The sequence below is a fragment of the Rutidosis leptorrhynchoides genome, chromosome 3 (genome assembly GCF_046630445.1).
Source record: "Rutidosis leptorrhynchoides isolate AG116_Rl617_1_P2 chromosome 3, CSIRO_AGI_Rlap_v1, whole genome shotgun sequence".
Taxonomy (NCBI): domain Eukaryota; kingdom Viridiplantae; phylum Streptophyta; class Magnoliopsida; order Asterales; family Asteraceae; genus Rutidosis; species Rutidosis leptorrhynchoides.
In genome coordinates, this window is record NC_092335.1 from 613,325,127 (window position 1) to 613,397,215 (window position 72,089).

General features: G+C 35.6%; 1 protein-coding gene across 1 annotated transcript; it reads left to right on the forward strand.

The window, feature by feature from the left end:
- The first annotated feature begins 29,921 nt into the window (after positions 1-29,921).
- On the forward strand, positions 29,922-30,347 carry LOC139902258 (uncharacterized mitochondrial protein AtMg00810-like). The gene has a single exon (XM_071884900.1). It carries the CDS (start codon positions 29,922-29,924, stop codon positions 30,345-30,347), a length of 426 nt encoding a protein of 141 aa, XP_071741001.1.
- The last annotated feature ends 41,742 nt before the right edge of the window (positions 30,348-72,089 follow it).

The following is a 72,089-nucleotide window of genomic DNA, read 5'->3' on the forward strand; positions in this document are numbered from 1 at the left end:
GACTTTAAATGCCTGAAACGTCTTTGTGACACACGAAACTTACACGAATAATATTTTCAAGTATTATTTACAGTCATGATTAAGTTTTATTAATCATTTTGATTAACTATGGTTATTAGTTAATTACTTGGGCTTAGGTTGGACTTACTTGTTAATTAATGGAACATGGGCTTTTATTAGTGATTAGTGGGCTTGGAAGCCCAACCTACTTCTTTAGTGGACTCATTAGCCCAACTTAACACATAAGTATTACATTTAGAGATTAACTAGATAGTTTGATACTTGAAGAATCTTGTTACATGTTACTTCCCATAAAAACACCTCCATTAACCAACTTTTGAAGGCTTTACATGCAAGTGACCAAAGAACATTTTTCTTCCCTCTCCCCTTGCAAAAACCGTCGGCCTTTATGGCCTTTTAGAGGAGTTTTAATTTTTTTTACTACTACATTTACTAGTATCTTTCACTTATCTCTCATTCCAAAAACACACACAATACTTGCAACTTTCTTTTCTCTCATTTGTCTCTAACTCTTGTAAGTAACTTGAGCTATTTTCTCTCTTCTTTTCTTTGCTAAAAACCGACACACACACATACATATCATCATCATCTTTTGTTCTTTGTTTGTTGTTTGATACTTGTTAGTTGTTGTTACTTTGTTACTTGTTATTATTTACTCACTAGTTTTCAAGAACCAAACTTGTTAGTTTGTTCTTCATTTATCTTGTATTTACAAGAACACACAAGAACATAAACTTTCTAGTTTATGTTCTACACTTAATATGTTAAAAGATTTTAAGTTCATGGTTGTAAAATCATAAACTTTTTGGGTTTGATAACTCGGGGTTATCAAATTCTTGTTGGGGCTCACTAAAATTCCTAACACTTTCATGAATTCCAACCGGTTCATAGTTGGGCCCATAATCATTCTTTGGTAACTCTCTTATCCTTCCATTCAACGATATAACCATAAACGCCCTAAGTCGAGACTGAATTAATGGAAATGTTTCTACTTCTGAGCCACATAAAAAGCTTAACTGATTTAATTGGCACGCTATCAAGGACAATTTCAGAAAGATCCAAACGATCGCATACGTCTTGGTTCACAGCTAAAAAGATATCGGGTTTGTTAAGACTTGTGTTGGGTATAGAATTTGTCTTTTGAACTAACCTGACAATCATCTCTGATTAGAAAATCCTACGAAAATCATTCTATCATTGAGAGTCGTTCCGTTCGTTTTTGTAAACTCTTTAGTTGCTTGCCGGTTATTTTCGAATTTGATGAAAGCAAAGCTCCAGTCCTGTTTCCAAGAAATCCCTTATATTCTTCCATTTTTGTTTGTTTGAAAACTAGCAACCTGAATTTATGGGCTACAATAACAACAACAAAACTCAATTCCGCACATGTGAGGTATGGGGATGTGAGATGTAGACAATCTTTTCTCTACTCTAGAGTAAAAAGAAATCGTTTCTCTAGCCACTGAGTCGAGAAAAAATTCTCCACCTACAGAAAAAGAAAGTCATCCCGCTCTCTACTCCAGAATAAAGAGATTACTTCCGTGCGGACCTCCGGCCAAAAGATAAATAGATAAATAAGTAAATAAAATAGCAAAAGAAGATAAAAATTAATAAAAATTGAATGGTTAAATAAGTAAATAAACAAAAAAAGAGGAATAGTAACAATAAAAATAAGACGCCATGAAAATGGTAAAATCAAATTTTTATGGGTTTTAAAGCCTATCTGAAATTCAGTTTAGGCTCTAATTGGCAGTTAAGTCGCCACTAGATCGACGCTTGTTGTTACCTCAATTAATAAAGCTAAAAGACCTTGTACACAGAACTCGAAAGGCATGTCAGGTGGAAGTTGTTGCACAAGCAAAGAGCCAATAACCCATGACAAACCAAACACCACTCATACACCTTTACGGTAGACATCCCCGAAGCCACACAGCTAAAAGAAAAACCAACCAAGCTCAATAGCAAAGAAGGTCTTTCTCAGCCATAATCGCCTCAAGATGCACCGAACGATGCACGACACCCACACACACAAGCACACACGTACACCCCCACCCCTACCCCCACCCTACACAACCCAGCCACACACCCACACACACACACCCACGCAACCAGCCACACACAACCACACATAAAATACATAAAACAATATACAAACCTCCATACATCCATACCTAGGCATACCTACATACATACATGAAACATACCTACGTACATACATGCATACATCCATACTTACATACAACCATACTTACACACCATAAATACCTACATAGGCATACACACATACTTACATACATATTAAATATATACATATGTGCATGCATACATACATATCTACATGAGCATACATACATGTGAAAACATACATACATACATACATACATCCGTATACGTAGGTACATACGAGTCATACATAAACCTATGAACAAAAACATACATACATGCATACATATATACACACCTACAAATAAACAAAAAAACACATACATACCAAAAAAAAAAGAAAAGAAACTAGCATACATAGACATGCGTACATACATCCATACATACATCACATATACTTGCACCCATATACAGACACATAAATGATTACCCTTTGATAGAATGAAATGGAAGGTCCACAATCACTCTTTTTGTTCTTATTTTAAGTAGTGCAAATAGCCAGAAAATGTAACATAAGTTATCCAATTTGACAATAAAGATAACCCTCAATTTGCTTAAGCACGAAAAGGATTACGATTTTTTAATTTTGCCCGAAAAGGACTACGATTTGAAAGAGTGTGAAATTGGAGTAATCATAGTCAAATTCATTAACAATTGTTAGTCAAAATTACACGGTTGCTCCCTGAAAATTTTTAAAAAATTACACCAAAAGTTTTCTTTATCATCTTCAGTATCAAATCTTGAAAAAATTTCATCACCACTCATCTTCATCACTATCATGGATAAAACCTTTTAAAATCTATTAACCCACTTAAAAAAAAGCTTTATATATAAGAGGTTTCTAACTCAGAATCCCAAAATCATTTACTGAACTCTAAATTACATATGATTAATACCCAAGAATCCTTCAAGTGGATCTATATACATTTATTACAATTAAGATTAATAAAAATATAAACACAAGTGGATCTATACACTTGTGTTACAATTCTTTACAGATCTGGATCAGATAATTGGTTAAAGGTTTGGTTTGTAGGCAGTATCGATTTATTGGTTAAAGGTTTGATGGTTTTTGTTTAATTAGAAATTTAGAGAACGTGACTTGATAATTGTTTTTGCTACTGAAAAGTGATGATAAATGTATTTATGTAGATTGCTAATGGTGAATACTTATTTTATCAGCAAATGTTTGTTTTGATTTGTTAGTGAGGTTTAATTTAATTAAAGAGGTTTGATTTAGGAAGAAATTAGGGTTCCAGATTGAAATTCATGGTGGTAGTGGTCGTTCATGGTGGTAGTGGTCTAGGCTGGAGGTGGAATTAAGAATGATAATGAAGATGATAAAGAGGACAACCATTGCAATTTTTAAGAAACTTCAGGGATGAACCGTGTATTTTTGTAACAACCTCGAATCGGGCCTAGCGGTAAATAACCTTTTTATCCTTAGTTTATATTAATTTTTCAATATTAGTGATTTAAATAATTATGGGTTAATAATTATTTGATTAGTTAGTTATCTGCGCTTTGTGACAAGGGTCACAGAATAGGTTTCGTTGTGTGAATTGGACCTCGTTAGGGCCACCTAATGAGGTACATTGTGTTTTAGATAATTGATAAATACCCGTATGTAGTGGGGAATGGGGTTTCCTTACAATGAAGAAACCCCTAAATGAATATATACTCTTGTACGTTCCAACTTACCATTTTTAGAAACATATAAACCTTAAAACACTCTCTTGCTCTCTAATCTTTGAAATTAAAAAGTGCAAATCAATCCTTGTGATCTTGTGTAACTGATTCTATGTGATTCAAGTAATCAAACAAGGTAAACATCACTGAATTTGGTGTATTTTAAAGTGGATTTTGGGTTAAAATGGGTCTTGATGATTTTTGAGCTTGATTCTTGATTATATGTGTTTGTTATGCTTGATTGATGTTAGAAATAGTTTCTATATGTGTTATGTGGTATTCATGATGCATTAGATTGACCAACACAAGCAAAAATCGAGTTTTGGGGTCAAAAAACACGAAAACAGCGAGCTGGAGCTGTTTTACAGCTCCCACATGATTGATAGCTCAACCATGCGGTTGAGCACACTTTTGAGGGCTCAACTACGCGGTTGAGGGCTCAAACGTACGTTTGAGGACTCAACCACGCGGTTGAGCAGTGGTCAGCTTTTGGTAAAATTGAAAAGGGTGTAACTTTCAAACCGTAACTCCGTTTGATAAATAAACTATCATTGGAATTGTCTTAAGGTCTACTTTCCAATGATAGGGTTTTAAAACACTAAATTAAACTTTATATTGGGTGTAAAAAGCTAGAATTGCAATTATGCTGCTGTTCTTGCTCAACCTGGTGCGAGTGAGGCACTCACCCGTACGGGTGAGGTGTCCACCTGTCTGTGTAAGCTACTTAATCATGCAAGTGGACTTTAAAGTCAATCTTGGGAGTAGGTTATCACTCGTGCTAGTGAGAGTACTCATCCGCACGAGTGAGCTAGTCAGTCGCAAGAGTGAGAGCCCATTCGTGCGAGTGACAGTGTTGGTAGGTTTGGGTCAAGTGCAATTCTGACCCATTTACTGTATTGATGTATTTATGTATTCTAATATGTAAATCTGATTGAAATGGGTACTAACTAGAGAAATGATATTCTCAGGTGATAAAGGAAAAGGTGAAGGCTCAGTGAAATAAGACTACTGAGTTCTTGTATTTTCAGGTGAGTGGGACTATCCTAATGTTTATAAGTATTTAGCAGCGGGTTATGCTACTGTTACCTTGACTTACTCACCTTAATACTTATTATGATATATTGTGCTATATTCTGTGACTTGTTGTGGCCACCTTGGATGCCAACTACGGGTTAGTAGTCTGGTAGCGATATTGCCGATTGCGGGTTTTGTAGCGGTAACTGGCTTACATGTAGGGCAGCTATGGTTTTGTAGCTATGCCAAATTTGTAAGTTGGGCAAGAGGCAGGAATGAGTATTTCTGGTTCATGAGTTACTATTCGCGTAGTATAGTTGAACGATGCATCCCCTACATCAGGATACTATGCGAGGGAGACAATAACTGAAATTATCGGTATACTCCAGCCTGGTCAGTTAGGAGTTAAGGACCCGGCCAGGCCACTGATCCTCTTGTTATCGAGACCTTATTTGTGTATTGGCTAGCTTGATGCTATATGCTTATACCTTTTAGGACTGTGCCATTCACTTAGCCTTGTGCTAACCCCTCACTTCCTCCCCTGCAGGTAGGCTTATACGCTAGGGTTTTGGGAGGAGCTTGTTATGCCGGATATGTTTGAAGAATAAACTCTGATGTCTTTTGTATAACATAAGAATAGTTGTTTAACGTAACATCGGATGATTTATAATAATCGTGTGATATTGTAAAACATAATTATGGTTATGTATTTATTATATGTATAATGTTTCCACTGTGTATTTTTAAAAACAATGGACGGTGTTACAAGTTGGTATCGGAGCGTAGGTTTGGCAACGTGTACACATGGATGACATGTTCTCAAACCTTCGGCAGTGTATCAAACATATCCTTGGGAGACAAGCTAAGTGAATGTAGAGAATGGTATGATAGTCTGTAGGTACTAACGGATTATCCACTAAGCTTTTGTGAGATGATGTGTAGTACAGGTGAAAGATGACTGACGAAAGGCAGGATGTCCGAGCTCCACCTACCCCCGGAATCTTCAGAGCTCCACCTGAAGGGGAAGACTCAGACCCTGATCAACAAGAGTACATCCAACTAATGGAGAGTCGATTGAAAGAATCCCGAGACCGGATAACTGAGCTAGAAGGTATTGTTTCTGCGAGTAGCGTGACGGGTAATGATGATACTGCACCTCCAGGGTTTTCTGTACGTCAGTTTGGGTCTGCATCAGGGGGAACTTCATCACAACCACAACAGATCCAAGTTCCGTTGCCATTTTCACAGTTTCAAACGCCACCTCGGCAACAGTCACAACCTCAACAGGGATACCAAAATCCGGGTCAAGTTATGTATCCTTACGTGATCCAAATGTGGCAGCCACCAACAACTGAAAACAAAGAAGAAGTGTACGTTCAAGCAATTCCTTGATTGTAAACCTCCAGAGTATGTCGGTAGTTCTAATCCAACTGAAACCTTTGATTGATTACGTGAGGTAGACCGAGCATTGGAAGCTTGTCAATGCGAGCCCGAATTACGTGTAACTTATGCCAGCAGATTGTTGAAAAAGAAAGCGATGGGTTGGTGGGATTCAATAACTTCTCAGATGTCAAAGGAAATGTTGAACCATGTGACTTAGGAACAATTTTCAACTAATGTGTGAGAACAGTATTGCACTCCTTATGAAATCTCATGAATGAAGCGGGAATTTATGAATCTGAAGATGACCAGACAGATGATAATTGACGAAGTGATCGAGAAGTTCACTGACAAGATTCGCTTTGTACAATAGTGGCTTCCTGATGAATAGTCTAAGATTGATCAGTTTATGGAAATGATCTTGCCGAAATACATATCATTGGTAATAATGGCACCTTCGTTACCTCAAGCCTTTGCCATAGCCAAAATAGTGGAAGGAGATACTAAGGCGGCCAAAGAGAGTCATAACGAACCAGAGACGCAACCCAAGTAAGCATGAAGTCAAGGTAGTTTTAAATCAAAGAAGTCTCATGGTGGTCAACAAAAGGGAAGATTTTCCCAAAGTGGTAGTAATTCGAACCAGAGGGTATGGTGCAATGGTTGTAAATCGACTCATGCGGGTCCTTGTACTAATTTGACAGAGAGGTGCATGCGGTGCATAGTAATGGGTCATGATATTCAGGCTTGCTCATTCAAAGAAAATGTTTGTTGAAATTGCCATAAATCGGGGCACAGGTCAGTTGATTGTCCATCTGCAAGAAAGACGAGTTCCGGGGTAGGGGCCGGAGCAAGAACAATGTCAGTCGGAGGATCCTCTGCTTCTTCAACTGGACAGAAGCAAAAGAATCCTCCACCACCTGAAGAAAGAGCCTTTCAAATGTCGGTTGATACAGCTACTGAAACCGACAATGCGATTACCGGTATGTTTCTAATAAATTCTTCGCCGGCTCGTGTGTTATTTGATTGTGGAGCGAATCTTTCTTTTATGTCTGTTACATTATGTGATAAGTTGAAATTTCCTATCAAAGTATTGATAGTGCTCCAAATGAACATATATTTAGTATCAATATCCCTCCGATATGTAAAGATTTCAGTTGAAATTGTTCCATTTTCATGTAATATTCATTTATATTAAATAAGTGCGAAGACAAAAGGCGAAAACAACGAATTGAAGACGCAAAGGTCCAAAAAGCTCAAAAGTACAAGATACAATTAAAAAGGTTCAATTTATTGATAAGGAACGTCTAAAAATGACAAGAGTACAAGTTACGAAACGCAAAGTACAAAATATCTCAGCGTACGCAAGGACGTTTGAAAATTCGGAACCGGTACATGAACCAACTCTCAACGCTCGACGCAACGAAAAAAAAAAATTACGAGTCTACTATGTATATAAATATAATATAATATATAAATAATTATAAAAATTATTTATATATTATATATATTTAAATAAAAACCGTCGGCAGCCTTGGATCTTAAACTTGTGGGCTGGTTTTGGAACCTCCGCGACTTGCGGAGCTGGAAGGCCAAAAGTGCCGCGACTCGCGGAGCACAGAAATTTCAGAATCCCTATAAAAGGTCGCGAATTCTGCCGAGTAATAAATAATAATAATAAATAATAATAATAATAATAATACTCCATAAGATAATAAATAAATAAATATATATATATAGTATAGATTAGTGTTATATTAGATTAGTTCGGGTTATGTAAAGGTTATTTTACGGGTTTTTGAAGTCGAAACTCTGTCCGTGTAACACTACGCGATAAATAATCAATGTAAGCTATGTTCTCCTTTTTAAATTAATGTCTCGTAGCTAAGTTATTATTATGCTTATTTAAAATGAAGTAATCATGATGTTGGGCTAATTACTAAAATTGGGCAATTGGGCTTTGTACCATAATTGGGGTTTGGACAAAAGAACGACACTTGTGGAAATTAGACTATGGGCTATTAATGGGCTTTATATTTGTTTAACTAAATGATAGTTTGTTAATGTTAATATAAAGATCTACAATTGGGCGTCCCTATAAATTACCATATACACTCAATCGGACACGATGGGCGGGGTATTTATATGTACGAATAATCGTTTATTTAACCGGACACGGGAATGGATTAATAGCCACTAGAATAATTAAAACAGGGGTGAAATTACATTCAAGGGTAATTGGTGTAATTGTTAACAAAGTAGTAAAACCTTGGTTTACACGCAGTCGATAACCTGGTGTATTCATTAAACAAAGTATTAAAACCTTGTTACAATTCGAATCCCCAATTAGTTGGAATATTTAACTTCGGGTATAATAATAATTTGACGAGGACACTCGCACTTTATATTTATGACTGATGGACTGTTATGGACGAAAACCAGACGGACATATTAAATAATCCAGGACAAAGGACAATTAACCCATGGGCATAAAACTAAAATCAACACGTCAACCATCATGGTTACGGAAGTTTAAATAAGCATAATATATTTTATTTCATATTTCCTCGTACTTTTATTTATTGTCATTTTAATTATGATTATTTATTTTATTGTTATTTAAATATCATCATTTACTATACGCTTCGCTTAAAATATAAATCGACAAACCGGTCATTAAACGGTAAACCCCCTTTTATATATTATTTTATATAATTATATATATTTTGTACAAATATAGTTGTTTAAAAATATAGTGTGCAATAAGCCCGCTCCCTGTGGAACGAACCGGACTTACTAAAAACTATACTACTCTACGATTAGGTACACTGCCTATAGTGTTGTAGCAAGGTTTAGGTATATCCCATCCGTAAATTAATAAAACTTGTGTCATATTTTGTAGTATTTTGTATTAAAAATACTACTATTTCGTACCCTCACGCTACATCACCAAGTTTTTGGCGCCGCTGCCGGGGAATCGGTGAAACGCTATATTTTTAATATATATTTGTATAAATATATTTTTAGAAAAACAATATAAAATTTATTAAAAAAAAAAAAAAAAAAAAAAAAAAAAACGTTTTACATCCTCCGCGACTTGCGGAGTTGTAAGGCAAGTGGAACCGCGACTCGCGGAGCCGCCCTGACGAGCTGACAGAAACCCTAAAATCGCATTAATTACGGATTATTATTTATTATTATTTAAACCTAATTAGTTTATTATTAATATAATTTAGTTTTAAGTTTTAATTAATTAGTTATAATTAATTATATTTAATTTTAATATATAAAAAAATTAATACTTTTATAAAATATAAAAATAAAAATATAAAAATAATATTTTTATAAAAATTGTACTTTTTACAACTTTAAGTTTATTTTTATTTGTATAAAAAATAATATTTTTGTGTAATATTTGTATCGTTATTGTTCGTAGCTAGTTTTAAGTTCTAGTATTTTGCCGTAGCTTATTTTTATTTTTAGATTTTTAGGCTTTGCCGTAAAATCCCTTAAGTGCTTTTTCTTTAGACTAAGATTTAGGTGCTTTAGAATTTTGCGACGCAGTTTTTAGATTTTAGTGCCTAATTAAGTTATTGCCGTTTTGGATATAGAATTCCTGTAAGCTTTAATACATTTAAGCGCAACTTTTTAGATTTAATTTTTAGACTTTTAAGTTTCGACGCGCTCTTTTCTTATTTTTATTTTTCGACGTTTTTTTTTCGACGCGCATTCTTTTTCTTTCTTATTTCTCAACGCTTTAGTTTTTAGGACTTAGAAATTTTCTCTATTTCTTATCTCAAACGGAAAGAAAAATTATTTAAGTGGTTAAATTAATGGACGTTGACAATTTTCTGCTTCGTAGTAATAGTTGGATTTGTTAGTGGCTGAGTTGTGAGCTTCCGATTTAAAGGGTTCTGGCTCCCTGCTGCATCTTTTGGCTATTCGAAACGTGGGCAAAAGCAGAAAAGTCTATTAATTGGACAACTTATATAAGTTTTTCTATTTTTATAACTAATAGGATAATTAGTAAATGCACCACATTGTAGCTAAAATCTGGCCATCGCAATAAAATGGAAAATTTTGAAAACAAGGCTATGGAAACTCTTTTTGATATCCGAAATCAATTAAATCAATACTCTCAAACGAGTGTTGATAAAAATTCATTCGGTCAATCTTGGATCACGAACGACGAAACAATAACTGGTTGTGAAATTTGTGGAGATTATCACTCAACATGGGAATGTTACTATTACGTTCCTATGGAAAATTACGCACCCACGGAACCTGAATGGAACGATTACGAAGAATACAATTCAAATTGGGATTATTCCCAAGAATATATCCAAACTCAACAACCAGAAGACGAGGAAAATTATGTGCCTGAAAATTCTTTAGATTATATGAAAATCAAACTCGAAGAACTCAATGCTCAAAATGAACAAATGAGAGAGTTTGTAAACCGGCAAGCTGAAACTCTATCAGACTACACACCTGTTGATCTGAGGAGTCGTGTGCAAGAAAATCTCATATCATCGAATTTTGATGAATTCGAGAGCTCCGAAATCACCAACTATCCCGATGATACTTTTTATTCAGTCTTACCAATTTCACAACATATCGACACAATAACCTCTACCGACGAAATCATCGATCCATCAATGGATAAAGAAGAAGTAAGGGTGACAAATTGGTACTCTTGGGAATACGATAACGTTGAAAATTTTACCCCCGAGGCCAAACCGAACTTCACCATTCCACAACCTTCCAACACAATATTCTCAATAGACGAGTCATCCACCGGAAATGAACTACGAGCTGTAATAGATAATGACACCTCGAATTTCACCCAATTGGGTAATAGAGGTGAAAACTTTGATCCTGAGAATAAAAGGAAGGAAATGTTAGGAATTGTCCACCCTATAGAAATATGTATGTCGGTGTATATCGATCCATTTGACCAAGAACCAGAAAAGAGACATATCCATTTACTAAAAGCTACACTTAAAAAAGAATTAAGTAGTGACAATCGGGTGGGTCTAAACTTTAAACCCATTGATATAATATATACCACCCGAGATGTAAATAACTGGCTCACTATTTTAATTCTTGGAACTTATTCTACTGACTTCACATATCGTCAGCTAAGTGTGGGGAAGTTTAACCCTACTTAACGTTAAATTAGGGGTTCGGGTTAGTGCATAACTCGTTAATAAACATGCATAATAAATTAGGGCAAAAGACGTATTTTTAAAGATTAGCAAACAGTTCAGAAAAGCAACCGTTTTTGAAGAAAAATATGTGTGATAAAACATAAAGGAATGAACGATGAGACGCGCCATCTATCATTCGACGAGCTTTGTAATTACAAACTGGGTATTTTTAATTACTTTTCTACACTAATCACCCTCATGAATTTATAATTATAGTCTGATTTCATGTAAATGAGGGCATTGCATGATCTCAAGTGTGGGGAAGGGTTATAAATTCTCTCGGGTTTGCACTTAGTTTATTTGCCAAATTTTGTGAAAATTTGAAAAATTTTCAACTAAATGAAGTCAAAATCATGTTTATACATATTTATGAACGATGAAAACTAGGTGTTAATACCGAAATTATCGTTACCTCGGAAAGGACATAAATTGAGAAACACCCTAAAACGATTGAATTCATTTAAAATAGAATAAAGGAGAATAAAAAGGCAAAGAAAGAAACTAAGTGTGGGGAGAATGTACCAAGTTATTCAATTAAAAACTATCTATCACATGTTTCTGTAAAGTTTATTGCAAGTGTTTTTGTTTTGGACTAAATTAACTGTTTTACCCGATTTATTAAAGAAAGATGGATCTACACGATGAATCAATTCCATCATTAAAAGGAAGTAAAGTCTTCCGAAAAGGACACGCGCTTCTTGATTTAGGTCAAGAAGTTGTCGTCCAGACCAGCTGTAGGTTGACGAAAAATCTAGAAAAGTCATCACTAAAATCAGCATGAAATCCACGGACCTCAGCATAAAACAGGGTCGCCAAGTGGTCAGATTTATCCTAACCATGAGAAGGATTTATCTCGTACAATGGGGAGGCACCGTGCAAATTAGCTTGATAAGACTAATGAATCAGATCCCCAGAAAGGATAATCTCCTTAAAAGATTAAAAATCAGCTTTTAAGCCTGATATTACTCAATCCTTGAGATTGACCTTAAAGATTGAGAATTACAAACTCATGGAATTCAATGATATCTAAACTCGAGCTTGAACGAGAAAATATTTTGATCAAATTATAAACCGATTTGTTTTCTGAAAACCCATTTTCAATGCGTTCATTACCATTGAACGTAAAATCCTAGGAATTCACCTAGAATTCATTAGGTCACCTGAACCAAATCGGGTGTCAACCGTAAGAACGGTGGTTGCATATTGGTCGAAGACAGGACCTTTTGCCAAGACCGAAAAACTATAGGGTGATCTTTACTATTGCTCCTACAAAGGATAGTATTGCATCCGACACGTTAAAGACCATAATCAAAAGCATGTCACGGGACATTGCCTTAACAGTTGCTTGTTCATCGCTTTCCTTTACAACCGGACGGTAGTTTACCGAAAGGTAATATACGGGACAAGTAAACTGGACGTGTTGCTTTCCTAATACAAGGTTAGCAAGTGGGTGAAACAAAACCATAAGTTTTGAGCTAAAATTTTCAAATCTGAAACCCACCAACCCACAAAAATATTTTGCAAACACCGGTGAAGGGTTATTCCGGAAAACCTGTCTAGGGTAAAATCTAGCATGAATTTTCAAAAGATCAAATGTTTTTATAAAGATCCAATTTCCTAACGGATCTAAATTTTCATAGTCATGTGGGACTGTAAACCACAAATGCTACTATCATTGTTTATACCGCCGTATCAAAATCACTGATGTACAAAGTGTGAAGAATAAAGAAGTGATTCTAGTGTGTTTTATTTCAAGACTGTATTGCTTGAGGACAAGCAACGTTCAAGTGTGGGGATATTTGATAGTGCTCCAAATGAACATATATTTAGTATCAATATCCCTCCGATATGTAAAGATTTCAGTTGAAATTGTTCCATTTTCATGTAATATTCATTTATATTAAATAAGTGCGAAGACAAAAGGCGAAAACAACGAATTGAAGACGCAAAGGTCTAAAAAGCTCAAAAGTACAAGATACAATTAAAAAGGTTCAATTTATTGATAAGGAACGTCTAAAAATGACAAGAGTACAAGTTACGAAACGCAAAGTACAAAATATCTCAGCGTACGCAAGGACGTTCGAAAATTCGGAACCGGTACATGAACCAACTCTCAACGCTCGACGCAACGAAAAAAAAAAATTACGAGTCTACTATGTATATAAATATAATATAATATATAAATAATTATAAAAATTATTTATATATTATATATATTTAAATAAAAACCGTCGGCAGCCTTGGATCTTAAACTTGTGGGCTGGTTTTGGAACCTCCGCGACTTGCGGAGCTGGAAGGCCAAAAGTGCCTCGACTCGCGGAGCACAGAAATTTCAGAATCCCTATAAAAGGTCGCGAATTCTGCCGAGTAATAAATAATAATAATAAATATAAATAATAATAATAATAATAATAATACTCCATAAGATAATAAATAAATAAATATATATATATAGTATAGATTAGTGTTATATTAGATTAGTTCGGGTTATGTAAAGGTTATTTTACGGGTTTTTGAAGTCGAAACTCTGTCCGTGTAACACTACGCGATAAATAATCAATGTAAGCTATGTTCTCCTTTTTAAATTAATGTCTCGTAGCTAAGTTATTATTATGCTTATTTAAAATGAAGAAATCATGATGTTGGGCTAATTACTAAAATTGGGCAATTGGGCTTTGTACCATAATTGGGGTTTGGACAAAAGAACGACACTTGTGGAAATTAGACTATGGGCTATTAATGGGCTTTATATTTGTTTAACTAAATGATAGTTTGTTAATGTTAATATAAAGATCTACAATTGGGCGTCCCTATAAATTACCATATACACTCAATCGGACACGATGGGCGGGGTATTTATATGTACGAATAATCGTTTATTTAACCGGACACGGGAATGGATTAATAGCCACTAGAATAATTAAAACAGGGGTGAAATTACATTCAAGGGTAATTGGTGTAATTGTTAACAAAGTAGTAAAACCTTGGTTTACACGCAGTCGATAACCTGGTGTATTCATTAAACAAAGTATTAAAACCTTGTTACAATTCGAATCCCCAATTAGCTGGAATATTTAACTTCGGGTATAATAATAATTTGACGAGGACACTCGCACTTTATATTTATGACTGATGGACTGTTATGGACAAAAACCAGACGGACATATTAAATAATCCAGGACAAAGGACAATTAACCCATGGGCATAAAACTAAAATCAACACGTCAACCATCATGGTTACGGAAGTTTAAATAAGCATAATATATTTTATTTCATATTTCCTCGTACTTTTATTTATTGTCATTTTAATTATGATTATTTATTTTATTGTTATTTAAATATCATCATTTACTATACGCTTCGCTTAAAATATAAATCGACAAACCGGTCATTAAACGGTAAACCCCCTTTTATATATTATTTTATATAATTATATATATTTTGTACAAATATAGTTGTTTAAAAATATAGTGTGCAATAAGCCCGCTCCCTGTGGAACGAACCGGACTTACTAAAAACTATACTACTCTACGATTAGGTACACTGCCTATAGTGTTGTAGCAAGGTTTAGGTATATCCCATCCGTAAATTAATAAAACTTGTGTCATATTTTGTAGTATTTTGTATTAAAAATACTACTATTTCGTACCCTCACGCTACATCACCAAGTATCATCTGAACCTATAAGAATAGAAGTGGGTGATGGTAGAACGGTCTCAGTCACAACCTCTGTGTCTGGAGTAACCATCGAAATAGATGGGAGTGAATTCCCTATGACTTGTCTTGTTATGCCTATACAGAGCTTTGATGTCGTATTAGGTATGGATTGGTTAAGCCGCCATCAGGCAAGTATAGAATGTGATAAGAAAATAATTTATTTTCTTTGGCCGATGGTACACGTGCTGTGGCCCGAGGTGAACGGGGCAGGTTTAATTGTCCGTTAATTTCGATGATGAAAGCTAAGAAATCGTTAGCCAAGGGATGTGATTCGTTTATAGCATATGTGATCGATGCAAAGAAAGAAAAGAAATCCGTGTCCGATATCCCGATAGTGTCCGAATTCCCAGAAGTGTTTCCTGATGAATTACCGGGCTTACCGCCAGTAAGAGAGGTAGAGTACAAGATTGAATTATTGTTGGGTTCTACACCAGTGGCAAAAGCTCCATATCGATTAGCACAGTCCGAGATTCGTGATATGATGTCGCAAATTCAGGAGTTGCTAGATCGTGGGTTTATTCGACCAAGTTCTTCACCATGGGGTGCTCTAGTGTTGTTCGTGAAGAAGAAAGACGAAACTCTCCATATGTGCATTGATTACCGAGAACTAAATAAAAGAACGGTGAAAAACAAGTACCCGTTGCCGAGAATTGATGATCTGTTTGATCAACTACAAGGGACATCGTACTTCTCTAAAATTGATCTACGATCAGGTTATCACCAGGTTCGAGTAGCCGAGGAAGATATTCCAAAGACAGCTTTTTGTACAAGATACGGTCATCACGAGGTTTTAGTTATGCCGTTCGAGTTGACAAATGCGCCAGCAATATTCATGGATTTAATGAATCAGGTGTGCCGACAGTTTCTCGACAAATTCGTGATAGTATTTATCGATGATATTTTGATTTATTCGAAAACAGAAGCTGAGCACGCTACGCATCTGAGACAAGTGTTAGAACTATTGAAACGAGAAAGGTTGTACGCCAAATTTTCTAAATGTGAGTTCTGGTTAAGAGAAGTGCAGTTTTTGGGTCACGTTATCTGTCAAAAGGGTATCAAAGTCGATCCATCTAAAATAGAAGCGGTAATGCATTGGAATTCACCAAAGACTCCGACAGAGATTAAGATTTTTTTGGGTTTAGCCGGTTACTACCGATGGTTTATTAAAGATTTCTCAAAGATAGCGGGTCCATTGACCAAGTTGACCAGGAAAGATGTAACTTTTTAATGGAGCGATGAACAAGAAAATGCCTTCCAGACATTGAAATAGTTGTTGTGTCAAGCTTCGGTTTTAGTGTTACCTAACGGTACAGAAGATTTTGTTGTGTATTGTGATGCGTCATTAGCCAGATTGGGTTGTGTGTTAATGCAGAGAGAGAAAGTTATTGCCTATGCCTCAAGACAGTTGAAAAATCATGAGACAAATTATCCGACACATGATCTAGAGTTGGCTGCGGTTGTATTTGCATTAAAATTATGGAGACATTACCTTTATGGCACTCATTGTGTGATTTGTACCGACCATAAGAGTCTTGAGCATATCTTTCATAGAAAGAGTTAAACATGCGTCAGAGACGATGGAAAGAATTAATTAAAGATAATAATTTTGAGATTCGTTATCATCCAAAAAAGACAAATGTCGTTGCAGATGCTTTGAGTCGAAAGAAATCCACCGACAATGTGAAATTCATGCGAATTGAGATTGTGTCAGACTTGATTGATCGATTAAAGATAGCACAATTAGAAGCCTTGAAGGATGAACATTTGAAATCTGAGATATTATTGAAGTGAAAAGTGGATTTAATTGACGATTCCCGTGGATTAAAGACTTTTAGTAAGAGAATTTGGGTTCATTTGCTTGGAGGATTGAGGGATTTAATCTTGAATGAAGCGCATAAATCGAGATTGTCTATCCATCCTGGAAGCATGAAGATGTATCATGACTTGAAACCTTTATATTGGTGGCCAACAATGAAGAAAGATATCGCGCATTACGTGGATAAGTGTCATATATGCGCCCAAGTAAAAGTTGAACATCATAAACCTTACGGGTCATTACGTCAACTTGAGATTCCTCGGTGGAAGTGGGAGCACATAATGATGGATTTCGTGACAAAGTTACCCCGAACCCAGAAAGGACATGATTTGATCTGGGTGATTGTTGATCGATTAACCAAGAGCGCACACTTTTTGCCTGCTAGTGAAACGACGTCGTTGAGTAAATTGGCTCAGTTGTACATAAATGAAGTTGTAGCTTGACATGGGATACCATTATCTATTGTGTCAGATAGGGATTTGAGATTTGTAACTAACTTCTGGCAGAGTTTACAACAAAATTTGGGTACTCGTGTTAACCTTAGTACATCGTATCATCCTCAGACGGACGGTCAAAGTGAGCAAACTATTCAAACATTAGAGGATATGTTAAGAGCCTGTGTATTAGAATATGGTGGGTCATGAGATTCTCACTTACCATTGATTGAATTTGCATATAATAATTCGTATCATTCGAGTATCGGCATGCCACCCTATGAGATGTTGTATGGTAAACGTTGCAGAGCTCCGACTTGTTGGTTAGAAGCCGGAGAGAAACAGTTTGCAGGTCCTGAAATTGTACAACAAACCGCTGATAAGTTGCAATAGATCGAGAAAAGTTAAAAGCTACCAGAGATAGACAGAAAATGTACGCAGATCCTCGTCGACGACCAGTGACATTTTCTGTGGGTGAACGTGTATACCTGAAAGTATCGCCGTGGAAAGGTGTAATTCGGTTTGGTAAACGCGGAAAATTAGCTCCAAGGTATATAGGTCCATTTAACATCAGGCAGATATTGAACGATCAAACCGTGGTTCTAGATCTTCCTGCAGAGTTAGCGAGCATTCACGATACGTTTAACACATGTTATCTTCGTAAGTGTAAGGTAGACGATAAAAGTCAGATTCTACCATTGCAAGATTTAAAGGTTGACATAAATAAAAGTTAGTTGAAGAACCAGTCACGATTGTTGACAGAAAGGTTACCAACCTACGTAAGAAACAGATACCAATGGTACTTGTAGAATAGAAACATAGTTTGGGTTCCAATTTGACTTGGGAAACAGAAGAGCTAATGAAAGCTAGATACCCTCCATTGTTTGACCTGGACCAGATTCCGAGGACATAATCTTCTTAAGGGGGTAGATTTGTAACAATCTCGAATCGGGCCTAGCGGTAAATGACCTTTTTATCCTTAGTTTATATTAATTTATTAATATTAGTGATTTTAATAATTAATGGTTAATAATTATTTGATTAGTTAGTTGTGTGTGCTTTGTGACAAGGGTCACAGAACAGGTTTCGTTATGTGAATTGGACCTCGTTAGGGCCACCTAATGAGGTACATTGTGTTTTAGATAATTAGTAAATACCCGTGTGTAGTGGGGAATGGGGTTTCCTTACAATGAAGAAACCCCTAAATGAATATATACTCCTGTACGTTCTAACTTACCATTTTTAGAAACATATAAACCCTAAAACACCCTCTTGCTCTCTAATCTTTGAAATTAAAAAGTGCAAATCAATCCTTGTGATCTTGTGTAACTGATTCTTTATGATTCAAGTAATCAAACAAGGTAAACATCACTGAATTTGGTGTAATCCAAAGTGGGTTTTGGGTTAAAATGGGTCTTGATGATTTTTGAGCTTGATTCTTGATTATATGTGTTTGTTATGCTTGATTGATGTTATAAATTGTTTCTATATGTGTTATGTGGTATTCTTAATGCATTAGATTGACCAAAACAAGCAAAAATCGAGTTTTGGGGTCAAAAACGCGAAAACAGCGAGCTGGAGTTGTTCTATAGCTCCCACACATTTGAAAGCTCAACCACGCGGTTGAGAACACTTTTGAGGGCTCAACCACGCAGTTGAGAGCTCAACCGTACGTTTGAGGTCTCAGCCACGCGGTTGAGCAGTGGTCAGCTTTTAGTAAAATTGAAAAGGGTGTAACTTTCAAACCGTAACTCCGTTTTTGACAAATAAACTATTGTTGGAATCGTCTTGAGGTCTACTTTCCAATGATAATGTTTTAAAACACTAAATCAAATTTATATTTGGTGTAAAAAGCTAGAATTGAAATTATGCTGCTCTTCTTGCTCAACCGTGCGAGTGAGGCACTCACCCGTACGGGTGAGGTGTCCACCCGTCTGTGTAAGCTACTTAATCATGCGAGTGGACTTTAAAGTCAATATTGGGAGTAGATTGTCACTCGTGCGAGTAAGGGTACTCATCCGCACGAGTGAGCTAGTCAGTCGCACGAGTGTGAGCCCATTCGTGCGAGTTGCAGTGTTGGTAGGTTTGGGTCAAGTGCAATTCTGACCCATTTACTGTATTGATGTATTTAGGTATTCTAATATGTAAATCTGATTGAAATGTGTACTAACTAGAGAATTGATATTCTTAGGTGATAAAGGAAAAGGTGAAGGCTCAGTGAAATAAGACTACTGAGTTCTTGTATTTCCAGGTGACTGGGACTATCCTAATATTTATAAGTATTTAGTAGCGGGTTATGCTACTGTTACCTTGGCTTACTCACCTTAATACTTATTATGATATATTGCGCTATATTATGTGACTTGTTGTGGCCACCCTGGATGCCGACTACAGGTTAGTAGTCTGGTAGCGATATTGCCGATTGCGGGTTTTGTAGCGGCAAATGGCTTACATGTGGGTAAGCTATGGTTTTGTAGCTATGCCAAATTTGTAAGTTGGGCAAGAGGCAGGAATGAGTCTTTCTGGTTCATGAGTTACTATTCACGTAGTATAGTTGAACGATGAATCCCCTACATCAGGATACTATGCGAGGGAGACAGTAACTTGAATTATCGGTATACTCCAGCCTGATCAGTTAGGAGTTAAGGGCCCGGACAGGCCTCCAATCCTCTTGTTATCGAGACCTTATTTGTGTATTGGCTAGCTTGATGCTATATGCTTATAACTTTTAGGACTGTGCCATTCACTTAGCCTTGTGCTAACCCCTCACTTCCTCCCCTGTAGGTAGGCTTATATGCTAGGGTTTTGGGAGGAGCTTGTTGTGCCGGATATGTTTGAAGAACAAACTCTGATGTCTTTTGTATAATATAAGAATAATTGTTTAACGTAACACCGGATGATTTATAATAACCGTGTGATATTGTAAAACATAATTATGGTTATGTATTTATTATATGTATAATGTTTCCTCTGTGTATTTAAAAAAAAATGGACGGTGTTACAATTTTTGACTATCGATCGTTAATGAATTTGACGATGTTACCTTTTCGGGCAAAATTAAAAAAATTGTAATCCTTTCAGGCTTAAGCAAAATGGGGGTTACTTTTATTGTCAAATTAGGTAACTTAGGTTACCTTTTCGGGTCATTTTTCCTTTTAAGTAGTGTTCTTACTCGAACGCTAGTCTATATAACGTTGTATGTACATACAATTTAATTATATACATAAAAAAAATTATTTTTACGAACAATTTTTGTTTTTATCAAAATCTATAATAAGAATAGCATTATTCATTATGAATGTTTTTAAAAAATAAATTGTAACTAGTGAATGATACATTATCTTTTCCGAGAAAACATTATATGTAACGAATGTTAATAATTTTGTCGAAAACGTTAATATTTTTAATCTAAAATTGTATTCTTTTACTAAATGTTGAAAAATTTTCACAATATTTCTGATGATTTTCGTTAATTTTTTGTTTAGAAAATAACATTACATGTATGTAATCTTTTACTTCTCAGGTCTCTCAGAAAATTCACTTTCCTCTTACTTAGCCACTACATACATAAATACATACATACATACATACATACATACATACATACATACATACATACATACGTATGTACGTACATACATACATACATACATACATATTTGCATACATACATACATACATGCATGCATACATACATACATACATACATGCATGCATGCATGTATGCATGCATGCATACATGCATGCATAAATACATACATACATACATACATACATACATACATACATACATACATATATACATACGCACGTACGTACGTACGTACGTACATACATACATACATACATACATTGTAAGACCCGTTTATTCGTACGATGTACGTATGTAGAGCACGTACGACGTATAACGAATATATATATATATATATATATATATATATAAGTAAAGAATATATATGTGTATCGAATAAGTGTGTATATATATATATATATATATATATATATATATATATATATATATATAAGTAAAGAATATATATGTGTATCGAATAAGTATATATATATATATATATATATATATATATATATATATATATATATATATATATATATATATATATATATATATATATATATATATATATGCATGCATGCATGTATAAAGAGTGCGAGAGTTGATCGAGGGTTGTTATACATGTTCTAAAGTGTATGTATGTTGCACGAATGAAGAGTTCTAAGCGTGTACGAGTGGAAGGATTCTAGTACGCGAAAAATGGACAATTTGGCTGTTGAGCCGCGGCGCTGGACCATTGGGGCGCGGCGCGGCATATGGTGCATTTCACGAACAGAAACTTGACAAAAAGCAACCATCAGACCCTGCTGGGGGCGCGGCGCGAAGGAAGAAGGCCGCGGTGCGGCCGGCCTGTAGTTCAGGTCCGATTTTCAGTTTTAAAAAGGGTAGGTCGAGGGTATTTTTGTCTTTCCACGTGTGGATCAGATTGTGGCTTTAAATCCCATCCACTTATCTCTTTTTCTTCATTTATTTTATCTTTTCTTTCTCTCTTTTCTCTCAAATCCCAAAACCCTCTTAGATTGGAAGTGAGATTTGAAAGTGAAGATTTGTGATTCGATTGTCGGTGCGTGAAGGAAAGTCGTTCTCCTCGTTCTTAGCTACAAGTTGATACTAGCGGTAAGCTCTAACTTCGAATCTCATTTTTGTGTTCATCATTTTAAATTTAGGGCTTTTGATTATATGTTCTTGAACAAAACCCCACTCGTTGTTAAATTGAAGGTTTGAACTAGTAAATGGTGAGGAAGACCATTTTGGTGGGTTTAGGGTTAGATGATGAAATTGGTGAGTTGATAAACATGTTAAAGAGTTTAAACCACCAATTAACTTGTGTTTAAAGTGATTTGGAGTGTAAGTATGCAAAGTGAGTGTTTTGACTTGATTTTAGGTCAAAATGAGAGTTTATGCAAATATCGTTATGAAATGAGTTTAAAGGCTAAAAGGGGTGTAATTAGCTATTTCGAGAACGCAAGAATTGGTCTTGTTGGTTTCGGACCTTCGAGTAGCGTTACAAGTGCAAAAGGGTGTAATTTACACTTGTTGTTCATTTGGGCGGGTCGAGTGTCCAATTGGGTTTGTATTGATGATCATGTGATAAATGGAATAGGTACGTTCCATTGGCGAGTCGCGGGATTGGATTGCACTTCATTGAGGCGTTTAAGGTGAGTGTAAATTTACTATGCATATATGTATGTGTAAAATGGGTGCGTGTGTGTAGGGTGACCCTTGCTTGGGTTTACTCTATGTTTGTATCGGAGAATGGACCCCACTTGTGCTTCGGGTCCATGTGATATGCTTATGCGTTTTGGGTTACCACCCTTGATGTTGTGATTGGCTAGCGTGTTGGATAAACCCTTTGGCGATGGGTTTTGCTAGCATTTGTCGTGGAGATGATTTGGGTATTGAATTGCGCGATGTTCGAATTCACTAAGGCGCGTGAAGTTCGGCCAACTCTATTGTGATGTTTGACTAAGGTATGAGTTGCGTGATGTTCGGATATTTAAAGGCGCGTGAAGTTCAACCATCCTTAATAGTCAAGTTGTTTGAAGGTAGTGAGTCGCGTGAAGTCCAGATTCACTAAGGCGCGTGAAGTTCGGCCAACCTTCATGTGGTTTAGGTTAAGGGGTTAACCTTATTGATGTTGTTGATTATATTTATTGTATATGCGTATACCCTTATTGTTGTGTTGTAGCTAATCTTGTGGCGTTAGCTTGGTGTTTACGTAGCGTGTAGCTACTTTGTGTATGAGCTCATTTTTAGCTTGCTTACTATGTGGAGGTGGTATGTGTTTACTTTTTGTGCTTGGTGATGCGTAGTCATTTTATGCATATGTATGTGTATAGTACCTTTACATTCACTAAGCATTAGCTTACCCTCTCGTTGTTGATATTTTTTTTATAGGTTCTCGTGATGGAGGCTCGGGTAAGCGTGGGGATTAGAGATCTTGGCTAGGTTGCTTTAGAAGAACTTGCTTTTGGACTCGATTTAGGATTGGGTAGCGTAGTCTCAATCACCATGCTCAGTTTTGTGTAAAAGTAACTAGTCGGGTCATGTGACGTATATCGGTTTAGTCAAGTCACGAGTATAAACCGATTTATGATTTAACTAACGTATTATTGTATTAAGGAGTTTAAATTATTATTGTATGTTTTTAAGTTCGTTGAACTCACTATGATAACAAATACGTTTTGGGAATTGTATAATGGGACCTAAAGTTTTATTTAACGTATAATAAAAGGAAAAAAAAAATTTTGGGTTGGAAATCGACGGGTTGGGTCGTTACATACATACATACATACATACATACATACATACATACATACATACATACATTTGAGATATCAATGAATGATCACCTTTTTGAGATAAAAGATAGTTAAATTTAGTTATATTATAACATTAAAATTTGAGTTCATATTTAAAAAAAAAAATTATGGGGTTGGTATTCATTATGTATATTCGGCAAAAAAATTAAAAAATATATTTTTTTAACAGCAGGTTAACATACGTACATTTGATATGTGTTAACCAAATACGAGGTATTTTGTTTTTATGAATTTAGCCAAATTTAGAGTTTCGAGTTTGGTGTTTTGACTTTTGATCCCTAAACTAAACTCTAAATCGAACATATTAAAAACTCAATCTAAACTCTAAATCTAAACCCTAAATCTAAATCATGAACCCTAAATTCTAAACCCTTATATTTAAACCCTAAACATTGAGTTTCATTAGGTGTTAGTCATTTTCATTATTTTTCGTTTACATACATCAGACGTATGTTAACGGTTAACATACATAAGATGTATGTTAACCTGTTGTAAAAAAATATATTTTTTTCTGAATCTACACAATGAATATATTTTTTTTTAAATCTGAACTCTTATTTTAATGTTATTAAAAACATATTTACATATCCCCTTATCAACACCTATTTAGCGCTTGATCCTTCCAATATATATATATATATATATATATATATATATATATATATATATATATATATATATATATGTGTGTGTGTGTGTGTGTGTGTGTGTGTGTGTGTGTGTGTGTTTGGATAAGTAGCAAATGGGGTGCAATATTGCACACAACGTTGCCTCTTTATCCTTGAATTCAACACAAGGGTGCCTTTCACACATCGCGTTGTGCGGCAGTGGGGGATGGGGTTTTACCGTCCATGCCATAAGATTGAGTCGGGTTTCCTTTTGGGCAGCAGTTGAGGGCGGGTTATAAAACTTTGGGAGATGAACGCGTGGATGGTTAAGTCCTCCCGAGTTATAACGTACTGAAGTTAAAAAAAGTTGCAAATGCTCCTGTATCATCTTATTTGGTGGCTTCAGTATCCTACAAGTTACTTCCATTAGTCACTTAGCTTTCTAGTAACTTAGCTTTCTCCCTTTTTATCATATCGTTGATATTAGTAATATTTATTATAACATATATATAATCCATTAGTACTATATATTTTTTTAATGATACTTACTCTATTAACTACAACTAAATGAAATTGATATACTATATACGGAGTGTGATATAATATATGTGTTAAAAGGGTTGTTTAAATTTGTCAATCTGCTTTGTAACTTAGTCTAGTTTGTGCAAGTTTAGTTGATCAATTCTGTTAGATTTATTGAAGGTGTTGTAGTCATGTTGCAGTGATATGCTATTTGATACGTAGTTGGATCAAGATGGTCTTGCAAGCATTAGAATTCTGGATTTGGACTGCAACCCATTTAATTTATTAGCCAAAGTCTATTTAAGTTATATAGTGTGAGATATAAAAGGCTGTTGAATGCTTTGAGTTTCTCATTCAACTCATTCGTATTTTCTGTCGATCAACAATCTCTCTCAAAAAAAACTCTCTACAAAATTAGGGTTTACTTTCTTGTTCATTGAATCCAGATTTAATTGCTATAAATCTGGATTATATTAAAAGAACTACAATTCTTATTAGTTTTAAAGTGTTTTGTATTGTTCAAAGTTGTCTTGAACAATTGCTGTAATAGTTTTGATTCTATTTGAAGATTGGTTACAGTTTTGATTGATTTTCTGTATTCGATCTATATTTTGTACATGGTATCAGAGCGAATTGAATCTACGAAGTGTTCTTTTTCATCGATCGGTGATTATTTTTTGAGATTTGAAATTAGGGTTTCGACAAATTGGGGTTTCTTCTCTTCTGTGATCATCGTGTTGATTGATTGATATTCTTGTGGGTTCGAAGGCGTATCGTGACAGAATAGATTGTTAAATCTGTTCGTAGTGGTTTGAAAACCCTAATCGTTAAAGTTAGGGTTTATGTTCATCATTTCTTCTTCTCTTCTTCGTTTTGCTCAATCATCCAGGCTTCTTCGGTTACTTCTATCCCTTCTTTATCTGTTATATTGTGCTAACCTGTTTTTTGTAGAAGAGACATTAACTGTGCCCAACTCTTGATCCCAGTTCTTGAAACAGGTGAATACCTGATCAAGCACAGTTGTGTAGTAGGGTTTTTTATATGTTCTTTATTTTTGTTTAATCTCTGTTTTCTGTACAATGGGTGATTCGGGAGGGGATGCAACTACATCTGATAATCCTGTTTCAAAAATGGATTTCAGTGACCCTTTGTTTTTACACCCAAGTGACATTACTATTTACTAGCACACCTATTATCACTTTCAAATTACTTGGTATTGAAAATTATAGTTTAGAAATGTGCAACGACTCTCGCTTTAAAAACTAAGAACAAGTTTGGTTTTGAGGATAAAGCTGTTGTAAAAGATACAACCAATGATGTTTTAAGTAATCAATGGAAAAGATGTAATTCAGTTGTACTTTCTTGGATTCTTGGATCAATCTCAGAAGAACTGTACTTCAGGTTTTTTCACCAGTTGCTTTTGAGATCTGGGTTGAATTAAAGGAGACTTATGATAGAGTTGATGGGTCTATGGTGTTTAACTTACATCAGAAAATTAATTCTTTAACACAAAATGGTACAACACTTTCTGAATATTATCATTTACTTAATTCACTTTGGAAACAATTTGATGCTATGGTTGAATTCCTGATAATTCTGATGATTTAAAAGCACATCATACCATGATCAAACTAATGCAATTTTTAATGGGATTGGATGATTCCTATCATTCACTCAGAAGTGCAATCTTAACAATAGAACCACTACCATCTGTTAAAACTGCTTATTCTATCCTCTCTAGGGAGGAATCTCACAGAATAATTTCACAACACTGTTTCAAGAAGCCTCCTGCTTCTGCTTTTAATGATAAGATCACTGCAAATCAAAATAATTTTCAAAATTTTAACAATCAAAGTAATAGTGTTAAAGGGAGAGGTCCTAATCCAAATCATAAATGAACAAAATGTCAAAAGATTGAGCATACAAATGATAGATGTTATAAAGTTGTGGGTTATCCTCCCAACTACAAAGGGAAAATGGTTAATAACAATATTAACAATAATTACACACCAACTTGGAATAACAGTTCTGGTAACAGAAATTTTGCTAGCAATTCTACAATTACATAGTCATCCTCTCAAGGCAATATGCCTTTTTTTTAAGATCAACTTGCTGTTCTGATGTCTTTGATTAATTTAAAGACACCTTCACATGATCCCAAGGCCAATATGGCAGGTATAGGATCACTCTATTCTGGTTTTTCACACTGTCCTAAAGCTAATATGACTATGACTAATAGGGTTTCTTCTTATACAAAACCCTGTTGGATTATAGATTCTGGAGCAAATCAACACTATATAACAAATGAAAGTGGACTTGAAAATATTGTTGACATATCAGATTTAAACCTTGCTATTGAACATCCTAATGGTTCATTAGCTAAAAATCATAAAAATGGAGATTATTCTGTTTCTTCTGACATTACTTTGTTTGATGTTCTGGTTGTTCCAGAATATCATGTCAATCTTATGTCTGTTTATAAATTGGCTAGGGATAGTATGAATTTCATAGGTTTTGATGAATTTAATTGTTATATTTAGGACTTACCTCACAAAGGTGTGATGGGAAAGACCTTGGAGACTGGTAATGTCCGTAGTGGACTGTATGTGCTTGATAATATGACTGATATAGATAAACTATCTAGTCATACTTATACTCATAATTGTTTTCTTACTAAACATACATGGCATAAAAGGCTTGGACTCCCTGCAGAACCTGTTATTCAGGTTTTAAAGGGTACCCTTGGCTTTGACAATGACAATGTCATGCCTTGTGATATCTGCCATAAGGCAAAACATACAAGAGAGCCTTTTCCCTTAAGTGATCATGTGTCTAAAGACATAGGTGAACTTATTCACTTGAATATCTGGGGACCATATAAAGTTACTACTAGGGAAGGGTTTATATATTTCTTAAATGTTGTTGATGATTTCTGAAGGGCTGTTTGGGTGTTTTTGCTCTCTCATAAAAGTGACACAACTGAAAACATTATGCACTTTGTTCATATGTTTAAAAATCAATTTTAATAAATTAATCAAAATGTTTAGGAGTGACAATGGTATAGAATTCTTAAATAAAAATTTGGCAACTTTTTTGAGTCATCAAGGTATTATTCATCAAACATCCCGTTCATACACACCACAACAAAATGGTGTGGTGGAAAGAAAACATAGACATCTTTTGAATGTGCCAAGATCTCTTCTATTTCAAGGAGGAGTTCCATTAAATCTATGGGGTGATTGTGTTCTTACAGCCACATATCTCATTAATAGAATCCTTCCTCTGTTTTGAAGGGTAAGACACCATATGAGATTGTTTATGAAAAGCCTCCTTCCTTAAATCATCTCAGAGTGTTTGGATGTCTTTGTTGCCACTAAACTCAATGTTCATGATAAATTTGGGTTTAAATATGATAAATGCATTTTTATTGGGTATTATAATACTCAAAAGGGTTACAAACTTTATAATTTAGAAACAAAAAATGGTCTTAATCTCAAGGGATGTTAAAATTTATGAACATATATTTCCTTTTAAAATGAAATCAACTATTGAAAGTACTTTTTCATTAAAGAATCTCACTATATTAAATTTTTTTGATGTAGATTTTCAGAGTGAACCTGGTGTACCTTCTTAAGATCCCAATGATGACAATCATTCTGATCATGGTGAAGGTAGAGGTACACCTACATTGAGTGGTCAAAATCCTGATACTTCCAAACACACATATACTAGTCATAAAACTGGTAATGTGTCAGGATCTGATACTCATATAGGTGAAACCACAACAACACCAATGATGGACCCTCCTGAAAATACAACTAGTACACCATCTCAGGTGACTAGAGAAAACAATTCTGAGGGTAATAGTGTTCAAGTACCACTTGACACTAATTTGAGAAGGTATACTAGGGAATCTGTTTTACGTAAAAGGTTGGAAGACTATCAATTAACCGGAAAAGTAAAATATGGTTTGGAAAGATATCTTAACTGTGCTAAAAATCTTTGCTTCACAGTTTCTTTAAACAAGAATTTTGAACCTAAATCTTATCATAAAGCATGTGTCAATCCAGAGTGGAATGATGCAATGAATGTAGAAATGGGAGCATTGAATAGGAACCAAACATGGATTTTAACCGAACTTCCACCAAATAGAAAACCTATAAGATGCAAATGGGTTTACAAAATCAAATACAAATCAAATGATGAGATAGAAAGATATAAAGCTAGGCTAGCAGGTAAGGGTTATAATCAAACTGAGGGTGTTGATTATGATGAAACTTTTTCACCTGTAGTGAAAATGGTTACTATAAGATGTATTCTGACACTTGCTGTTAATAATGGGTGGTTATTATATCAATTAGATATTAATAATGCCTTTCTGTATGGTGATCTTGATGAGGAAGTCTATATGACTCTTCCTCCTGGATATTTTGATAAAACTGACACAAAAGTCTGTAAGTTAATTAAGTCCTTATATGGGCTTAAGCAGACTCCTAGAAAGTGGAATGAGAAGTTGTCTAACGGTTTAATTGAGAATGGTTTTGTGCAGTCTAAAAATGACTTTTCTATGTATGTTAAAAACAAAGAAAATGTTTTTGTTATTTTATTGGTTTATGTGGATGATATTGTGTTAACTGGAAACAATGTTAATAAGATTAATTATGATAAAAAGTTTTTGAGTACTAAATTCATGATTAAAGATTTAGGGTTACTAAAATATTTCCTAGGAATTGAAGTTACTAATACTAATGAAGGTTTAAACTTATCTCAATGAAAATACTGTTTAGAGTTAATTAATGAAATTGGTCTTTTAGCTTCCAAGCCTGTTAACACACCTATTGATGTTAATGTATCTGCATACAAGGAACAAAATGAAGATGTTATAAAAATAATGACAATTTATCAAAAACTGGTTGGAAAACTCATATACATACTGTAACCAGACCTGATATTAGCTATGATGTTCATGTTTTTAAGTCAATTTATGCATGCTCCTACTGGATCTCATTTGAAATTAGCATTTAGAGTGTTGAAATATCTTAAAGGCTGTCCAGGTAAAGGCATTTGTATCAACAAAGGTATGAATAACTTTGCTCTTACTACTTATGTAGATTCAAACTGGGGTAAGAATTTATTGGCTAGAAAGTCAATTATTGGTTTTTGCATTTATCTAGGAGATACATTAATCTCTTGGAAAAGCAAAAAGCAGTCCACTATCTCTAGATCCTCTGCAGAAGCAGAGTATAGAGCAATGGCTGCTACAACATGTGAATTGGTTTGGATTTTAAAAGTTTTAAATGAATCAAAAGCTGAAAACTTAGTTCCTATAAAACTTTTCTGTGACAACTCACCTGCAATACAAATATCTGCCAATCCTGTTTAACATGAAAGAACAAAATATTTTGATATAGATTGGCATTATGTAAGAGAAAAGGTTTCAAGTGGTTTGATTATAATTGAAAAAATTGAGTCACACTTAAATACAGTTGACATATTCACAAAAGGATTAACCACAGCTCAACATAGTCTGTTTTGTGAAAGTCTTAAGTTAAAAGATGTGTTTACAAATCAGATTGTGGGGGAGTGTTAAAAGGGTTGTTTAAACTTGTCAATCTGCTTTGTAACTTAGTCTGGTTTGTGCATGTTTAGTTGATCAATTCTGTTAGATTTATTGAAGGTGTTGAACATGTTGCAGTGATATGCTATTGGATATGAAGTTGGATCAAGATGGTCTTGCAAGCATTAGAATTCTGGACTTGGACCCTAACCCATTTAATTTATTGGCCAAAGCCCATTTAAGTTATTTAGTGTGAGATATAAAAGGCTGGTGAATGCTTTGATTTTCTCATTCAACTCATTCATATTTTCTGTTAATCAGCAATCTCTCACAAAAAAAACTCTCTACAAAATTAGGGTTTACTTTCTTGTTCATTAAATCCAGATTTAATTGCAATAAATCTGGATTAGATTAAAAGAACTACAGTTCTTATTAGTTTTAAAGTGTTTTTTAGTGTTCAAAGTTGTCTTGAACAATTGTTGTAATAGTTTTGATTCTATTTGAAAATTGGTTACAGTTTTGATTGATTTTCTGTATTCGATCTATATTTTGTACAATATGCTCATCAGAGCAAGATATTCAACATATATGTATATTTATATTAATTTATTTATTTATTTATTTATTATTTATATTAGATGCTTACATCATACTATATATTAATATATTAATATCATATGACCAGATACTGAAATACTCTTGTAATGCTATATGATTCATCAGGTGTCTCATCCGAGTCACATTCAACGAAAGCGTCACTTCAACCTGCAAAAAACGACCACACTCAACATCGCCATCAATTAATTTGTTTTGTTAATAGTACATATCTAAAGAACTATAATTAGATCTCTAACACACAATAAAGTTACCAGCACATTTAACCATATTTAATGAATTAGTAATTACTCTTAATATTTCTTGGTGATTGTTAATCATAATAAAAAAACTACTATTTAGACTCAACTAGTGTTCGAACCCTCACTTCGCGCCGGGGTTCGGTTTTCAATATATTATATTGCGTTTAGTTTGTAAAATTATTCTGTGGCCAACGATGATATCGTTGAAACGCAACTCGAGTCGAACTAAAAGGTATAATCCGTGAAAGATTTAAATGTTATTTTAAATTAACAATATATGTACATCTCCGCGTTTCACTATGGAATTGTCGACTTTTAAAAATTTAACGCAAAATCGACGTGTATGAAAAGTACCTCAAATATTTAGTGTTTTCTAAAAAGTGTCTGATTTGCGTATAGTTAGTGACAGTGTGCTCCTAAAATTGTTTCGAGTTTAACGATGGTGCCAGAAAAATTTAACTCGGTTCGTGCGAGAAGATATGGCCCGTTGAATATTTGGGTGTAGTTTTTTTAAATTTTTTTATGAAAATGAGTATTTGACACTTTACCCCCTGTTTGGGGGGTCGATTTTAATATTTGAACAAACTATGGGGGCTTTTTTTTTTAAAAAAAAGGTGGAAAAGGGGGGAAAAAAGTGAAAGAACGAAAGCACCCCTGCCCTGGTGACTATTAATCGCATTTGTCTATTAGGTAGTATATAAAGTATGTAGTCGATTTATAATGAATGAGAAGTTTAATGGTTAAAGTATAAAATGTTAAAAGTTTGTGATAAGTTTGTAAAAAACCATAAAGGTAACTACTATATATTTTTTGGGGGCTAAAATGTAAGTAAGTAAAAGAGTGGGGGTGGTTTGTGAAATTTGTGAGGTTACTATTCACTTGTTCTATGCCTTTTAGATATAAGGTATAATAAGCTAAGAAAAGATATGTATATTGTCCGTGCAAAAAAAAAAAAAAAAAATATAGATACTCAATTTACTAAGATTTATTGTTTACTCTGTAATTGATCAAGACCACACTCGTTTTCGATTTAATGACAAAATACTAAGTGATTTTATTCATAGAGTCATTTATGGTCATTTACGATTGTCTGTTGTTTTTTTGTTATTCAGACGTTCAACACATAAAACAAACAATAATTTTTATTACATATGATACATCTTATATCGATGTCTCTATTCATGACTTCATAATAAATGAATAAAAAAAACATGGTATAAGTTATGGTTTTTACTTGGTGAAAGAAAAGATGAGGTTATATTGACATACTTTTTGCAATCAGTGGTAGGGTTGGTGCCAAAGTTAGTACCACATTTTTTATCAACCGATGCGGCATTAGCTTGATTTAGTCTGGTGCTATGTCCATATTGGATACGTATACAATTACATATTTGTTGTCGATCTTCGGTTGTTTTTGTTACGTTGTTCAATAACGTAAAGAAATTACAACATTCTTGTGTGAATGGCTCACGACCCGTCGCGTACCCAAAACAAGGTATAAAAGAGGGTAAAACAAGATTGCATGTCAAATTTGACTCTGTATACGACATCGGCAAAAACATGCATGCCATCATAACATACAAAATCTTCATCGTCATCCCTACCATTTTGGAGCAGCTTAAATTAAATGTGTTTTTTCCCGTACAAATTTGTAAATATTTGTTTTTGTGCAATACAATATTATGAATGGTCATATACTTATAAGGAAATGAATAATTTGTGTTTCAAGGGAAGATGTTTATGCATGTGTGGTCCTAATTTTCTCATCTTTTGATACCAAAATTTCTAACTAATGACAATATAATGATGTTATACTCAATTTCTAATGTTATACACTTCAATACTCTAAGAATTGTATCCTACATAAGCATAAAGTTTATGGACAACGAAAAACAATGATAAGTAGGCAGCTCAAAATTTAATAAGATGGTTGGCAATTTTGATTAGGATACCAAAGTGGAAAGTATTTCGTCATTAAGGAAATAAAATGTTGCATATCCAATAAAACGAAGAAAGTATATCGTATAAGGATCAAATATGTTAAATAATAATTTGTACACGACTTAGCATCCATTATTATAAACACACAAGTAGCTTTCACTTTAAGCGTTATTTTTTAAAATATAATTCTTCATAGCTTCGTTAGTTTATCATCAAATAATTTTATGCGCACATTTTGAACTTAATTTAATCCATTAAAACTTTCTAATTAAGTAATAGTATATAAAATATAACAGGAAATAAGGAAATACAGTGTGAGTATGTCGTAAGAGATTATCAGAACTTTCTTTCCAAAGAAGGAGATCATCATAGCTAATATAAAAAATGTAAGCTCGATTCAATAACCAACACAAGGTAGCTCAATGGTTGAGTCCTGACACTTGAAAGAGGTCTCACGTTCGTATCTTGTGATAGTAAGGGAAAAGTTGAAAATGTTAGAACACAAAAGGAATATTACCTTAAAATGAATTTTGACTTTAGATTCTAAGAAAGTAATCTTCATCATTTATCACAAGCTAACTTAGTAGACCCGAAGTGAATACATATAAACTTATCTACAACCTTTCAAGAGTAACAAGGAATACTCAATATAATGAGATTCTCTTTTGGCTCTATGGTGAATTTAGAATTAGTTATTAAACATTTGGATGTATAAATAGATAAGTCATCTCACTTTATAGAGTACTATTTCAGTTTGAAATAACTAACCAACACTTAATAAAAATAACCATTCAACATATTTTTAATCTTTGTTATTACGGTATAAAGCTTATGGTGTAGATCGTAAACTCATTTTATATCTCAATCATCTACCATTGAGTGGCTTCCATGTCTTCTGACTGTGATCAAACTCGAACAAACTCATCGGGTAGCAACCAAAGCACCATCTAGTTGATTTCTTAAAGAAAAGTCTTCAAACATAACCCAATATAAACCTCGAGGTGTTGGTTTATTGGTGGTGACCAGACTTCTCATAAGGGAGGTCGGGGGTTCGCCTTCAATGAACTGCAAAATATTTTTTCCTTGTGATTACCCTCCAATTTCATGGGCCTCGAAGGTCTCGTTGCTTTCGAGCTTCAATCGAGGGGGTTTTACCACACGCGATGCCCATATGAATTCTCCTTAAGGGTTTCCCCTGAGGGCGGTATGACTGTCATCCTAGGAAATGATCGGGTGGATGGGTTCATACATCACGTGTGGACCCGTCCGTGACTCCTAACCGACGTTGAAAAACATATCCCATATATTTGATAGTTTGAAAAATAAACATAAGCCTTGGTAGTAAGAAGTATGTGTTATAATTCAGTAGGCTTATAACTACCTTTAGTGGTTTGATTCTTGATTTAGAATACTAATAATGAAGTGTAAGAACAAAGATGATAATGGAGAGAAAGAAAAAAACACTTTGTAAGTGTGAGAAATGGTGCAAGTTTAATGCTTGCATTCATGAGTATTTATAGCCTAAAATCTCAATATAAAAATACATACTTTGTGTACCAAAATTGACTATATGTATACACCAAAATTGACTATCCATATCTATATTATTATTATTATTATTATAACACTCCCCCTTGGATAGCAATTTTATTTTGTTGAAGATCAACTATAAATTACTGCCTCGTTAAAAACCTTGCTAAAGAAAACCCAGTGGGAAAAAACTTTAGCTAAGGGAAAAAGAGTGCAGCATGGAGTTGACTCCCCCTCAAGTAGACATCGCTTCAGCTGTTACATCTTTTGAACATGTCTCATGCCAATGTTATGAACGTGTGTTCTGAAAATAGCAGTTGGAAGTGCTTTCGTGAAAAGATCAGCAGAGTTTTTGCTAGATTGCACATATCTCATTTCAATCTGGTTGTCCTTAATGAGATTTTGAGTGTATGAGAAGAATCTAGGTGGTATGTGTTTTGTTCGGTCACTTTTGATATACCCTTCTTTCATCTGTGCTATGCAAGCTGCATTATCTTCATAGATAGTTGTTGGACTTTTATCGCGTTCTAGTCCACAAGAATCAGTAATGAGTTGTGTCATTGATCTCAACCAAAAACATTCTCGAGTAGCTTCATGTAATGCAATCACTTCGGCATGATTTGACGATGTAGCAACAAGTGTTTGTTTTTGAGAACGCCATGATATTGCAGTACCTCCATTTAGGAATACATATCCAGTTTGAGATTTAGCTTTGTGTGGATCAGATAAATAACCTGCATCTGCATAACCAACCAAATCTTGTTTTGATTCGTTAGAATAAAATAATCCTAAATCAGTAGTTCCTCGAAGGTATCGAAATATGTGTTTGATCCCATTCCAGTGTCTTTTGGTAGGAGCAGAGCTGAACCTTGCCAACAAATTAACTGCAAAAGAAATGTCAGGTCTTGTACAATTTGTAAGATACATAAGAGCTCCAATTGCACTAAGATATGGTACTTCTGGTCCAAGAATGTCTTCTTGATCTTCACATGGACGAAATGGATCAGCTTCAACATTGAGTGATCTAACAACCATAGGAGTACTTAATGGTTTTGCCTTGTCCATATTGAAACGTTTCAAAATCTTTTCAGTATATGTTGTTTGATGTACAAGTAAACCATTAGGCATATGCTCAATTTGTAAACCAAGGCAATACTTGGTTTTTCCGAGATCTTTCATTTCAAATTCTTTCTTTAGAAGTTGAATGGCTTCATGGATCTCTTTATTTGTACCTATGATGTTAAGATCATCAACATAAACAGCTATGATCACATATCCGGATGTTGTTTTCTTAATGAAAACACAAGGGCAAGTAAGATTATTTGTATACCCTTTGCTTATCAAGTAATCACTTAATCGGTTATACCACATACGTCCCGATTGTTTTAACCCATATAAAGATCTTTGTAATTTAATCGAATACATTTCTTTGGGTTTTGCATTTGATGCTTCTGGTACCTTAAATCCTTCAGGTATCTTCATATATATATCACTATCAAGTGATCCATATAGATAAGCAGTCACAACATCCATGAGATGCATTTCTAAATTTTTAGAAACTGCCAGACTGATTAAGTACCTAAAAGTAATTGCATCCATAACAGGAGAATAAGTTTCTTCATAATCAATTCCCGGTCTTTGAGAAAAACCTTGAGCTACAAGTCTAGCTTTATACCTTGTAACTTCATTTTTCTCATTTCTTTTTCGGACAAAAATCCATCTGTATCCTACAGGTTTCACATCTTTAGGAGTGAGAATGATGGATCCGAAAACTTTTCTTTTATTGAGTGATTCTAATTCAGCTCGTATTGCTTCTTTCCATTGAGCCCAATCATGTCTATTTTGACATTCAACCATAGATGTTGGTTCTGGATCATCATCATTATTCATGATGTCATATGCAACATTAAATGAAAATTTCTCATCAAGATTTTTCATTTCATTTCGGTTCCATAATATTTTTGAATATGCATAATTGATTGCAATTTCTGTATTGACATCATCAATCTCCTCTGCAGTAGGAGTACTAATTTGTGGTTCTTCTTGAACACTTTCTTTTACTTCATTATCAGCTGATTTTCTTTTTCGAGGATTTTTATCCTTTGAACCGATTGGTCTTCCACGTTTCTGACGTGGCAAAGATTCATGAGTGACGTTATTGCCAGCTTTTGGAATTTCAATTCGAGCTGGAGTATTTACTGCTGGTATATATGATTTTGTCACCGTTTTTGTATCTGTAAATGCATCAGGCAATTGATTTGCAAGTTCTTGTATATGCATTATCTTTTGAACTTCTGTCTCGCATTCTTTTGTGCGAGGATCAAGATACTTTAATTGAGGTTCACACCATGAAACATCATTTTCTTTATTTTTCATTTCTCCCCCTAATCTAGGGAACAATGTTTCATTAAAATGACAATCAGCAAAACGTGCTGTAAAAACGTCACCTGTCATAGGTTCAATATACCTTAATATTGAAGATGTTTCATATCCAACATATATTCCCAACCTCCTTTGAGGACCCATTTTTGTACGTTGTGGTGTCGCAATTGGAACATACACTGCACAACCAAATGTTCTAAGATGGGAAATATTTGGCTCTTGACCAAAAGCAAGTTGTAGGGGGGAATATTTATGACTTGCACTTGGTCTGATGCGAATCAATGCAGCAGCATGTAAAATTGCATGACCCCATATAGATACAGGGAGTTTTGTTCTCATTATCAATGGTCTAGCGATTAACTGTAAACGTTTAATCAATGACTCGGCTAAACCATTTTGTGTATGCACATGAGCAACAGAATGTTCAACAACAATTCCTATAGACATGCAATAGTCATTAAATGCTTGAGATGTAAATTCACCAGCATTATCAAGTCTCACCCTTTTAATGGTGTAATCAGGAAAATGAGCTCTCAATTTAATAATTTGGGCAAGAAATTTTGCAAATGCCACATTACGGCTTGATAACAGACAAACATGAGACCATCTGCTAGATGCGTCTATTAGAACCATGAAATATCTAAATGGTCCACATGGTGGATGAATTGGTCCACATATATCACCTTGAATTCTTTCAAGAAACATTGGTGATTCTTTCTCAACCTTAAGTGGTGAGGGTCTAGTTATCAATTTTCCAAGAGAGCAAGATGTACATGGAACCATTGTATCATGATGGATTTTTCTATCCTTTAGTGGATGTCCATGAGTACATTCAATAATCCTTTTCATCATTGTTGATCCTGGATGGCCTAATCTGTTATGCCATAAACTGAATACACCAGGATCAATATATTTTTCGTTAACTACCATATGTATTTCTGGTACATTTATATGTGTATAATGTAATCCAGAACTAAGTCTTGGCAGTTTTTCAACCACATGACTCTTGTCAGTGATACTTAAATATTTCTCATTTTCTGTTGTCACTGACTGATAATCATACCCGTTAAGGTATATGTCGGAGAAACTCAATAAATTTCTGCTTGACTTGGGAGAAAATAAGGCATCATTTATTAAAAATTTTGTACCATTTGGTAGTATGAAATTTGCCTTTCCTATCCCTTTTATCAAGTTAGCAGGTCCTGATATTGTATGTATAGTTCCTTCCGTTGGTTTTAGATCAATAAAATATTTCTCGGATTTAAGTATAGTGTGTGTAGTTCCACTGTCTGCTATACAGAGATCTCCACCACTTGATTGATGTTGTATTCCAGCAAAATTCATATTGAACTTCATATATAAGAAATAAATAGTGAGTACATTAATATTACACAATATTTTAAACGCAAATAGATAGTACTGAAACATTTAGCAAACATAATGACAAAGACAGACGATATTAAATCGTTTATTTTTCAAAAGACACACAACTTAAACATTCAAGAAATCTTCATATAAATCAGATGGTTTCTCAGTGACTGTTGGATCAATATTATCCACAAAATTTACTTCCTTTTCTTTACCTTTCAGCGAATCCTGATACATCTTAACAAAATGTTTAGATGTTCGGCAAGTATTAGCCCAGTGGCCCATTCTACCACATCTGTAGCAAGATTCTTCAGAATTTTTAGAAGAATTTTCTTCAACATCTTGTTTAATGGGCTTGTTTTGTGGTTGATATTTATATTTTCGTGGATTACTATTTCTTTGACCACCACGGCCACGACCACGACCACGTCCACGCCCATTACCATTACCATAAGGATGGTTTCTACCATAGTTATGGCTTTTGGCATGATGATGGTGATGGTTATTATAACCACGACCTTGCCCGCGTCCTTGTCCCTGTTTATAATTATTTGCAGTATTTGCTTCAGGGATTGCAAGTGTACCAGTAGGACGGGATTGCTGATTTTTCATTAATAGCTCATCATTTTGCTCTGCAACTAAGAGATATGAATTAAGTTCAGGATATGTTTTGAACTTTAGCATTCTCAAATTTCTTTGCACTGTGATGTTTGCAGCATTCATTGTGGAGAAAGTTTTCTCCATCATGTCTGCATCACTAATTTCATGTCCACAGAATTTAAGTTGTGAACATGTATTATACAGAGCTGAGCTGTATTCATTTACTTTCTTAAAGTCTTGGAACCTTAATGTTCTCCATTGTTCCATTGCAGCTGGAAGTAAAATTTCTCTTTGATTATTGAATCTGCTTTTGAGACCTTCCCATAAAACATGGGGATCTTCTACAGTCACATAATTATTTTGTAAGCATTCATCAATATGTTGATGAATAAAGCAACATGCCGTAGCTTGTTCTTTTTCAGAACAAGTGTTGTTTTCATTTATGGTTTCAAGAATGCCCATTGATTTAAGATGCATTTTTACTTTTATAACCCATGGCATGTAGTTGTTTCCAGTTGATTCTAAAGGAGTAAATTTAAGCTTTTCCAGATTCGACATTTTCTATTATCAAAAATTAAAACAAACATCATGATAAATTAGAGTCAATTTATATTCATAAGTATATAAACATTAAACATAAATTTAATATAACATAAATGATAAGTAGGTGACAGTGTCGACCATGTGTAAGCAATCATAAATAAATGTTATATAACAAAAATATAAATATTAGTAAACATAAATGAAAATTTGGCGACAGTGTCGACCATATATTTTTTCAGGTGGTATAACCGACCTATATCATTCTGGTGGTATAACCGACCATATATCATTTTGGTGGTATAACCGACCATATATCATTTTGGTGGTATAACCGACCATATATCATTTTGGTGGCAGAGCCAACCATATTTAGTATTAAGATTATCGTGCTGATAACGTGTTATAATTCAGTAGGCTTATAACTACCTTTAGTGGTTTGATTCTTGATTTAGAATACTAATAATGAAGTGTAAGAACAAAGATGATAATGGAGAGAAAGAAAGAAACACTTTGTAAGTGTGAGAAATGGTGCAAGTTTAATGCTTGCATTCATGAGTATTTATAGCCTAAAATCTCAATATAAAAATACATACTTTGTGTACCAAAATTGACTATATGTATACACCAAAATTGACTATCCATATCTATATTATTATTATTATTATAACAGTATGTACTCTATTCTAGAATGACTAATTTATAGAGGGAAACAAAAAACTATGTCAAAACAAAAGTCAAAATTTAAAGTGAACCGCATAAACTAAGTCAAATAAAAAGAAATTTTTTCATGTTTATGGGAAATATCCATTCACATAAAAAATATGCACGAATGATATTGTTGAGTCCCCTACATAATTAAGGATTTACATATAACAAAACATGATTATAAACACTAATTGTAATATGCAGACCCGCATAAGTTTACTTACAAGTATATGAACAACAATAAATGTTGTGTCTAAGTAAGTTGGTGTGCTGCCTTCATGACTATCAGAAAAAGATAGTTAAAGATTCAAGGTTAATTCACGACCAGTATATAGGATGTATGTTGAACCAGCAAGAAGATCATATGAAGAACCATCATGAGAAGAACCAGTACATGATGGAGCAACATACAACACTTAGGAAATTATGCTTCACTACAAGTATAATCGTTTCCTATGTTGTCTACTTCAAAGGGTACTATTCAATTAACATTGAAGACGAAGTTGAACAGAAAAGGACACATGTTGGCGGCTGACAAGTGACCTTACAAGACAACAATGGAATGCATAAGTTAACCCATGCGCAGTTTATGGTTAATACTTTCTCAACACCTAGGGAGCCCAACATTCCATTTGTTTAATCAAATACGATGTTCAATGAGGTGTTCTTGTAAGTAGCTACCGGAGAGGAAAGGGAGTCATGTGATCCCTTACATAGTTGTTGGCTGAGTACCAACATTCTTTGTACCAGTGGATAATAGATCTATTACACGGTTATTAGGGCTTCTATAAATAGTTGAAACTAATCTTGTATAAATTAATGGTGTTGGTATTAAATCGACAGTGTCCAAACCTTGTATAAGCTTCATTCATTCGAAAGCTATATCGGTGGAATTTGTCTAACCGGTTATCTATTCCGCCAAAGGATAACCGTGATTCTTTGAGATTATTTCAATAAAAGAATAGCATTGAAAATTACTTATGACTCTGATTTAATTGATTGTTAATTATATACCTAAACTGTTAAATAATCTTAATTAACAAAAAGAATTGTATTCACCCCCTCTACAAACTTCATGTTGTTACATCGGGACCAACAACTGGTCTATATGTTCCCATGTCCACCATTGATGCTAGACCTGCAACCGAAGACTTTCCAGCTATTGAAGCAAGAGAGGTCATTCTTCGTCCATCTATATGGTAGGATGAAGAAAAGCGTCGTGTTGGACTTGACTTAAAAATCATACCTATGATAGCTATAAATTTGCCTAATCATATGTTTAAAATGATTAAAAGAAAACCAACCGCAAAAGCTATTCTAGACTATCCTGAAATCACTTATGACGAGAAAGATGAGGTCAGGCAAAACAAATCATTGCCTTGAAAAGGATATATGAGCTCTTCTTTGCTTACAAGAATGAGACTTTGAAAAAAAAACGTTGATCAGATTCAATTATCTGGTAACTAACATGAACTGCCTGAAAGTTACTTACACGGAATTTTGAACAGGAAAACAAATTTATTGACTTATTACCTGTCAAGTGGAAACCTGTCACTGACCCTTTTAGGACAACCCAAATCTTAAAGAATTTGACATGTCCTCTCTGTATAGCACTCTTTGGAACCATGAGAGGGCAGAAGCAAAACTTGATTTGAATCTAAAAGAAAATTTTAAGTATGCCCCAATCACCTCAAATTCTTCTAAGTCAGTAGCTCTTATTGCTTTGTTGCTTCCAAAAAGAAGGCACGAAAAGCCTTATGGTTCAAAAGCTGTTAGCAGAAGAAGAGGCATCAGAGGATGATAAAATGACTATGAATGAGTCAGAGGAAAGCAGTGATGGTGATGATGTAGAATGGTTTGTTGAGGGTATGGCATTATTGGCTAGGCGTCTCAAGAAACTTAACAGAAGTAGGACCAGCAAGCCATACAGAATCATAAAGAAGCCTAGTTCTAGGTATTCAAGGAAGTCAGTAGCTGGACCTAAGTATGAATGTCATAATTGTGGGAAGGTAGGACACTTTGCATCTGAGTACATGTCCAAAAAACCCTCCACACATGCCAATTCATTTTCAAAAGCTGACAAGTACAAGAATAAGCACAAAGTTATGAAGGCCCAGTTGAAGAAAAACTCGAAGGTTGAGAAGAAGGATAAGAAACGGAGAAGGTTTTAGTTGCGAAACATCATGATTGGGATGAAACCAGTTCATCATCTTCATCTTTAGACAATGAAAGTGTTGAGAAGTGAACTAGTTATTCATTTGACAAAAAATTGTGTTTAATGGCCAAAGAAATTGATGAAGAAGTTGATGAGGAAGATAATGGTAGTACAGTTCTAGTTGATATGAGGGAAGAAGACCAAAGAAGAGATTCACCTCAATGGAAATATGAAATTTTGCATAAGTTTGAAAATTTTAGAACTTATACTGATGATGAAAAAGCTGAAATGTTTGACTGTCTAAGAATCGATCTCTGCCGAGGCAGCACATGTGAAGAAGTTTTCAAAAATGAAATCAATTCTTTAAATGAAAAACTTAAAAGCGAAACTGATGAAATTAGGACCTTAACTAGTAAAATTTCAAAACTTGAAAATCAAAATTATGCTTTACAATCTCTTCACTCAGAAGCAGAAGAAGTAAAAATCAGCTTGCTAATCTCAAAAAGGTTGTAGCTTCTTGGTGAACATATGCCCAACGTGCTGCTTAGTGTGTCAATGAGCAAGTAACTGCCCAAGTATAATCATTCTTTGCTGCTGACTATGTTACTGCTGCTCGTGCATAAGTTGCATTCATGGACCTTGTTCTTGAAATTGATCCTGAAGCTGTCTTGCCACATACTTTCGCCAAGATAGTTAAGGGTAAAAAGGTCTTGAAAAATATATTTTTCAGATCTACAGAGACCCCTCACCGTCTATGAAAGATATCTTGGAGAATGAAGCTAAAGTTAGAGAAGCCAGTACCTCGAATAATGAGACTACTGACCCCTCAATTATTTACAATATGTTTCCAAAAGAACGTAAGATTAAAAGGGAGATTACTGAAAATAATAAAAGAAATCCCAGGCTGGTTAATCCCCTAATTTCTCTAAGTTCAACAACTGCTAAGGCTACTGCTGAAATCTCAAATGATCGACCAGTATCTATAGATTAAGCAGGTGCTGGCCCATTCAGACGTGAACCAATCATTCTACCACCATCCATACCTCTGATCAGAATTGAAGATCACCTTGAACTTTTCCCAGATGTCATGATAAAAGAAGAACCTGCGGATGAAGGAAAAAATTTTAGTTCTTTCCTTTTATCTGTATTTTTCTTAAACTTAAGGGACAATTTACTTCTTATTTTATCAAGTCCTTTAGAGCCGAGTCTTAGTGTTTTTCTTTTCATGTTACATGTTTTGTCATCATCAAATGGGGGAGATTGTTGAGTTTCCTACATAATTAAGGATTTAATTATGACAAAACATGATGTAAGTAACTAGAGGGGGTGAATAGTTGCTTATTTGATTTTTACAAAGTTTTTCGATCTAGAACCTGAGATGACTATAGTGCGATTTGATTTATTTATACACAAGTTATGTAAATATAAAGATAAGTTATAAGAGAACATATACAGAGATTTATAGTGGTTTGGGAAGATGTTAACTAATCTTCCTTAATCCACTCTTCAATTCTAACGAAATGAGAGTTTGTTTCACTATGATACTCCAAACTCAGTGGAGTGTCTGGATACAACACTAGCTCCTCGATAAGCCGCAACTTATGAACCCTTACGTCCCTTTGAAGAATTCACAATCATCGAATGATCTTACCACAAGATCCTAATGCTCCAACTTAGTGAAATCTTAACTATCTTCTAGATCCCTTTAAGAAGATAGTTTACAAGTAAACTCACAACTAAGTATACAATCACTCTTGCTAGAATCACTCTAAATAGATTACAATAATATTTGAATGATCTCGGTAAATATATGAAAATGTAAGTGCAAGACGTGAGTCTTCAAATGCTCCAAGGCTTGGCTTTTATAGGCAAGAGAAATTCAAACTTAGCACTGTGCGACTCACCTCACGGTCGATCGTGGGTCGACCGTGCAGGTCTCTGACCTCTGAATTTGTAGCCATTTGAGACCTTTAATTTTTTCATTTTCCCTTATTGGATGGCTGCTATTAGAAGCCAAAAACATCCGGAAATACCTGCATAACCCCTTTTATATTGGATGTATGCTTGGAAGTTAACATAGGCTTGAAACAGGAAAGCCCTATTGTACTTCTAGTGTGTCATTGATTTCTCTTTATGGAAAATGCAGAATTTTGATCCTTTGGCAAACACAAGCTTCTAAAGTTCATATCACAAGTCTTCAAGGCTTTTGTCAATATTTGTTTGCAAGTATATGCATTCATTGGTTACATGCAACCCTCCAAATAAGACCCATTTGGTTTACATGAAGAATTCTAGGAAGTTACACTAATCATTTATTAAGCATGTAAGTAATGCTTAAGGATTAATCAAGTGAAAAGCATCTCTTTAGTTGGGACTTTAATGACCATCTTAATCATGTCTACATTTATTTTAGATTTAAAAAGGATGACGTGGAAAAGGACATTTAGAAACACTTATGTGTTTAACATTAATCACAAGCTAAAGTGTCATTAAGACGTCATTAGGTGAGATTAAGTGAGATTATCATCCTAGAGACCAAAATTCTTTTGGATATGAAGAGGGCAACTATTCTAACCAAGTTGAAACAGGTTTCATGATTTATAGATGCCCCGAAGTGGTCAAACTTTCTTTGGTCAAAAATTCGTACATAGAGAACTGTGGTCGACCCACAGGTGACCGTGGAGTTGACCGAGCACCTTGTTTCTCAGAACCAAGGTACAGGACATCCACGGTCTGACATGCGGTCAACCTTGGACCCATACGTGCTTTTCTTGAGTTTTTCAAAAGACGCTTTTGACATGTTTATTATGTGTGTCGGTCGTTTGCTAGAGATTATGTAGGCTTGTGAACTTGTGTTGTTCTATATGCTTTTAAGCACTTAGGACTTGGTGTCATCATCAAAACAAAGTGATTAATATTTGAATATTATCATTACATCACTAACCAACATTCTCCCCCTTTTTAATGATAACAAACCTATGTAAGTGTGCTTAAACGTACAATACAACACAAGTGTTAATGTCACTTACCATACACTTTCTCCCCTTTTTCTCAAAGCAAAAAGGTTAGCTCCCCCTGGAACTAAGTGTACCGTAGAGTAATGCTCCCTCTTGAATCTTACATAACACTAGATGATATAGCTCCCCCTTGAAGTATGCAACATAAGGCTCATAGAAAAGGGATTAGCATGCGTAAAAGTCTTAATTAGATTACATAACACATAATAAATCACAAGCATAAGTCATAATCATAGGCAAGATAACATAACTACCCACCCTTAATATTTCTCTATCAAACAATTTAAAGATAATGAGCATTGGTGCTGACGGCATCATAGATGGTAGAGTCCTCAGAGTCGGATGAAAGATTTGTGATAGGAGTCACAATCCAAAAAGTGAGTGGAATGGTTGACATGGGACGAGGAACCCTTAGAGGAGTTATCACACCTAGGTGTCAAAATATGCGATTAAGATGAATAGAGTAGGGAAGTGAATGGTTGGGTAGTTTAAGAAGGTTGCTCATTCGTTGAGTCATGATGTATGCGATATTCATGGTGTCGTTGGAGAGAAAGGACCATAAGAGGGCCACTTCGGTTCCAGAGAGATGACTGATGTCGAATGATGGTCAAGAGGAGTTGAAGATCATGATGAATCTCGGAGTCTTGAACAACAGTTCAATGGTTGAGGTTGTGAGGTACGTCCGAGTTAGAGATGGTGGAGAGTACCTCTTGTGTCTAGTAGGTAAATGATCTAAGATCATTTTGAGGAGTGTAGAAACGACGACCATGTGAGGGAATCTCCATAAGGGAGGCAAAGTAAGAGAGAGGCCAAGAGTGAATCTTGTTACAAAGTTGAAATTTGTGTCGTTTTGGGTGGACAAGTTACAAGTTGGCATAAACTCCCTAATAAGAGACGGATAGATGACTTCTTTTAGGTTCAAGAAAGGGAGACATCCTTTTTGAGTAAATGTCATGTGGAGGTTTGGAAACTCGTTGTAGTGAACGACTCTTTCTTCAAGAAGGGTTCTAGTTTCCATTTGTTGACGGTGATATGCTACACAGTCTTCGTGTGTTGGTCATTTCGTAGGAAGGTGAACATTTTAGCAAAGGAGTCATGTTTACAACATGTTTTTGAAAACCTAAATGCTAAACATATTTCGATAACTTCTTGTCTAGACGCATTTTGAAAACAAGTGTGTTGTGCCATTTTGAAAAAAATAGAGAAGTTTCATAATTTCAATTCATGTTTGCCAATATTTGAGAAGTGTCATGAGATTGACATTTATCATGAGGACTTGGTCAAAAATTTGTGTGTGTATGAGTGGTTTTCAAAAGTAACTTTCATGAATGATGCAAGAAAAGTTTCTTACATAGCACTCTATTAGTAATGATTTTTCAAAAAGAACTTTCACACAATGGATGAGTTATGCATCAAAACAAGTGTTCCTATTAGTATGAAAGATACTAAATACATTCTCATGGAAGATAATGTAAATAGTATGAGATCACATGAGAAAAATTTAAAAGTAAGCAAGGTTAAAGATTTTGGATGCTTACCTTGAAGGACCACTAGAGAAGTTTGTGAGAAAGGATACAATGAGATCTGAAATCTAGTGGTTGGGGTTCAAAGAAAGTGAGATTGGTGAAAAGGTTATTTAGATGATAAAAATGGTGAGAAAAAGACAAAACATTTGTCAGCTGGTGTCGGTCGAGGCTACGGTCGACCACACGGGTTCAGTTGAATATTTTTTTATTAAGGCACAAGTTTCATCATTCCCAACTCATTCCCAAGCAAAGTAAAGGTTTCCTTTTTCAAAGTCTTAGTAAATATATCATCTATATTTTTTTAAGGAATCTACCTTATCAATCACAATATTTCCTTTTGGGACATGGTCACGTAAAAAGTGGTGCCTAATGTCTATGTGTTTAGTCCTAGAGTGTAATATTTGATTCTTAGATAGGTCTATAGCACTTCTATTATCACAACACATAGGAATTTCAGAAGAGATGATACGGTAGTCGATGAAGGTTTGTTTCATCCATAGCACTTGTGCACATGCTCTTCCAACGTCAACATATTCCGCTTCGGTAGTGGATAGTGAAACTTATGTCTGTTTCTTGGAGAACCATGATGTTAAGCAAAGCCCAACAATTGCATATACACCGCTTGTGCTCTTTCAATCGATCAATGACCCTCTATGGTCGGAATCCGTAAAGCACATAATATCAACACCGGTGAACTTTGGGTACCATAGCCCAAGGTGCATGGTACCTTTCATGTATCTAAAGATTCTTTTAACCGCTTCGACGTGTGACATTTTTGGATTCTCTTAGAATCTTGTACACAAGCACACGCTATACATGATGTCGGGTTGACTTGCCGTTAAATATAATAGAGATCCTATCATCCCTTTATACTTATTTTTATCGAATAGATCTCCTTCTCCTTCGAGAGTAAGCTTTGCATTAGTAGCCATGGGAGTGGCCATTGGCTTTGAGTTCTCCATCCCAAACGTTTTGAGCATATCATAAATACACTTTTGTTGATTGATGAATGTTTCATCTTCTAGTTGCTTAATTTAGAGTCCCAGAAAGAACCTAAGTTCACCCATCATGCTCATTTCAAACTTATCATGCATCAACTTAGAAAACTCATTGCTTAGAGATTCGTTAGTAGAACCAAATACAATAGGGTTAAAGCTATAAATAGGTATACTTTCATTTTTATTCCAATGTAGGCTATATACTCAGAAAAATACCAATGTAGGCTATATACTTTCAAAAAGTGTACTCATGTCAACAAAAATAACTTGCTACCGGCTAAACCAGTTAAAATGATTATGTGGATTTGTTTTCTTTTAAATATGACATGGAAAAAAAAAATGTAACCTATTCTTCCATAATTAAGCTATATACTTTTACTTTTGTTCCAATGTAGGCTATATACTCCAAATAATACCAATGTAGGCTATATACTTTCAAAAAGTGTACTCATGTCAACAAAACACAATTTTGGTGTTCTTCATGAAAACCGCTCTTGTTCTTCATCGAAATGTGAAATCGTTGTGATTTTTGAATCTTAATACTTCACAAAAGCTGTTAGTCGAGGCTATTGGCATCATTTTCAAGTAATTTGAAGATCTGATTAGATGATGATGTTGATACGATGAAGATGATGATGTTAACAAGTTTCTAAGTTTTGTTGGTATACATCGATACACCTTTTGAGAGTATATAGCCTACATTGGTATTTTTATGAATATATAGCCTACATTGGAACAAAAATGAAAGTATATAGCCTATTTATGGCTTTAACCCAATACAATATAATCAACATATATTTGAACAATAACTAAATCATTTTCATTCTTTTTGATGAATAATGTATTATCAATTTTTCCCATTTCATATCCATGATTAATAAAAAAGGTTCTAAGTCTCTCATACCAAGCTCTAGGAGCTTGTTTGAGTCCATATAGGACTTTCTTAAGTTTAACACATGATATGGTTTTTTAAAATCTTCAAAGCCCGGAGGTTGTGACACATAAACTTCTTCAATAACACCATTTAGAGAAGCACTTTTGACATCTATTTGATAAAGTTTTAAATCTTTGGCACATGCGTATGCACGAAGTATTCTAATGGACTCCAACCTAGCCACATGAGCAAAGGTTTCATCATAATCAATTCCTTCTTGTTGGTTATACCCATGAGTGACCAACCTAGCTTTGTTTCTAACAACCTTCCTATCTTCGTTTAGTTTATTCCTATACACCCATTTGGTTCCTATAATATTATGCTTACTTGGTAAGGGAACCAAATCCCATACATCACTCCTTTGGAATTGATTTAATTCCTCTTGCATGGCTTCCACCCAAATCTCATCTAATAAGGCTTCCTTAACGTTTGTAGGTTCTATTTGAGAGGTGAATGCATAGTTTGCAACTAGGTTGAAGATTTGTGATCGTCTGGTTCTAGTGTTGATATCTCATATGACTTGTTCTATTGGATGATCCTTAATATGTTTAAGGTCTGTTGTAAGTTCTACGTTATCTTTACTAGGGTCATTTTCCAAATAAGATTCCTTCTCATTTGTTTCTTCGACTTTTTTGGACTCATTTTGGGTTGTTCTTATCACAATAGCTTCTTGTTTAACCACATCGTCATCCACTAGTGGTTTGTTCTTAGGTGGAGGAGTTTCATCAAATGTGACATCTAACGACTCTTCTATGATATTTGTGTATTTATTTAGAACTCTATAGGCTTTACTTTCTAATGAATATCCTAGGAATATTCCTTTTTGTTTAAGATGAAACATTTGTACCCAAATACCCTAAGGTGACTCACGGTGGGTTTCCTATCGTTTAGAATTTTATAAGGTGTCTAATCCATTGAAGTCCTAATTAAAACTCTATTTTGAATGTAAGTAGAAGTTGCTACGGCTTGACACCAAAAATTTTGAGAAATTGATTGGTTAATTAACATTGTTCTACTCATTTCTTAAAGAGTTCGATTTTTCCTCTTACAACCCCATTTAATTGAGGAGTGCGAGGAGCCGTGAACTTTTGAAAAATTCCATGTAAATCACAAAAGACTACAAATTGTGCATTATTATCAAATTCTCTTCCATGATCCGTTAGTATGGTGATTATTGTACACCCAAGTAAGTTTTGTATTTTTGTAGAAAAAATTACGAATCTTTCAAATGCCTCATTTTATTTTTGGTTTAGAAATAATGTCCATGTATATCTGGAAAAATAATCACAAAAATGAAGTTCTAAATATCTTTTAGTTGAAATGAAGTTCTTAGGCTTATGACTAGCATGTACTTGTTTTCGTATTTTACATGCATCACAAAAATGACTTTCATATTTTAGCTTAGAAAAGTCTCTAACCATTTCTTTAGAAAAATATATTATGAATTAATTTCATATTTTCATGTCCCAGTCTCCTATGCCACAAAGTAGTAGTGTCATGAATGGAAGTGAGACAAATATCTAATTATTTGAAATCATTTAGTTTGTATGTGTAAAGCCCCTTTTTCCTAATTCCATTTATAAGATTTTTACCGTCTTTAGTTATATGTGACGAGGATTTAGTGAATGTCATGTTATAACCTTTGTCACATATTTTACCAAACACTTAGCAAATTAAAACTTAGGTTATTAATATGTAAGACATCTTCAAGAGTAATTTTGTAATTAGTGATGTTACCTTTACCGACGATTTTTCCTCGTACATTGCCACCAATAATTTCATCACCACCGTTATGTTCTTTGTACTTTATGAAGAAGTCTTTGTTCCCCGTCATGTGCGTTGTACATTCACTATCTATTATCCAATCTTCTTCTTTTACAACGCAATTTAGGAAAACCTATATTTTGTTAATTAATATCTTTAGTACCCAATTTTTGTTGGGTCTAGGATGATTAGCATAAAAAACTTCTACCCTAATCTATCTTTTCACAATTATAGTATTGTGATCCCTTTTGCATTGTGACTTAGTTTCAAAGACCTTTTTTCTAGGGTTTTTTTGAATGATTGGGTTTTCTTTCTAAGGGATCCTTTTTATGTGCCTTGAATTGTTTGATTTCTTCTCTTTGTGAAACCTTTGATTTTGAAAATTATTGTGCAGTCGACCCTACGGCTTTACCGTACTTCGAACGTACACCTTCTGTGATTTTTGGTGTATCTTGAGACTTAACAAACATTATAGGTTGTTATTTTAATGGTTTCATTTTGGACAGACTTTCTTTAAAACCTAACCCCTGTTTGTTAGTGTTTGACCTTTGAGCACTTAGAATGTCTTCTAACACCTTACCACTTTTATCATATATGGAAAACTTAATTTTGTTTTCAAGTAATTTGACCATTTTGTTAAGTGATTGATTTTCATGATTTAAGTCATCACATGTAAGACATTCTTGTGAATTAGTGATTCTTTCTTTGAGTCTAGAAACTTCTAACTAAAGTGAATTTTTTCCCCTTTTTAGGTTGGTGTTACTAGTACTCACTCTACCACTCAAATCACATAAATTGATAAATTATAAATATTAAATTCAAAAGAGTTTGGAAGAACCTTGTTGTCGATTTGTCAGAAATATATATATATATATATATATATATATATATATATATATATATATATATATATATATATATATATATATATATATGCTTCACTATAATCCTCCGAGCTTGGTGCTTCAATGGCCATAAGGCATGTTTCCTTTCCTCCTTCTTGTGTTTCGTTTTCTTTATCATCCCATGGACCTTCAAGAAATGCCTTCTCATTCTTCCTTTTGAGACATTCACTTATGAAGTGATTTGGGTTACCACATCTGGAACATTTCTTTACGAACTTTATCTTGGTATCAAATGGTGCCTTCTTTGAATCCATTGGAGGTCGGACATGATTCCCGGGCCTTCGGTAGAACTTTTTGAATGATCGAACAATGAATGCAAGTTTTTCGTCCTCATTTTGAAAATTGTCTTCACCCTCTTCGTATTCACCTTATTCAATTGCTTTTGCTTTTAGCAACAGGGGAACAAGTTTCTTCATAATCTATTCCTTCAATTTCACTATAATATTTTGCAACAAGTCTAGGTTTATACCTATCGATTTCACCATTTGATTTATATTTAATTTTGTAAATCCATTTACAACTATAGGTTTCTAATTAGGAGGTAAATCAGTAACAATCCAGGTATTATTTCTGTTAAGAGCTTCCATTTCATGATTCATAGCATCATTCCAGTGTTGACTTAAAGAAGCCTCTTTATAACACTTTAGCTCAACATATTTATTCAAATTTGACACAAAACAGTAATGGTCAGAACTAAGAAAAGAATAGTTTATAACTCTTCTAAACCATATTTAACTTTTCCTTCAATTATAAAATCATCAAATGTTTTTGGTAATACAGTCTTTATGTTAGATCTCCTTAGGTTATTAGTGTTTGTTTCAGACACAGGATTGCCCTCAAAAAATGTGGAAGAATCCATAGGTGTTGCTGTAGAGCTCTCGTCATTAGGAGTAAGATTGTCACTATTTTCAACAACTGGACTTTCATTGCTCAAATGACATGAACTACTACTGCTATCACCATCATAATTATCTATTCCTTCATCATTGGGACTTAGAGAATTAGGTTGACTCATAAAAACATGATCAAAAAATTATATGTGATTTAAATCTTTCCCAAACTCAGACGACTCAAAAAACCTTTTTTTTCAGAGAAAAAACAGTTTCATACAACTTAACATCTCTATAATAAAAAACATTCTTGTTTTCAAGACTAAAAAGCTTATAATCCTTTTTCATTTGAAAAACCAATAAAAATACATTGTTCTTATCTACTACTAAACTCGTCCAAAGGTTTTTGTTGACAATCTTTATTGTATATTTAATGTCATGTGATTTATGTCTTGTATTAGTCTAGAGGCGCGTGCGTTTGTAATAAGTCTTTTTGTAACAACCCGACTTTTTCCATTAACTTTTCCGTTAAATAATTAACAACCACTAGTTAAATTCTATGAATTTATATGCCAGAACCTTTCCGTTAACTTTGGTTTAGAAGTATGCGAGAAACTTAGAAAACGCAAGAAAAACGTACGGTTAGTGAAAACCGGAAAAACGTCTTTAAGACAACGAAACGATTGATAATTCACTTTTAATAATTATTTATATAATTATTATGCTTTAAAGATACTTTTAATTTCTTAGAAGTTTTATAAATTTAAAACGCGTAGAATTCGCTAAAACGCTCGGTTAACGTTCCAGCTCTCGGTTTCGGTTAACGACACTTAGCAACGAATTAAATAATTATTAAGAAAAATAATTATTCTATGTATTTTATAAAATTAGAAATCTTTTATAATTAATAGAATTTAATTTAATTCAAGAATCCGAAGGATTTAACGTTTAGCGATTCGGTTCGCGTTTTCGGTTAACGAATTATGGGAACGAGCCTAGATATTTAACTAACAACTTTTGTGAACCCAATGGCACCTCTTTTCAGCCAACCATGTGCCATTACTCCTTCCCCCATTTTTTAATTATGGCCCGGTTTGCTTAATTGGCCTAAACTTTTTTTTTGAACAGCGATTGGGATCACCCGAGGGGGACTAAACCACAAGTTGCGATCATCTCCCGTTTCAGCTATGCCGATGCAACGATAATAACTCTGCCCCCATCACTGCCTGAGAGGAAACCTTGAAACCGATCCAAGGGCACGGCCAAGTAAAACCCCCTCCCCTTTACCCCCCAAACGATATGGGAAAGGTGTCATGGGTGGATACTTCATGGCAGGGATGAAATTGTGTTTTTAATATGTAGCCAGCGGGGGTCGAACTCCTGACCTCCCCTAAAGGAGGCAGGCCACCAACCGCTGGACCACATCACAACTTCAATTAATTGGCCTAAACTACCATCCTTTAAGCCCTAAACCCAACTTAAACCCTCATTTAACAAAAAATAAAGCAAGGCTTCTTCCTCCTCCCAAAATCCATGACCTAATACAGCCCCAAAAGCCTCCATAAGGGTCGACATCTTTCTAGGACCAAGATCACATCAATTTCTTGCTTGATTGCTAAATCGTTTACGAATTCGTGATCCTCTCGTCGTTCTTTACACGCTAGTATAAATTAATTTGTTGCTAGAGGTATAAAATCACTAACCTTAATCTCTTTAGATCTGATTTTGTGCAATTACATAGTGTACAAGACTATAGTGCTCAATTGGTTGTGATTATAGTCGTTGTTAGTCGTTATTTTGCACGATTGATGTATTTTGTTTAAATCACGAATTGACTTGCTATGAATCTGATAAGATGAGTTTATTTACTGTTAATATAATGTATCTATATGGATAGATCTCGAAAATTTAATAAATTTGTACTTTGGAATTGCATGATTTCGTTACCGGATGTGCTAGTTATGATTGATTGAAGTTTTTGTTAGGGTTTTGCATGCAATGCGAATTTTCTGATGTTTATGCTTTATGAATGAGTCATTGAAATGCTAACCATTGAATTCCCTATTAAAAATCACTCAAGATAGACTTAAGAATCATGTTAAAGGTTACGTATAGCTCTCGATATGATTAAACAAATATTGGTGACTCGTATTGAGCTGAAACTGTTTTCGTATGCACACTAAATGACCACACATGAACTATAAATTTTTTAAGACTTTGATCTTTTATATTTAGATATTAATAAGCATATTATATTTGTATGATATCTTCTGAAAATGTTGTTTGCTATGTGTTATATGCATCACCAAATGACATGTCTGAATGTTGTCCAAAAACAGAAGGTCTGACTTTGATGAATAAACTGTTCAAAATGGCTGCATGAAATGATTTGATTATATTATCACTGGAAATTTGGAATGTCTAGAGTCATCTCCAATTGGCCGTTCATTAATAGCTATTTTCTAAATTAAAAGAGAATTTTTCTAAAACTGTTGTGCGAGCAAAAACTGATTTGGTAAACCTTAACTAGACCCTTTCTAAAACCCAACTTGTAGACATCGTACTAGGCCCTGGCTAGGCTTTTTGGAAACTATTATGAGTCTAGTTGTGATCTGGAGTTTGCCATATTACTATGATTTATGTGCTATGAATTATGTGCGTTGTTTGCAACTTGGGCATGAATTTTATGCTAAACGATAAATTGTGAACGCGTACTTGACAAACTTTTAGCTAAAACATGTTAGTTGACTTAAGATTAACATGTTGACCAATATTTCATGACCTACTGATATGGTTGACTTTAGTTGATCACTTTGACCAAGTTTGACTTTTGGTTTGACTTTGGTTGACTTTTGTTCACTCGCTTGGACTAGTTGACTTTTGCTTACTTGTTGAGTCAGTCTTAGCACTAGGAATATGCGTACACTATAGGTTGACATAGTGTGATTTATGTATTTACTTAAAGTAATCTAATTGATTAGGTTGCATTATGCGGTTGTGATCGTCCGGCTACCGTACTATTTTACTAAGCTTTTACTGTGCTTTTCAATGTGAGTCTACAGTCCTTTTTTCATTAACATTTTTGGGATGAGATAACATGCTATTTCAAATTGTTTTACATATTAGGAACAAGTAACTCAAACGAATATACATATGAGTTCAGATCAAAAATCTCTTAGCTTGGTTATATTAATTACTTTATGTAAGCTCGACTTATAGGGACGGTACCGTTAGGTTTGACAAACCTCGCCCCAACGCATGGGGTGCTTATTCTATTGTAACTTGTACACTTGATTGGTGTATGCTTAGAAAGGGTAAAAGGAAGACGTGTAGTGAATGAGCTATCCGCGGGTTAAAGTCTTATAATCAAATGCTCATGACAAATGTATACTTTTACGAAGCTTACAAAGAAATCTCGTGGCCTAACTTACGATAAATGTTAACAAAGAATTATTACACAGAATACTATTTTTCAGGCTGTGCTTTATGCTACTTAAACATGTGGTTTACGAACTAGAAACTAGACATGGTAATGTCTACAAATATTTGAAACAAAACATTTTTGGTGTCATACACAGTTGAAACTTGACGTCGCAGATTATAAAGAGTTTAACACTTGACATTTGTTGTATGCAAACTTTTGACATTAAACCTTGGTGGTTTTATACTGATAAATGTTTACTGATTTTTGAATACTGGTTTTCGGATACCGATTACTGATAAACGATTTTGATAACTGATTTTAGATAAATGATTTATGGAAACTATTTTACGAAATATGTGATGAACTATTTACTTAAACCTGTAGATTCACTTAACTTTATGTTGACCCGTTTTGCATGTTTTATCTCATGTATTAATTGCTTCCGCTGTAGAACTTTGCTGTTTCATAGAAGTCAAGCCAAGTACTGGGACCAGAGTTAACATTCCGTTAATAGATTTTGACGGAGTGTTATACGTTTACTGTAACAGCTTAGATCAGAGTTGTTACTGTATGTTTGTAACAAGGGGCTTGCTACTATATAAAGCAAGCTCTCCACCTTTGTAACATGGCTAGTCATTAATAATATTTTACTTTCTCTCACTAGCATCTCTCTACAAGAAATCCTCTCAAAACCCGCTAACACTTCCAAGAAATAAATTGAACACATAACAATTGGTATCAGAGCGGGACTATCCATTCGTGTAGTAGATCCTAGTCAAGGTGTTCATCGCGTTTCTAGTGTTTATGTTCCATTCGGGTTTGGTTTGGAAACTTAAAAAAAATATTGTTTCATGTTCTTATTTTTTTTAACTGTTTGAATTTTTCTTAATCCTAAAATTCAAGATCTGTTTTTTGTTAAAACAAAATCAAGATATAAAGTTTGAAAACACAATTATAAAATCATATCTAGATCTAGAAATCAGATTACTTGATTTTCCCATATCATTTAATTTGTGGTGATTGTTGTTTGTGCTTGAGTCATTACAAGCTGCTGTTAACATCATAAACAAAACGAAAACACTTTCAAGATTCGAAGGTTGTTAGATGTCAAAACTGCTGCAAAATCGTTTTTAGAGTAAGTTTGACTTTCTGTTGATATTTTTTGGGTTTTGGAGATTTCGAGCAAATCAGGAAAAAGTGTTTAAATAGAAAGGTTGGTAATCCTTTCGAGATTGTATGTTTCAAATATCAGGTTCTAATTCGAAGTCATCATCTAGATCTGAGATTTTTTCTATTTCAAAAGATACTCACTGAAATCAAATTAATCCGCGATTTAGTAGTGTTTTTGGAGAATCTGAGGAAGTTGTTTATCGGGTTCTAATGAAGGTTCCTGCAAAATTTGGTGAGTTTTCATCGTGATTTGAGGTGTTTTACATTAACACCACCACCAACTGCCGTCCACCGCCACCAACTCTGGCGAATGTTCTTCAATTTAGGGTGTTCGAAAAAGTTCTGTTCGAAATCCTTCTACTCGAAAACTCCATCTGCTCGAAAACACATCTCGAAAAGAGGATGATGTTCGAAAACTTTGGGTCATGGTGCTCGAAAAGATTGTGGAAGAAGCTGTTGTTGCTCGAAACTTTTTGGGTGAAGAAGATGGTATAACACCTTCACTGCTGAACCCCTCCTACCTAGACATGATCATTTACCATTTTGAAGCCCTACACAACCTTTAACTTTGGACCCATGAGCCCATTTGAACCCCTAAGTGTCGAACCCAAACCTTTTTAAACTGACCAGTCCAAATTTAATTGAACCATGGACCCCCTTGAATCTGTTTGAACCCCCTTCTAACCTTGAACCATGTTCCTGTTTCCTATAACTTGATAACGGAATGGGCTTCTCGTGTAACGACCCAAACCTCGTTATACCAAAAATACGACCCAAAAAAAAAAAATTCTTAGACAGTACCTCTGGACGGCGTCCAGTTATCTGGACGGCGTCCAGTACTGAAGGTCAGGACGTCGTCCAATCATTTGGGACGGTGTCCCGATGAACTGCCAGATTCTGATCTAGGGGTCCAACTTACGCGAGCGGAAAACCCACTTCCCGACATTTTTAAACGAAACCCTATTCACAACATAACAATATAAGTAAAACTAAGAGATTTTCACCATAAGATCGAGTTTACAACATCGGGCCAACATCGGCCGTTTTACGAATTTCGTTCAAAAATACAAGTTTCGACCACAAGAGTTTAAATTCCAAACGACACCTAGAGCATGGTGTTTGGGGTTTAAACTACCCACATCTTGGTCGAACTTCCAAAATCTAAACCCCCGTGAGCCACTACTAATCCAAACGGATACCTTTGCCCTTATCCACGCCGAAGCCTAAAAAGGTAAACAACGAGAGGGTAAGCAAAACGCTTAGTGAATGCAATAATTATACACATACATATATAATATACCTACTTGCAAACACTTACACATATACCGCATACAAGCTAGCAACATAATTAGCTTATCATCTCAAATATAAAGCTATTAACCCCCGATACCACAAGCTAGCACAACAATAGCGTATATATAACTTGAACAAAGTAATATGCTTACGCTACAACACAATAACCATGGTTAACCAATCGTACAAGGGGATGGCACTCACGAAAGGCCATCGATGTTCATGACATCCGTTAGTGTACTTAACACCTTGTATCACTAAACCCTCGGGTGGCATCTTAACACCTCAACGCTTCACCCTTTAACTTATGGAGCGGTGCCTTAACACCTCGGCACTTCACTCCTAGGTGGCATCTTAACACCTCGATGCTTCACCCCGAGTGGCATCTTAACACCTCGACGCTTTACTCGTCACGTGAAACGTGGTGTCTTAACACTTCGACACTTCACATCTCATGCTACAACAAATAAATACATTATATACCTACGTATATAATTATTCCACTCACCTTAAAGTCTTTTGTGAAAGATAACCGAGCTTGCAACCTTCAATGTAACGTACCTATTACATTATGTATATAATCAATCATAAACTCAAGTTGGTCAACCAACTCACTTACCATCCTAGTGTCATTTTGACCCTTAGTACAATTTCAATCCATTTGCACAGTTAACCCTAATTTTGGGTCAACTTCGCCAAAAACCCTAACACTAGCCAAATATGGTCTTAGTACACTTTTTAACACAAGTATATCGCATTTTCATACACCCATTTGGGTCACCACATACCCAATTAATACCCACTTACATAACATCTGGGTGTGCTAGTAGTTAACTAATCAATTTAAGACCCATAAACACATTTAACATTTCAAAACCCTAGGTTACTCATCTTTGAGTCCTAATGACCCAAACTTACCCAAAAACCCCAATTCACTAACAAAATGGGTTTTATGTTCAACACTACCCAAACCCTAACCCTTAAACAAATCACTAAGAAAAATCAAGGTTAAGACTTACCACCACAACCATCACGTAGCTAGAGACTAGATGGACAACTTTAGAACTTGCACTTTAACCCGAAACAAGCTTCTTCTTCCTTGATTTGAGCTCTCTCACTCTAAATCTTTCTCTCTCTTTAGAATTTAAGTGGAAAGGGATAAGGTTGGTGAAAGTGGTGTAAATGAGGCTCCCCTAACTGATCTAGTGCCTTAAATTCGTCCGCAAAGTGAAAATACCAAAATACCCCGTTGTAATATCTCAAAATAAAATAGCTGGCTCGCCAGTTCATATGGACGGCGTCCAGAATACTGGACGGCGTCCAGCCCTTCAATAAAGGATGGCGTCCCACCATTTGGATGGCGTCCCAACCTTCTGTAAAAACATGATCTTACAACTCTCCCCCACTTGAACCGGATTGCGTCCTCGCAATCCAAGCCGCATGACAAGAAGGAAGATAAACAATCACAAACTCTTCGGGCTCCCAAGTAAACTCGGAACCTTTTCTACGACGCCATTGAAATTTATAAGTTCTCACTTCTTTATTCCTCAACCTTTTCACCTTTTTGTCGAGTATCGCAATCGGCTCCTCAACATACTCTAACTTGTTGTTTAGTTCAATTTCGTCTAATGGCATCCATGAAGAATCGTCCGCAAGACACTTACGGAAATGTATTATGGATCCCCGCAAACTCTTCGGGTAATTCCAAACGATACGCAACTTCACCAACATGAGCTAAAATCTTAAATGGCACAATAAACCGAGGAGCTAACTTTTCCCATTTTCGAAACCGAATAATACCCTTCCATGGCGAAACCTTAAGCATCACCATGTCACCTTCTTGGAACTCAATCAATCTCCTACATTTGTCAGCATACGACTTTTGTCTATCTTGAGCCGCTTTCAAATGAGTCCGAATCATCTCAATCTTGCTATTCATCTCTAAAACCAAATCGGTACTCCCGATTTCTCTTTGACCCACTTCGCCCCAACAAATCGGAGTTCGACACCTCCGCCCATAAAGCATCTAGTAAGGTGGCATCCCGATACTAGTATGATAACTATTATTGTACGAGAACTCCACCAATGGTAAGTGCTCATCCCAACTACCCCCGAAATCAATAATACATGCCCGTAACATATCCTCCAATGTTTGATTCGTACGTTCGGTTTGACCGTCCGTTTGAGGATGGTACGCAGTGCTCATTTTCAATTGTGTACCCATATCTGCATGAAACTTATTCCAAAACCGAGATGTCAAACGAGTATCCCTATCCGAAATAATAGATATAGGAACCCCATGTATCAATATCACCTCCTTGATAAATAACTTTGACAAAGCCTCCGACGATATCGTTTCCCCAATGGGAAGAAACAAAGCACTCTTCGTAAACCGATCAACTATCACCCAAATCGAATCAAATTGGGTTCTCGCCGTCTTTGGTAACTTTGTAATGAAGTCCATGGTGATGTGCTCCCATTTCCATTTCAGGACTTCCAACGGTTGTAATTTACCATACGACTTTTGGTGTTCGGCCTTAACTTGTAAACACGTGACATATTGTTCAACATACTTTACGACATCACATTTCATGCCCGGCCACCAATACTCTTTCTTCAAATCAAGATACATTTCGTCACGCCCGGATGAATGGAATACTTTGACTTATGCGCTTCATCAAGTAGCAGTCGTCGAAAATCTCCCATTCTCGGCACCCATACTCGTCCTTGAAAGGACAACAAACCATTCGAGCCCAAGGTAATAGACTCTGTTTGGCCCAAAATTCGTTCCTCATGCTTATTGTTAACAAAAGCTTCAATTTGAATCTCACCGAGCTTTACAAGAAAATCGTTAGTAATAATCATGCGTAACGATCCTACTCGTATCGCCGGATGTTGACTCTTCTGAATTAACGCATCCGCGACCACATTCGCCTTACCCGGATGATAAAGTATTTCACAATCATAGTCTTTTACCACATCCATCCATCTACATTGACGATAATTCAAATCTCGTTGATCAAAAAGATATTTTAAGCTCTTGTGATCCGAATAAATCGTACACTTGACACCGTACAAGTAATGGCGCCAAATTTTCAACGCATGCACCACCGCCGCCAACTCAAGATCATGAGTCGGGTATCTCGTTTCGTGTTCCTTTAATTATCGAGAGGCATAAGCGATGACTTTACCTCTTTGCATTAAAACACACCCGAGCCCATTTAAAGACGCATCACAATAAACCGTCATGTCTTCTACCCCTTCCGGTAACACTAACACCAGAGCTTGACATAATTTCTCTTTTAACAATTGAAAAGCAATTTCTTGCTCGTTCTCTCAATTAAATCTCATGTTCTTTCTCGTCAACTTCGTCAAAGGAGAAGCGATTTTAGAAAAGTCTTGGATAAACCGACGATAATAACCGGCCAATCCGAGAAAACTTCGAATTTCCGTAGGCGTAGTCGGTCGTCCCCAACTCTTCACCGTCTCAATCTTTCCCGGATCTACTTGAATCCACTCTTTATTAACAATATGGCCAAGGAATTGAACTTCCCTTAGCCAAAATTCACATTTGGAGAATTTTGCATACAATTTCTCCTTCCGTAACGTCTTCAACACACCACGCAAATGATCTTCATGTTCCTTCATACTCTTCGAATAGACAAGTATGTCGTCAATGAACACAATCACCGACTTGTCCAACATAGGTTGGCACACTCGGTTCATAAGATCCATGAATGCCGCCGGTGCATACGTAAGACCAAAAGGCATAACTACAAACTCAAAATGCCCATAACGCATTCGAAAGGCCGTTTTCTCAATATCTTCCTCATAGACCCACATTTGGTGATAACCGGACCGTAAGTCAATTTTTGAAAAGTAAGTCGCGCCTTGGAGTTGATTAAACAAATCGTCAATCCGAGGCAATGGATAACGATTCTTGATTGTCACCTTGTTCAGCTCACGATAATCAATGCACATCCGCATACTACCATCCTTCTTCTTCACGAATTAAACCGGAGCACCCCATGGAGAAGCACTCGGTCGAATAAAACCCTTTTCAAGTAATTCTTGGGTTTGATTTAACAAGTCTTGCATTTCTGTTGGTGCTAAACGATAAGGAGTTTTAGCAATGAGAGTAGCCCCAGAACCAACTCAATGCGAAATTCAACTTGTCTTTTCGCCGGAACACCCAGCAATTCATCCGGAAAAACGTCTTCAAATTCACTACCACTGAAATTTCACGAATGGATGGTGGCTCTTCTTTAGTATCAACTACATGAGCAAGGAAAGCCATGCCACCACTAACAAGAAAATGACGTGCCCGTGCATAAGTGCATAATGGCACAAGTCTTCTCCGTCTCTCGCCATGAATAATTAACTCTCCCCCACTTGGGGTCTTCACACGAATATATTTTTCATGGCATGCAATATCAGCTCTATAACGATCGAGCCAATCCATACCAACGACAATATCAAATTCACCCAAGGTCATCGGGATAAGATCAATTTTAAACGTTTCGGAACCAAACACAATATCACAATCATTACACACATCAACCCCTAGCACCGTCTTACCATCCGCTATTTCGAATTCTGTCGGATGACTTCACTTAGCTGGCGGTTTAACAAGCTTAGACACAAAACTTGGAGAAACAAACGATAAATTAGCACCGCTATCAAATAGGATCCTTGCCGGATTAGAGTTAACCATGAAAGTAATCGACACAACTTCGTTTGATTGTTTGGCCTCATCATGGGTCATTAAGTAATTTCGTCCCCGATCTGTACCCCCTGCCTTCTCTAACCGTTTAACATGATCGGTGTTCAAATCGGGACACTCCGACTTTCGATGTCCTTGCTTTTGATAATTGAAACATGTGAGTTTGTTTCCGGAAGATGGGTTCGGGCAATCACGAGCCATATGGCCCATTTGTCCACAATTGTAGCATGTATAAGAAAAAACCCCGGAAGCACTCTTCTTCACGCTATTGACACTTTCGAAACCCTTCTTGCTCTTGCTCTTTTTGCTTGAAAAGCTCGAATGACTCGAACTTTCAAATTTTCTCTTAGAAAAAGAGAAATCACTTCTTTTTGGAACCTCCGGCTCAAAACCCCGGGCTAACTCAAACAATTCATCAAAAGACTTAGCCATTCCCCGACTAATCTTACGCTTCAACTCATCGCTTAGTGTACGATAAAAATCGAGCATCAACATTCGGTCATCACCTACATACTCCGGAAAAAAACGAGTCTTTGACAAGAAGGTAGACTTGAGATTAACCAAGTCCATCGAACCTTGTCGCAAATCGCGCAACTCGTCCCGGATTTTGTTAAGATCGGATAGAGTCCGATATTCATCAAAGAACTTCTTTCTAAACTCATCCCACGTCAAGCTCATACATTGCTCTTCACCGTACAACTTAATCTTATCGTCCCACCACAACTTTGCCTCTTTACGCAATATACTAGAACCGTATCTCGTTTTCTTCTCGGGAGGACATTCGGCGGTACGGAAGGTCCCCTCGATATCGGAGATCCAACATGTGCTTTTCAACGGATCTCTCACCCCATTGAACATAGGAGGTTGAACATCCTTGAAATTTTTGTAATGGAAGTCCCGCCTTCCATGTACCCCATTACCATCACCCCTTCGCCACGAGGATGGATGTTTCTAGCATTGAGTGCCTCTTCGATTGCGGCATTTATTCGCTCGTTTATTAACTCGGTTACATGCCCATCAACCGATTCTTGGAAAACCTTTCAGACATCCTCAAGAAATTCCGCTCTTTGCTTCTTAATGATGGCCTCAACCTTGGCTGTGAACTAAACATCTTCACTCGTGCCCCCTTCATTGTTTTCAGGTCTGTTTCTCGTCTTCATACTATAAAACGGAAATAGGTTAAACAATGAAACGAAAGGACATAACATAAAGCATATATGTACATCCCACACCGCCCCATCTTGCTCAACAATCGTCGTACATCGCTTGTTTGACACGATTTGAACCCGTAACAATAGTAGCTAATCATTGTTACGCAAGCACGTCGCATTAACTTGCTAGTACAATGTCTATCTCGTTTGATGATTGCAAATACAACGCAAAACAATTAGCGCATAGCTAGTTCACCTAAACCTAGGCACTAACAAATTCCCGGTCCGACCCATCTCCTACAAGTCCCGCATAAAGCGCATTCACAATAAAGTCTAAGTCTAGGCACCTATCTCAAGTCGCCTAAATCCCTTAGACCATGCTCTGATACCACTTGTAACGACCCAAACCTCGTTATACCAAAAATATGACCCAAAAAAAAAATTCTTAGACAGTACCTCTGGACGGCGTACAGTTATCTGGACGGCGTCCAGTACTGAAGGTCAGGACGACGTCCAATCATTTGGGACGGCGTCCCAATTAACTGCCAGATTCTAATCTAGGGGTCCAACTTACGCGAGCGAAAAACCCACTTCCCGACATTTTTAAACGAAACCCTTTTCACAACATAACAATATAAGTAAAACTAAGAGATTTCCACCATAAGATCGAGTTTACAACATCGGGCCCACATCGGCCGTTTTACGAATTTCGTTCAAAAATACAAGTTTCGACCACAAGAGTTTAAATTTCAAACGACACCTAGAGCATGGTGTTTGGGGTTAAACTACCCACATCTTCGTCGAACTTCCAAAAGCTAAACCCCCGTGAGCCACTACTAATCCAAACGGATACCTTTGCCCTTATCCACGCCGGAGCCTAAAAAGGTAAACAACGAGAGGGTAAGCAAAACGCTTAGTGAATGCAATAATTATACACATACATATATAATATACCTACTTGCAAACACTTACACATATACCGCATACAAGCTAGCAACACAATTAGCTTATCATCTCAAATACAAAGCTATTAACCCCCGATACCACAAGCTAGCACAACAATAGCGTATATATAACTCGAACAAAGTAATATGCTTACGCTACAACACAATAACCATGGTTAACCAATCGTACAAGGGAATGGCACTCGCGAAAGGCCATCGGTGTTCATGACATCCGTTAGTGTACTTAACACCTCGTATCACTAAACCTTTGGGTGGCATCTTAACACCTCTACGCTTCACTCTTTACCTTATGGAGTGGTGCCTTAACACCTCGGCACTTCACTCCTAGTTGGCATCTTAACACCTCGATGCTTCACCCCGAGTGGCGTCTTAACACCTCGACGCTTCACTCGTCACATTAAACGTGGTGTCTTAACACTTCGACACTTCACATCTCACGCTACAACAAATAAATACATTATATACCTACGCATATAATTATTCCACTCACCTTAAAGTCTTTTGTGAAAGATAACCGAGCTTGCAACCTTCAATGTAACGTACCTATTACATTATGCATATAATCAATCACAAACTCAAGTTGGTCAACCAACTCACTTACCATCCTAGCGTCATTTTAACCCTTAGTGCAATTTCAACCCATTTGCACTTTTAACCCTAATTTAGGGTCAACTTCGCCAAAAACCCTAACACTAGCCAAATATGGTCTTAGTACACTTTTTAACACAAGTTTATCGCATTTCACATCCATAAGACAACTTGGGCCATCAAAGAGTCCTTTGACCCATTTCAACATTTACACACCCATTTGGGTCACCACATACCCAATTAATACCCACTTACATAACATCTAGGTGTGCTAGTAGTTAACTAATCAATTTAAGACCCCATAAACACATTTAACATTTCAAAACCCTAGGTTACTCATCTTTGAGTCCTCATGACCCAAACTTACCCAAAAACCCCAATTCACTAACAAAATGGGTTTTATGTTCAACACTACCCAAACCCTAACCCTTAAACTAATTAAAATAAGAAAAATCAAGGTTAAGACTTACCACCACAACCACCACGTAGCTAGAGACTAGATGGATAACTTTAGAACTTGCACTTTAACCCGAAACAAGCTTCTTCTTCCTTGATTTGAGCTCTCTCACTCTAGATCTTTCTCTCTCTAGAATTTAAGTGGAAAGGGATAAGGTTGGTGAAAGTGGTGTAAAGGAGGCTCCCCTAACTGATCTAGTGCCTTAAATTCGTCCACAAAGTGAAAATACCAAAACACCCCTTTGTAATATCTAAAAACAAAACATCTGGCTCGCCAGTTCATCATCTGCACGGCGTCCAGAATTCTGGACGGCGTCCAGCCCTTCAATAAAGGATGGCGTACCACCATTTGGACAGCGTCTTAACCTTATGTGAAAACAGGATCTTACATCTCGCTTGAAGACATGCCCTGTGATCGATTTTGGAAATGGATGGGATAAGTATCTACCATTAGCAGAATTCTCGTATAATAATAGTTATCATATGAGCATTAAAGCTGCACCATTCGAAGCACTATATGGAAGGAAGTGTAGATCTCCTATCTGTTGGAATGAAGTAGGAGATCGACAATTAACTGGTCCCGAGATCATATACGAAACGACTGAGAAGATAGTATAAATCAAGGAGAGATTGAGGACAGCCCGTAGTCGCCAAAAGAGCTACGCCGATGTCCGAAGGAAACCATTAGAGTTTCAGATCGGTGACATGGTTATGCTAAAGGTGTCATCTTGGAAAGGTGTAATACGTTTTAGAAAAAGAGGTAAACTGAACCCAAGGTATGTAGGCCCGTTCAAGATCATCGAACACATCAGACCGGTAGCTTATCGACTCGAGTTACCATAACAACTCGCCGGAGTACATAATTTATTTCACGTCTCAAACCTCAAGAAATGTCTTGCAAAGGAAGATCTTGAAATGTCCCGTTCTTATTGATTAAAAACGTTCCATATTAATTGATTTCGTTGCGAGGTTTTGACCTCTATATGAGACGTTTTTCAAAGACTGCATTCATTTTTAAAACAAACCATAACCTTTATTTCATAGATAAAGGTTTTAAAAAGCTTTACGTAGATTATCAAATAATGATAATCTAAAATATCCTGTTTACACATGACCATTACATAATGGTTTACAATACAAATATGTTACAACAAAATAAGTTTCTTGAATGTAGTTTTTACACAATATCATACAAGCATGAACTCTAAATCTCGTCCTTATTTAAGTATGCGACAGCGGAAGCTCTTAATAATCACCTGAGAATAAACATGCTTAAAACGTCAACAAAAATGTTGGTGAGTTATAGGTTTAACCTATATATATCAAATCATAATAATAGACCACAAGATTTCATATTTCAATACACATCCCATACATAGAGATAAAAATCATTCATATGGTGAACACCTGGTAACCGACATTAACAAGATGCATATTTAAGAATATCCCCATCATTCCGGGATTTCGGGTTGTTGAAGTAGACCTGATGGTTTCTGATGCTCAGCTTTGACCTTAGAACACGTCAAACATTCTCCTACGTATTTAGCAACATCGGCTTTCATACCCGGCCACCAAAAATGTTTCTTGAGATCCTTGTACATCTTCCCCGTTCCAGGATGTATTGAGTATCTGGTTTTATGAGCTTCTCTAAGTACCATTTCTCTCATATCTCCAAATTTTGGTACCCAAATCCTTTCAGCCCTATACCGGGTTCCGTCTTCCTGAATATTAAGATGCTTCTCCGATCCTTTGGATATTTCATCCTTTAAATTTCCCTCTTTTAAAACTACTTGTTGCGCCTCCTTTATTTGAGTAGTAAGGTTATTCTGAATCATTATATTCATAGATTTTACTCGAATGGGTTCTCTGTCCTTCCTGCTCAAGGCATCGGCTACCACATTTGCCTTCCCCGGGTGGTAACGAATCTCAAAGTCGTAATCATTCAACAATTCAATCCACCTACGCTGCCTCATATTCAGTTGTTTCTGATTAAATATGTGTTGAAGACTTTTGTGGTCGGTATATATAATACTTTTCACCCCATATAAGTAGTGCCTCCAAGTCTTTAATGCAAAAACAACCGCGCCTAATTCCAAATCATGTGTCGTATAATTTTGTTCGTGAATCTTCAATTGTCTAGACGCATAAGCAATCACCTTCGTTCGTTGCATTAATACACAACCGAGACCTTGCTTTGATGCGTCACAATAAATCACAAAATCATCATTCCCTTCAGGCAATGATAATATAGGTGCCGTAGTTAGCTTTTTCTTCAATAACTGAAACGCTTTCTCTTGTTCATCATTCCATTCAAATTTCTTCCCTTTATGCGTTAATGCAGTCAAGGGTTTTGCTATTCTGTAAAAGTCTTGGATGAACCTTCTGTAGTAACCAGCTAGTCCTAAAAACTGGCGTATGTGTTTCGGAGTTTTCGGGGTTTCCCACTTTTCAACAGTTTCTATCTTTGCCGGATCCACCTTAATACCTTCTTTGTTCACTATGTGACCGAGGAATTGAACTTCTTCCAACCAAAATGCACACTTTGAAAACTTAGCGTACAATTCTTCCTTCCTCAATACTTCCCAACACCTTTCTCAAATGTTCACCGTGTTCTTGGTCATTCTTTGAGTAAATAAGTATGTCATCAATGAAAACAATGACAAACTTGTCAAGGTATGGTCCACACACTCGGTTCATAAGGTCCATGAACAAAGATGGTGCATTAGTTAAACCAAACGGCATGACCATAAACTCGTAATGACCGTAACGTGTTCTGAAAGCAGTCTTTGGAATATCATCTTCTTTCACCCGCATTTGATGATACCCGGAACGTAAGTCAATCTTTGAATAAACAGACGAGCCTTGTAGTTGATCAAATAAGTCGTCGATTCTCGGTAGTGGGTAGCGGTTCTTGATGGTAAGTTTGTTCAACTCTCAGTAGTCGATACACAACCTGAATGTACCATCTTTCTTCTTGACAAACAAAACAGGAGCTCCCCACGGTGATGTGCTTGGTCGAATGAAACCACGCTCTAAAAGTTCTTGTAATTGGCTTTGCAGTTCTTTCATCTCACTGGGTGCGAGTCTGTAAGGAGCACGAGCTATTGGTGCAGCTCCTGGTACAAGATCTATTTGAAATTCAACGGATCGATGTGGGGGTAATCCCGGTAATTCTTTCAGAAATACATCGGGAAATTCTTTTGCGACGGGAACATCATTGATGCTCTTTTATTCAGTTTGTACTTTCTCGACGTGTGCTAGAACAGCATAGCAACCTTTTCTTATTAGTTTTTGTGCCTTCAAATTACTAATAAGATGTAGCTTCGTGTTGCCCTTTTCTCCGTACACCATTAAGGGTTTTCCTTTTTCTCGTATAATGCGAATTGCATTTTTGTAACAAACGATCTCTGCTTTCACTTCTTTCAACCAGTCCATACCGATTATCACATCAAAACTCCCTAACTCTACTGGTATCAAGTCAATCTTAAATGTTTCGCTAACCAGTTTAATTTCTCGATTCCGACATATATTATCTGCTGAAATTAATTTACCATTTGCTAATTCGAGTAAAAATTTACTATCCAAAGGCGTCAATGGACAACTTAATTTAGCACAAAAATCTCTACTCATATAGCTTCTATCCGCACCCGAATCAAATAAAACGTAAGCAGATTTATTGTCAATAAGAAACGTACCCGTAACAAGCTCCGGGTCTTCCTGTGCCTCTGCCGCATTAATATTGAAAACTCTTCCGCGGCCTTGTCCATTCGTGTTCTCCTGGTTCGGGCAATTTCTAATAATGTGGCCCGGTTTTCCATATTTATAACAAACTACATTGGCATAACTTGCTCCGACACTACTTGCTCCGCCATTACTCGTTCCGACACCATTTGTTCCTTTCGTTCTATTAACCCCTGGTCCGTAGACCTCACACTTCGCCGCGCTATGACCATTTCTTTTACACTTGTTGCAAAATTTAGTGCAGAACCCCGAGTGATACTTTTCACACCTTTGGCATAGCTGCTTCTGATTGTTGTTGTTGTTGCGGTTATTATTGTTGTTGGGATGATTGTTGTAGTTGCTGTTGTTGTTGTTGTTGTTGTTGTTGTTGTTGTTGTTGTTGTTGGGCCGTTTGTTGTAGTTACGATTAATGTTGCGATTGTTGGGATAATTGTTGCGATTATTATTGTTGTTGTATTGGTGATTCTTATCACCGTTTTCCTCCCACTTTCTTTTGACTTGCTTCACATTGGCCTCTTCAGTAGTCTGTTCTTTAATTCTTTCTTCAATCTGGTTCACTAGTTTGTGAGCCATTCTACATGCCTGTTGTATGGAGGCGGGCTCGTGTGAACTTATATCTTCTTGGATTCTTTCCGGTAATCCTTTCACAAACGCGTCGATCTTCTCTTCCTCATCTTCGAATGCTCCCGGACACAATAGGCACAATTCTGTGAATCGTCTTTCGTACGTGGTAATATCAAATCCGTGGGTTCGTAACCCTCTAAGTTCTGTCTTGAGCTTATTGACCTCGGTTCTGGGACGGTACTTCTCGTTCATCAAGTGCTTGAATGCTGACCACGGTAGTGCGTACGCATCGTCTTGTCCCACTTGCTCTAGATAGGTATTCCACCATGTTAACGCAGAACCTGTGAAGGTATGCGTAGCGTACTTCACTTTGTCCTCTTCAGTACACTTACTTATGGCAAACACCGATTCGACCTTCTCGGTCCACCGTTTCAATCCGATCGGTCCTTCGGTTCTATCAAATTCCAAAGGTTTGCAGGCAGTGAATTCTTTGTAGGTGCATCCTACACGATTTCCTGTACTGCTAGATCCAAGGTTATTGTTGGTATGTAGCGCAGCCTGTACTGCGGCTATGTTTGAAGCTAGAAAAGTACGAAATTCCTCTTCATTCATATTCACGGTGTGTCGAGTAGTCGGTGCCATTTCCTTCAAAATAGTCAAATGGAACAAGTTAATCATACAGAATATTAAGAGTAGTTAATAGTATTTCGTAGCATAATATGAACTCATTTATAAAAGCTTTTTCTTCATATTAGCATTTTATTAGTTTAAATTCGGGTAGTACCTACCCGTTAAGTTCATACTTAGTAGCTAATATACAATTCAACTACTACAATTCTATATGAAAAACTGATTGTAATAATATTTCGCGTTCAAACTTTTATACAATATTTTACAAACTTACAATACCGCTTATTTAACATAAAGCATGAAATATAGCACACAATAACTTTGATACAAGATAGTTGTGAAGATAATTCTAGCTAGTACACAAGTCGTTCAGCAAAGGCAATAAAGACACATAATTCATACGTCCAGAAACAAGTCATGCATTCTGGTTTTACTAGGACTACTTCCCATCCTTGGTCTTGTGGAACATAACCGTTATGGCCGTTGATAAGACAGCGTGTTGTAACGTCGTCAAAGGGACGAGGGTTACGTAATGTCCAACAGTCCCGTAACAATCTTAAAACCTCATTTCTTACCCCAATTACCGACTCCGTCACTTGTGGAAACGTTTTGTTTAATAGTTGTAGCCCGATGTTCTTGTTCTCACTTTGGTGAGAAGCGAACATTACTAATCCGTAAGCATAACATGCTTCTTTATGTTGCATGTTAGCCGCTTTTTCTAAATCACGAAGTCCAATATTCGGATATATTGAGTCAAAATAATTTCTTAACCCGTTGCGTAAAATAGCATTTGGGTTCCCTGCAATAT

Bases quoted from the DNA above. Each gene is read 5' to 3' on its own strand.
- LOC139902258 (XM_071884900.1), top strand. From the start codon at position 29,922: ATGATGTTCATGTTTTTAAGTCAATTTATGCATGCTCCTACTGGATCT.